At 35.4% G+C, this 65,062-nt stretch overlaps 2 protein-coding genes across 2 annotated transcripts; both read right to left on the bottom strand.

Annotated features, from left to right (window-relative positions):
• Positions 1–16,598: 16,598 nt before the first annotated feature.
• Positions 16,599–17,711, bottom strand: LOC127811095 (probable LRR receptor-like serine/threonine-protein kinase At1g53440). The gene is made up of 4 exons (XM_052350808.1): positions 17,647–17,711; positions 17,343–17,556; positions 16,986–17,196; positions 16,599–16,837 (listed from the first exon to the last, which is right to left on the bottom strand). The coding sequence occupies exons 1-4, from the start codon at positions 17,709–17,711 to the stop codon at positions 16,599–16,601; spliced, it is 729 nt and encodes a 242-aa protein (XP_052206768.1).
• LOC127811529 (probable LRR receptor-like serine/threonine-protein kinase At1g53430) lies at positions 17,415–60,544 on the bottom strand. The gene is made up of 8 exons (XM_052351476.1): positions 60,185–60,544; positions 59,996–60,061; positions 59,793–59,852; positions 55,620–55,658; positions 55,479–55,528; positions 18,601–18,968; positions 18,244–18,442; positions 17,415–18,166 (listed from the first exon to the last, which is right to left on the bottom strand). Exons 1-8 carry the CDS (start codon positions 60,235–60,237, stop codon positions 18,024–18,026), a joined length of 978 nt encoding a protein of 325 aa, XP_052207436.1. The 5' UTR covers positions 60,238–60,544; the 3' UTR covers positions 17,415–18,023.
• Between the last annotated feature and the right edge of the window lie 4,518 nt (positions 60,545–65,062).

The following is a 65,062-nucleotide window of genomic DNA, read 5'->3' on the forward strand; positions in this document are numbered from 1 at the left end:
CCCTGAAAAATGGACTAATTGCGCTAATACCCCTAATTTTTAGGTAAATTACACTTTTACCCCAACCTCAAAAATTACACTTTTACCCCAACCTCAAAAATTACGATTTTGCCCCTGGCTCAAAAACTGAACTTCTCTTTAAAGACCTTTATAACCTTTTGAAATATCCTAAAACATTCTCTTTAAAATTCCGAAAAAATATCGTTTCGATCTCCCTCTGTCAATTTCGAAAAAAATGCACTTAGGCCCGAATCTTTGTTTTAGCTACAAACCCTTTTGTTTCTTCCAAAAACTACTGAAGGGTTACTCTATATGCCAAATATGAACTTCCTCGGGGTTCCATTGACTTCCCGGATGCCCCGTACGATAATTCGGTATTTCAGCCTAAATCACAATTGCCTTTTTTTAGCTATACTGGGAACCGTTCCTGATCCAACTTCTTTTGATGCCTAAAATCATAACTCGTATTACTTGTCGATACTATACCATTTTCCTTGGCTATCTAGGGTCCAGGGTACTCCCTCTGACTAATTCGATCGTCCAAAGTTGCGTTAGTGTACCCTATAGTCTTATTTTCCATAAAGTCCATTTATGCCCTTCATCAAATATTATTTATGACTTCAAATCATTCTCGGGTATTACATTAACTCTAATGGAAGTGGGACCCATGACTTTGCAAGGTATGTAAACAAGCATTTTATGGAATTTGAGGTATTAGAAATATTTTAATATGGATTATGGAATCTTGGTTTAAATGAAAATAGGTTTTTCTTGAATATTGGACAAAGTCTAATAAAAGAAGGGTAATAATAATAGCATATATATATATATATAAGTGAGGAAAATAGGAGAAAAGGAAAAAGAAGGAAAAGAGAGAAGAGATGGGCGTTTGTGAGAGGGATAAAGGAGAGAAGCCATGGTTCTTCCATTTTTCTTTTTCTTCCCCTTGATAATCAAGCTCCAAGAGGGTTTTGATTTGGTTGGGTGTTGAATTTTCAACATCTTCATCTTCTCTTGCTTGTTTTTCCCCCATTTTGGGTTGAGGAGGAGTGTAGTGGCTTTTGGTGGAACTTCTTTAGGTGGTGTCCCTAAGAAAGGTGATTAGGGCAAGTTCTACTGCTCTATTCCTCTTCTAAATCTTTAAATCATGAAGTGTTGAGGATTAATTGTGAAAAAATGCCATACTTTTCATGTTCTTGGTTGAGATTTATGAAAAATCTTTGTAAATTTCCCTAAATTTTTGAATGTGATGGTTAATTGTTTTGGAACTTCAATAGGGTTTGTTCCACCCTATATTTGTTTGGGAATGTGTATTTTTGGGTTTAGATTTGAGTATTGGGAGAGTTGGAGGAGTTTGGGGGTGTTTTGTTCGTTATTTTTGGGTTCTGGGGCTTTAAGAGTCGACTGGTAGGGGTAGGAAGTCAACTCCCCATGCCGAGAGTTGACTTTCCAAAGTTTTTCTCTCGGCTAGGTTGACTAAGGTGATGTAGGGTCAACTGAGCCTCAAAAGTTGACTTTTCTTATGTCAAAAGTCGACTCCCTCGGTAGACTACATTGCGCACTCTATATTATTTTGATCATAACTTTTCGTCCCGATATCATACTTGAAATCCATTTATTGTGTTGTAAACTAAAATTGATAGGTTTCGATTTGATATATTATGGGTATTATTTGCACAAGTTTTTAAGGGTATCATTAGGGTTTAAATCATACCTAACAGAATTAAGAGTTCAACCTACGTTCTGTGGCATTACATGAATCGAGTTTTGGGTCTCGTGAATAACTATTATGAGAGATGGTTGAGATGCATATTTGGGGCATGTTTCATGCACTATCATGTTATGGTATATATATGTGTGTGTGAGCCTAGATATTGGGTGGAGCTGATTGGCCTTAAGGATTATGTGTGGTCGTGAGCACCACCATTGGAGTAGAGCTATTCGAACCCAATGACCTCGTGGCATGTGAATTGGTTATGACCTTGGGTGGGAGCTGATTGTCCTCGAGGGTTATATGTACTCATAAGCATAGCCCTAGTAGTGGAGCTGTCTGACTCCAAGCATCCATTGTTAATTGTATAAGCTAATGGGATTTATATGTATGCATATATTTTCTTTTGTTCATGGGATTGATGTGCGTGATTTGTTGGGCTTTATTCCTTTTCCCTATGGGTTTACCTTGGATGGGTTGTGGCGAATTATTCATGTTGTACTATGATTTCTAATATCATTCGTTGTTATGTTTGTTGGGCCTTGTGGCTCATTTTCTTACTTCTTACATCATTCCAAGAAAAGGCAAAGCTAGGGCTGAGGGCCAATCTAGCAAGGGTGGATCTTCAGGGACTTGGCTGTGTACAGAGATTACTTAAAGACAAGGTCATTGGAAGTCTTTTGTTGTATTACTGAGAACTTGTCAGTCTCTTATATTTTGAAGGCCTATGTATATGTTGTTGTGGTCTTGACTAGGGGTATTGCATCTAATGGAAGCTTAGTACTTATGTACTTATGTCATGAGTGGATGTACATATTTGGTAATGCAGGGAGTGTTTATGGATGTTTTGATGTTATGTCTTTCCTTTTGGTGGTTGGGTTGAATGTTCTTATTCGAGTTGTTTATGTATCATTCTATTAATGACCTCCTCATAGATCCTCTATGCTAGTGGAGGCTCTGGGTGGTGGGCTATCAAAATTTGATATCAGATCAAGGGGTGGAAGGTTTAAGATGAGTCTTTGAGTCTCTATACACATAGGTTGATGGGTAGAGTTAAGGATTTGTTTTATGGTTAATGTGAGCTTGAGTAAGAGTATGTCTTTATGACTAAGGGTGATTTAAATGTGGACTTAAGTTTTAAATGTGTTAGTTGTGCAGGAAGGATGAGTGCACGTCGAGGGAGGCCACCATCCTGAAGTCAGAGTCGTGGTCGAACTGTACCTATACCTTCTGCCGTGTCTGAGTCTCCAGGGGAAAGTAATGGAAATTGGTGACAGGAGATCGATGAGGTGCGAGGGACCTTTTCAGGACTCATAAGAATGGTGGACCAATTAGCTGCTTACCATGAACGAGAGGAGCAGGCACCTCCCGAGGATACAGGGAATCCAATTGATGTCGCCTCTAATTGGGCTATTTGTTTGGTGGCTCAGGGTACAAGTAACTCTGGTGGAGCGTAGCTACTTAAGGACTTTATGACTCTCTGACCCACTCAGTTTTATGGTGGTGTGGACATTCCGGCGATAGAAACCTGGATGTTATCAGTGGAGAAGCACCTACGTTCGATGGACTATGATGACTGATAGAAGGTGAGGCTAGCATCTTTCTTGTTGAGAGGAGATGCAAAGCGATGGTGGGAGACTGTCAGATAGCGAAATGTTGGTAGGGAATTGACACGGGCAAAGTTTTATGAGGCCTTCAATAACCATTATTTTCCTGAGTGGATTAGAGAACAAAAGAGCTATGGATTTATTAAGTTGACATAGGGGGATAAGACAGTGGCACAACATGATTATGATTTCATGTTTTTTGGCCTAATTTACTCCTAATATAATCTCTATAGAGGCTAAAAAGGCAACCAAATTTCAAAGATGACTAAGTGTAGAGATCCGACATGCGATGGGGAGAGCCTGGATCATTGATTATCTTACTACAGTATAGAGAGCCTATGTTATGGAATAAAGCAAGAATGAGCTGAAAAGTAAATACATCAATAGAAAATGGCTAATTCTTCGTAGACACACAGTGGTAGTCGGAAAAAGAGATGGGAATCTAGTCAGGCCAAGCATTCAGACGGGCCAATGGTATATAGTGCTTGTGGGAGACAGCACAAAGGTCCTTGCCCTAGGACCACCGGGGCGTGTTATCTATGCAGTCTTTTGTGGCATGTACAGAGAGATTGTCCCCGACAGTAGGGAGTAGCGGTTGCCCTAGATGTGGTATGTTACAAATGTGGCAGGAATGGGCATAAAACCAACAATTATCCATAGCCACCACAGTTCAAGGATTAGAAGGTAAGTGGTCAGAGGTCTACTCACACTACAAAAAATTCGTAATTTAGTGACAGATTTAACGATGGAATTTTTTCGTCGCCAAATTTTTTATTTTTTTTTAAATTTAGTGACTGAAAATTCTGTCACTAAATATTTTTTATTGAAATTTTAAATTTAGCGACGGAATATTCCGTCGCTAAATAATGAAAACAATTTAAATTAAATTAAAATTATTTGACGACGGAATATTTTGTTGCTAAATAATAAAAAAATTTAAATTAAATTAAAATTATTTAGTGACGAAATCTTCCGTCACTAAATAATTTGAATTTAATATTTTTTAATTATTTAGCGACAGAGTATTCTGTCGCTAAATAATTAAAAAATTTTAATATATTTTTATTTTTAGCCACTAGTGTGACCTTATAGCTAAATTTTATATTTTTTATTTAATTTATTTTTATTTTTATTTTTTAGTGACGGGGTTATCACATCGCTAAAATTTAATTAATTATTTATTTTTTTAGCGACGAGTGTGACCCAAAGCTAAATTTTTAATTTTTATTTAATTTATTTTTATTTTTTAGCAACGGGCATCACCCGTTGCTAATTTTTAATTTTTATTTAATTTTTTTTTATTTTTAGCAATGGGTGTGACCCTATCACTAAATTTTAATTTTTTATTTAATTGTTTTTATTCTTCAGTGACTGGCGTGACCCCGTCGATAATTTTTAATTATTTATTTATTTATTTTTATTTTTTAGAGACTGGCGTGACCCATCACTAAATTTTAATTTTTTATTTAATTTTTTTTATTCTATAGTGACAAGCATGAATTCGTCGATAATTTTTAATTTTTTATTTAATTTTTTAGTGACTGGTGTAACCCCGTCACTAAATTTTAATTTTCTTTTATTCCTTAGTGATGGGTGTGACCCGTCGCTAAATTTTAATTTTTTATTTAATTAAATTAAAATTATTTTATGACGAAATATTTAGTCATTAAATAATTAAAAGATATAAATTAATAATCAGGAACTTTAGACACGGGATAACCCCCGTCGCTAAAAAAGAAAAAAAAAATAATAAAAATAAAATTTATTAATTATGTATTAAATAAAAGTTAAAATTCTCTTGTTTGCATATTTTATGTATTTTATGTACAAACTAATATGTAAATTGATATGATATTGTAAAATTTATAATAACAAATATGTATTAAACTAATTTTTAATCAAATAAAACTTAAATATTTAAGAGATTAATTAATTGCAATATTTAAGTGGTACATTAGTTGAGTTAAAAATTTACAACATTTATTTTTTAAGTATTAATTTATGAATTTAAAAGATTTAAAATTTAAAATCTTAATTTAAAATAAAATTAAAACGGTTGGCAGCTAAATGTAGTATATAATTAATATGTACAGTATATGTAATAGAAAGGCTTGCAGCTCAGACGGTCACGCGCGGGGGACTAGGGATCGAAACTAAGAAAGGGATTAATTTTCTAGTGCTACACGTGGCAACTTAAGGGGGGACCAGGCGCGCGCACGCGTCTGCCCAGCGTAGATTAATTATTTTAATTTTTTTAAAATTAAAGTTAGCTACGGAAACGCCCATCGCTAATTAGCAATGAAACTATTTCCGTCACTGATTCTAATTTATTTTAATTTTTTAATATTTAAATTTTTTATTATATATTAGCGACGGAATTTTCCTATCCCTAAAATAATTTTTAATTTTTTAATATTTTTTTTAATCAGCGATAGAAATTTTCGTTGCTGATTCCGTCGCTAATTTGTGCCGTTTCTAAAATTTAGCGATGCCATTTTTCGTGACGGGAAGCTGCTCGTCGCTAAACTTTTTAGTAACAGATTTTGATGTTTTAGGAATGGATATTTCCGTCGCTAAATGTAGTTTTTCTTGTAGTGTCAGAGGTCAGGAGGGCCCAGGGTGCAAGGGGCAGCTTCATTGGCAGTAGTACCATCTATTTAGAGGTCAGTAGCCACTGATCGACCTCAAGTGGAGGGCAGGGTTTTCGCTCTGACGTCAGCTGATGCCGAGAAGGGTAATGAGACCATCCAAAGTATTCTCTCCTTGTATGGCATAGATGAACATGCACTCTTTGATACTGGTTCTACTCACTCCTTCATTGGTCCACATGTTCTATGTCATGTTCCTATCTCTAGTACTACTTTTTCATATTATTTATTAGTGTCTATGCCTAGAAATGAGATATTGGTAAGTAGTGACATGCTTCTGGATTGCGAGATTAAAGTGCACGATATGAACCTATTGGGTGACTTGGTTGTGTTAGATATTCAGGATTTTGATTTGATCCTTAGTATGGACTGGTTGTTCCGCCATTTTACTAAAGTGGATTGTCGAAGCAAGATCATTTATTTTGAATTACCGCAACAACCTGTTATTGTATATAGGGGTGTTAAACCTATGAGTACGACCTTGATGATCTCGATCATGAAAACGAAACGATTGATAGACGTGGCTATGAGGCGTACCTAGCTTTTGTAACTACTAGTGTGGGCAATAAGGTAAAATTACTTGAAATTCTAGTGGTTTGTGAGTTTCCTGACATGTTTCCTGATGAGTTGTTAGGGTTACCACCTCCAAGGGAAGTGGAGTTCTTTATTGATTTAATACCAAGCACCCAATTTATCTCGAAAGCTCCCTACAGAATGGCCCCAAATGAATTAAAGGAATTAAAAGTTCAATTGCAAGAATTAATTGATAAGAGGTTTATCCGACCTAGTGCATCACCATGGGGTGCCCCAGTACTATTTGTATGGGAGAAGGATGAGTTCTTAAGATTGTGTATTGATTATCGTCAGTTGAATCAGGTGACAGTAAAGAACAAATACCCGTTGCCATGAGTGGATGACTTATTGGATTAGCTTTGGGGTGCATCTATGTTCTCTAAGATTGACTTAAAGTCTGGCTATCATCATGTACGTGTTAGAGAAGAATATGTGCTAAAGACTACTTTTAGGACTCGTTGTGGCCACTACGAGTTTGTGGTTATGCCATTTGGACTGACTAATGCCTCTGCTGTAATACCCGAGAATGATTTGAGGTCATAAATAATATTTGATGAAGGGCATAAATGGACTTTGTGGAAAATAAGACTATAGGGTACACTAACGCAACTTTGGACGACAGAATTAGTCAGAGGGAGTACCCTGGACCCTAGATAGCCAAGGAAAATGGTATAGTATCGACAAGTAATACGAGTTATGATTTTAGGTATCAAAAGAAGTTGGATCGGGAACGGTTCCCGGTACAGCTAAAAAAGGCAATTGTGATTTAGGCTGAAATACCGAATTATCGTACGGGGCATCCGGGAAGTCAATGGAACCCCGAGGAAGTTCATATTTGGCATATAGAGTAACCCTTCAGTAGTTTTTGGAAGAAACAAAAGGGTTTGTAGCTAAAACGAAGATTCGGGCCTAAGTGCAGTTTTTTCGAAATTGACAGAAGGAGATCGAAACGATATTTTTTCAGAATTTTAAAGAGAATGTTTTAGGATATTTCAAAGGGTTATAAAGGTTTGTAAAGAGAAGTTCAGTTTTTGAGCCAGGGGCAAAATCGTAATTTTTGAGGTTGGGGTAAAAGTGTAATTTACCTAAAAATTAGGGGCATTAGCGCAATTAGTCCATTTTTCAGGGACTAAAATGCAATTAAAAATTAGTCCGGGGACCATGTTGAAAAGGGTCTAAGTGCAATTATCCAATAGTTCGGGCCAAAGTGTAATTTTTGAAATCTTTTTACTATGGGCATTTGGGAGATTCAGGAAAAAGCTTCATAAATGACTTTAGAGATAAGGATGAAGTCTCATGATGACGTTAGAGATAAGATGAAGGCTCATGATGACTTTAAGGATAAGATTTGTATAAGATTTGATTGGATAAGAAAAGATTTGATTTAGATAACAATGATTGCAGAAGATCTTACAAGATTTTGGAATGATTACAAAAGATATTAGAAGATTTGGAATAATTATAGAAGATTTACAATGATTGCAGAGAATCTTAGAAGATTTTGGAATGATTACAAAAGATATCAAAAGATTTGGAATGATTATAGAAAATATTGAAAGATTTGTAATGATTGGAAAAGATTTTGAAAGATTTGAAATGATTGCAAAATATATATTTCTTGGTGGCTAAGTTTCCTAAACATATAAATAGGGGCTCAAGGCTAAGGATTCTCTCATTCGAAGTTGTGATACATTTGTGCTAGACGAGAGTGCTTCGGGTTTAGTGGATAGAGGGTTTTTAAAGCATACACGAGGCATCACACGCGTAGAGCACTTGGGTAGCGCGTGAGGACCTGTAAGGAGGTGGTTTGGTTAAAAGACTTGAGGAGTTGCACGAAAATTGAGGTTGTGTTCTACCGAAAAACTTGGTTTTAAGTTGTGAGTGGTTCTCCTCCAAAACTTGACTTATTGTGAGTGTTTTACCGAAAAACTTGGTTTTAAGTTGTGAGTGTTCTACCGAAAAACTTGGTTTTAAGTTGTGAGTGTTCTATCGAAAAACTTGGTTTTAAGTTGTGAGTGTTTGCCCCCAAAACTTGATTTATTGTGCTTGTTCTATCTGAACATATGGTGATTTCATGCAAAATGGTTTTGTGCATTAAAATGGTAACCGGTGACGGTTGGATTTATGAGGGAGGTTTGTCCCTAAACGTTTTGAACTGTGCATTGCATTTTATAAATGTTGTTTATACGATGCATTGAATTGTGAATTGTGGCATTGTCTTGAGTTTTATGTGTACGTATGGAATGTCAGCCTCGGATGTTGTCTGGATAGTGTAGCCATAATTCTCCAAGGGCGTGACGGAATAATAGGGGTATCTGATGTTGGTGTGCATGTCAGGATAGCCGCCTTGGTTTCCGTGCTAGACCGTTTGGTCAGGGAAGTTGCACTAGGACGACTAGGTGGTCCATACTGTGTTGTTCATGTGGGATGTCAGCCTAGGATGTTGTCTGGATAGTGTAGCCGTAATTCTCCAAGGGCGTGACGGAATAATAGGGGTATCTGATGCTAGGTGTGCATGTCAGGATAGCCGCCTTGATTTCCGTGCCAGGCCGTTTGGCCAGGGAAGTTGCACTAGGACGACTAGGTGGTCCATGTGAAATTTTGGAGTTGGGATTGTATGGTGGTTCCTGGATGCTTAAGGTGGGAACGTATTCTGGTGAGATGCGTTGGCAGCCCCATTTAAGCTAGAATCGCGTCGCGTCGTCGTGTCGTCGAGTCGGTGTGGTGGCATAGCTTTTAGAGAGATTGCTCTTTCCCCATGGTAGGGTTAAGCGCGTGGGAATTCTCTTAAGTTAGGGCTTACCGGGTGTATTGGTTTATTTCATGTCTTGCATTATTCATGAAAAATGTGTTTTGAACTCTCACTTAGATGATTCATCATCTAATTTGGACTTTGTCCCTGGAATATTCAAACGTTCCAGGTGAAGGCAGCGGTGCAAAAGGGAAAGGAATCGTCGAGGAGTGACGGCGATTAGCGGATAGTTTACATTATGTCTTTTCAATTATGTTATTTACTTTTGAAAACGTCATGTAAACGTTGGTGCAACTTTATATATAAATAAAGTGGTTTCGGTTATGACCTATTGAGATTTCGATCTAGCTTCCGCATTTGTGTTGGTGAACCTGTCTTGGTTTATTAATGGTTCATAGTTGATATACTGAGAAGGTGTAACGGGATCTTCGAGGAATGGTTTTTGGGATGGGTTTTTGTTTGAAAAAAAAATTTATCCCCGGAATCTTACGTTACGTTAACGCTCCCAGGAATTGGGGTGTTACATCTGCGATTTTCATGGATTTGATGAATAGAGTGTTTAAGGAGTACCTGGATAATTTTGTGATTGTGTTCATCGATGACATCTTGGTTTACTCCTCGGGTATGGAAGTTCTTAAGTTGTCTTACAGAGACTCAAAGAGGAACAACCACACGCTAAACTCAGTAAGTGCTATTTTTGGCAACCACGGATGGGATTTCTAAGGCATGTGGTTTCAGTGGATGGTATTTCTGTTGATCTTGAAAAGATTAACGCAATAGTTGATTGGCCTAGGCCCATGATAGTAACTGGGATTCGGAGTTTCATGGGATTAGCTGGTTATTACCAACTATTTATTGAGGGATTTGCCTATTTATCTTCCCTTTTGAAGAGACTGACTCGAAAAGGTGTGGCATTCGAATTGGATGCAGCTTGTGAAAAGAGCTTTCAAGAGTTAAAGCGAAAGCTAACTACCACCCCAGTGTTGGCCATTCCTAGATGTGGAGAAAAGTTTACCATATATACCGATGCTTCTCATGTCATGAGTGGATGTACATATTTGGTAATGCAGGGAGTGTTTATGGATGTTTTGATGTTATGTCTTTCCTTTTGGTGGTTGGGTTGAATTTTCTTATTCGATTTGTTTTTGTATCATTCTATTGATGATCTCTTCACGAATCCTCTATGCTAGTGGAGGCTCCGGGTGGCGGGCCGTCACAGGTTAACTTTGATGGCCACTATTTTAGATCATCAAATGGTTGTAGGTGTGTTCTTCCGGCTCCTAATTTTCAACTCTCTCTCCCTCTCTTTATTTAATTTTGAAAATAACCATGAAAGAAAGAAAATACTTTCTAAAAATACACATGGGAATTGCACATTAAAATAACATCAAATATAAAGGTTATAAATTAAATAAAAAAGAATAAAATTTATTCTGTAAAATAATATCAAATATAAAATATTATTTGATGTCTTCATGAATCTTATTGATCTTGTTTGATGTCTTCATTGTTTTCAATTCTAAACTCCCAAGTCCTAACTTCTAATCCCAATTCCCACATAAGTTTCATCATTTCTCTATTTTAAGAATTTTAATCATTTGTATTAGTTCCAATTTCCTAATTTATATGGTCAAAAAATCTAAAATATTTTTTAAAAAATTTATATATTCATCAGCGTTCCACTTTGGCGCATTAAAGCGTACCATGACCCCAAGAGGCGAACCGATGAAACCTACCCCCCACGTACTGCGTCCCGAGAAAAGTGGCTTACCACGTCCCCGTACTGCGTTCCACGTACCGAGCGTTCCACGAACCAGGTAACTATGGTTTGGAGATGGGTTATGAGTTGTTCAAGGGTTGGGCTGTAGATGAGTATATCGTCAAAAAATACTAGCATAAACTTTTGGAGGTAAGGAGCAAAAATTTGGTTCATGAGTGCTTGAAAGGTAACAGAAGCATTAGTAAGGTCGAAGGGCATGACTACAAATTCATATAGGCCTTGGGGGGTTTAAAAGGCTATTTTGGGAATATCATTAGGTTTCATCTGAATTTAATGGTATTCAGATCGAAGGTCCAGTTTAGAGAAAATTTTGGCTTCTGCTAGCTCATCCAACAACTCATCTATAAGGGGAATAGGAAATTTGTTCTTGATGGTGTGAGAATTGAGTTGACAGTAGTCAACACAAAATCTCCATGAGCCATCCTTTTTTTAACCAATAATACAGGTGATGCGAAAGAGCTTTGGCTCGATTATATAAAGGCAGTGGCTAACATATTGGAAATCTGTTTTTCAATCTTAGCCTTTTGGGTAGGTGAATAACAGTAAGGTCAAATGTTTACTGGGGTAGTTTGAGGTTTGTCTTTTGGGGGGTAATGAATTAGGCTAATCCTTATATCTTTCCAAAAGTAAGTCCAAGCTATCTATGGTAGTTACTTGGGAATAGGTTGTGTAACATCCTCCATTTTCATGCCGTTGAAGCTCCATTTCTTCCTCTGTTGCTTCCCTTTCTATTGCTTGGATTGAGTAGAGCTATGTGATTTACCCCCATTTTTTTTGAAATAACTTCTGTAGTTTACTTTCCTTAATCATCTTACACTCCCCCTGTTCTAGGCTACCAGTCAACTTTAATTTCTTCCCCTCCATTTCTACCGTTACCTCTAACTTGTTGAAGTCAAAGGTAAGTGGACTAATTGTCCTCGTCCAATCCACTATTAGGACAATATTGCATCCTCCCAATTCTAGTATTCTCAAATCAACCTTGAACTCATAGCCATGCATCACCCAAAGTTAAGAACATACATACAATGGTTGTACATCTTATGTCCATTAGCTACAGTCACTGATAGTGGGGTGGTGTGGGTCATTTTGCATTTTAGCTCGTGGGTACTGCCACTATCAATCAACACCATCAGCCTCTCACTCCTTACGTGTCCCACCACCTTGATGATCTTTCCCATAAGCCCACCCTTAAGAGCATGAAAGGAGATTTCTTCCCCTTCTTGTCCCTGATCTTCTTCATAACCATCCTCTACCTCTTTATCTTTTTCATCTTGTTCTTCTCCTCCTTGGATTTCCTCTTCCTTCCCTTCCGCCCCTTCCATGTTAAGCAGGTGTCTTCTGCACTGATGGTTGGGTCCATACTTATCACCACATTTGAAACATAATCCAAGCATTCTCCTATGTTCCATTGTTGGGGCTCTGTGAACTGGAGCAATAGGACCTCATTTTGTTCCTCCCGCGAACACTGCATGCATCAATGCTTTAGTGTTGCCCCCTGTTAGGTATCCAGCCACTAGCATTGCCCTTGGTGTTGTTTTGTTCCTCTTATATGTGGCCTTTAGAGTTAATTCTTACAACCTTGCCTTATCCATTACTTCCCTCACAGTGGCCGGTAAGAACATTTTTACCATGGATCTTAGCTCGTCTTTAAGGCGACTAATAAAACTAGAAATAAAATATTGGTCGATGAGAGTAGGTTAGGCATTCCACATTAATGCCCATAACTCCTCAAATTTTTCCTGATACTCTGTAACCGTCCCTTCTTGCTTGAGTTTATTGAATTCCTCAATGACATCGGTCATATTCCTCTCCCCAAATCTCACACAACTCTTCTGTGAAGTTAATCCATCTGACCCCCATTCCCCTGGATCTGGACCATCCTTGGTACCAGCTATCGGCCACATCATTAAGATATGTTGTAGCTATGGTGATCCTTTGATATGTTGTAGAATTAAAAACACCTCTCACACCTTCGGATCCACCAGCATGGTTTGGATCCTTTAAAAAGAGGTATCTCTAGCCTCGTTAAATGACCTTGGCTAGATCTAGAAGAATTCAGTCCTCTTACCTAATCATGTTTCTCCTCGAAGTGTAGTTCTCCCATCTTCGAAACTCCCTGTAGTCTCGTCAATATGTCGGGTCCCGATGATCCTATCTCCAACTTTGCTCGAGGAGGAAACTCCGGTAGCAACTGGAATTGAGGTAACACGGATAGGATATTAATCACGATATTAATCCGCTGATCCATGAACTCCCGCTGCCTTGCCAATTCCCTTAGAACTCTTTCGTTGGATGCTACTATATCCTCTCGCAACTCCTTCCTAATGGTTCGCATCTCTTCTTTGCTCTGCGTAACCACCTCTTGCATCTAGGTGAGCCCGACCTCCATCGCCTCCATTCGATTCTCCAATTGCTTCATTCTAGTACCTTTTGCCATATCTCACGACTCCTCTCAATTCGTTAGCTCGCCAATTTTATCTTCCTTCACCGAATCACATCCAAGGATGGCCGGCTCTGATACCAATTGTCAAGCCTCAAGGAAGAGGCTTGAATTCAACTATTTAATAAGAGAGAGAGAGAGAGAGAGAGAGAGAGAGAATGGAGAGAGTTTGGGGGGGGGGAAGTGAAAGAATGAAATAGAGAGAGTGTTAGAGGGAAAGAATTTAATTCTCATTCCACAATAAATTCCCACCCTCCCGCTTAGCAACCTTAGATAGGTTGCGCCTCGTGGTTACATGCATCCCGAGGGCATTATGGTAAGGGCTAACATAATCGATTAGCTCCCTCTTATTATATAACTGAAAATTTAAAATGTAATTGAAAATTTACAAAGTAATCCTTGGGGTCTTGACAATCTAGAAGATCGGATTCAAGAAGACACAGCCATGGATAGCCATTGTAAGTATATTCTAGAAGGCCTCGTGACCCTCAGCCAAACCTATCATCTAATCCAGAGATTGGACCAAAAACTAAGGCTACTGAAACTGAAAGTAACAACATGACAGAGGCTACTTCTAACAGATTTGATGATCTTGATATTCCCATAGCTCTAAGGAAAGGGATGAGATTGTGTACAAAGCATCCTATTGCAAATTATGTTGGATATTCTACGTTGTCTTCACAATTCAAGGCCTTTACAGCTAGCATTGATGAGGTGGAAATTCCTAAGGATATACATCATGCTTTGAAAATGAAAAGTGGAAGGAAGCAGTGATGAATGAGATACAAGTCTTAGAAGCTAATGGCACTTGGGATATTGTCAAGTTACTAGCTGGAAAGAAAGTGGTTGGCAGCAAGTGGGTGTTCACAGTTAAATACCAATCTAATGGAAGCATTGACAGGTATAAGGCAAGGTTAGTAGTCAAAGGGTTTACCCAAACCCAAGGGCTTGATTATGGGGAGACTTTTGCTCTAGTTGCCAAACTTAATTCTATTCGAGTGTTGCTTTCAGTGGCAATTAACCTTGATTGGAAGTTACATTAGCTGAACATCAAGAATGCATTCTTGAATGGGGAGTTAGAAGAGGAAATTTACATAAGGATCCCTCTAGGATTTGATACAGAAAATACAAAGGGAAAGGTATGTAAGTTAAACAAATCTCTATATGGCCTGAAGCAATCTTCGAGGGCCTGGTTTAAATGGTTTAGTGACACTATTCTTCGGTTGGGATACAAACAAGGGAATGCAGACCATACTCTTTTTACAAAAATTGAAGTGGATGGCAAGAAAATAGTTCTTATTGTTTATGTGGATGACATCATCATCACAGGCGACAATACAGTGGAAATTGAACATCTAAAAGTAAAACTAAGGGCTGCATTTGAAGTAAAAGATCTAGGAGAATTAAAATATTTCTTGGAAATGGAAGTAGCAAGAAGCAAGGAAGGGATCTCTATATCTCAAAGAAAGTATAGTATTGATCTGCTAAAAGAAACTGGTAAGCTCGATTGCAAACCTGCTAATACTCCCATAGAACCTAATTGGAAGAATAAAGAAGATAGCAAACAGGAGTATCAAGTTGACAAGGGAAGGTACCAGCGTTTGGTAGGAAAATTGATCTATTTATCTCTTACAAGACCCGACATCACATATGCTGTAGGTATAGTAAGTCAGCTCACGCATTCTCCTAAGAAAAGGTATTTAGAACCAGCTTTACATATCCTTAGGTACCTAAAAGGCACACCTGGGAAATGACTCTTGTTCAAGAAGAATCAAGAAAGAGGAATTAGTGGCTTTGTAGATGCTGATTGGGCTACTTCTATCGAAGACAGTAGGTCAACTTTGGGGTTTTGTATGAAACTATGGGGAAATTTGGTGACTTAGAGAAGAAAGAAGCAATCAGTTGTGGCAAGAAACAGTGTAGAAGCAGAGCTTAGAGCCATTGCACAAGGAATTTGTGAGATCATTTGGGTAAAGAAAATGATGGAAGACTTACAACTTTTAGTGTCCTTATCAAAAGTTCTTTATTGTGACAACAAATTGACAATTAGCATTGTGAATAATCTAGTACAACATGATTGGATGAAACACGTGAGAATTGATCGACACTTTGTCAAGCAAGAGATAGAGAGAGGAGGTATAAGTCTAACCTATATCCCTATCGAACTTCAAGAGGTAGATATCTTTACTAAAGCTATGAATAAGCAAGGTTTTGAGGCTATTTGTGGCAAGCTAGGAATGATAAATATCTATTCACCAGCTTGAGGGGGAGTGCTGGAAAAGATAAAGAAGAAAGCCTAAGTTGTGGCCAAGAGGATAAGAAAGAGAGAAATTGAAGATAGAAAGGTTCAACTGTTAAAGATAAGTATAAATCAGATAAGAAAATTAGCACTTATGTATTTATCTTAATCTAAGAATTGTTATAATCTATGCCTAAATGGTAGGAGTGTAATCTAGTCCTAAAGTTTAGGAGTTGTGATGTATATATTTGCATCTTCCGGTTTAATGAATTTCTATGGAAGTTATTTCATCTATGAAACTTCCTGCAAATCTGCTCATCATATATATATATATATATATTTTGTAATATTCACCAAAGGGAATTCAGTTCATTAACATCTATTTTTTATCACAAGTAAGGGGGTGAGCTGGTTTTAGGCAGTATACTTGAACTTTGTACAAAATCAGTTTATACAGCTTATCTACCACTCTCAAGTAAATAGTAAAGAACTACACTTCTGCTAATACTGAAACATATGTATATATATCAATTTCGTAAAGAAAGACATCCATCTTTCCAACAAAAGAGAGAACAAACATAAACTATTACAGCCCATAATTTCATGTTACCAACACAACGATATGTAGAGAAAACTCCAAGATGCAGGGTTGAAAATAATTGTAAAAAAAGTGGATGGTGATGGTTAACTGAGTTGTAAGTTTGTTAGTTCAACTCATGTAAGTAAACTTTCAATCCAACACATACCCTTTTGAAATGAACAGCTATTTTTGTGACCAATTATTGTTATATGTCGACTAGTGAAAAACCATAAAGTTGCTTATAGAAGGCACGAAAGGTTGGGAAAACTCACATGGTTCCGGCAATCCGTGTGCTGATATGGGTGTTCTCCTCTTCGTTAAGCTTGGCTAAACCAAAGTCAGAAATCCTAGCATTCAGATCCTTATCGAGCAACACATTTGTGGCCTTGATGTCTCTGTGTACAATTTTCAGCCTCGATTCCTCGTGACGATAAGCTAAGCCCCTTGCTATCCCTAAGCATATCTTTCTTCTTGTCCGCCAGTCAAGTTCTATACTACGTTTCTCACCTGTGTGAGTGTGTGTGTGTGTGAGAGAGAGAGAGAGAGAGAGAGAGAGAGAGAAAGAGAGAGAGAGAGAGGAGTTTACTTTATAGCTGCTTTCACAAGATATACTGAAGTAACTGAACAATGTAGAAAGTGATAATGCAGCAATTACCGAAGAGTGCACGGGCAAGACAATTATTTTCCATGTATTCATATATTAGCAACAACTGGTTTCCTTCAATACAACAGCCATAGAGTCTGACAAGATTTGGGTGTTGCAATGCAGATATCATGCCTATCTCATTGACAAATTCACGATTTCCTTGCTTTGATTTGGATGACAGCTGTTTAACAGAAATTACAGTGCCATCTGACAGCATACCCTGACATCAAGCAGAGTGAAAACACAATTTCAATTTTCAGTTCTGCAATTAGATTTATAATTTAAAAGTCATGTGTCCCCAAATGCTGCATGATTGTTAGGTTGGGAACTTAAGGGTAAAAAACTAATAACTTAGATGAAGATTACCTTGTAAACAGGCCCAAATCCACCCTCACCAATTTTGTTTGCAGGGTCAAAATTACCAGTTGTAGCCTTTATTTGTCTTAATATGAAATAACCTGTTGGCAGATCAAGTGCTTGAAATTCTGTGACAATGGTAGGAATAGAAATCCCCAGAATGGAAGATATTAGAAAGTGAAAGAAAATATAAAATACAACAAAAATAGGATTCTCGACCGGTCTTTAGTTTGCAATGCTAGACAGACCATATCAGAACTAGTTTTGTGACCACTAAGATAAAAAATACCATCTTCATCATCGAGCACCTTACCTTGTTAGTTGAACTCTAGAGATAGTTTGTTTATCACAGCCAACAAAGATATGTCCTAATGACATACTAGATTTTGAGTTTCATGCTCACAATATTCTTATGGAAGACAGTAGCAGTGTCATTGTTAATTAAAGAAATTATCTATATACACAAAACTGTTATTCATTTAGGGGCTATAAGCTAAACTTTGCACCACTCATACAGAGTTACCAAATTTTTTTATGTGCTCCTCTTGTGATGTTCATCCCTAGATAATTTTACTAATATAAAACCCATAACAAACCTTGAGGATATCCAGTAAATCCAACATACTTACAGTAATCAGATAGCAACAGAGAAGAACTTCTAGAACTTTTTAAGTGTCAGATGACTCAGATTTAACCTTCATCTTTAGGGTTTTTTCCCCCAAGGTAACCTTTCATTCGTAAGGTAACAAGTATAAATGCTAGGAGCACACACAAAGCAGCCACAATGCTAACAATAATTCCAACAGATAGTCCTGCAATGTGAACATCAAAATCTAAAAGAAACAAAAAGGATCAGTATCTGACTAGGTAGGAGTAAGAGAAGAAAATCTGAAATAGAAGAAGTATTTACTCGGCATCACTGTGATAGCAGATATAAGAGGTCCATAAACACCTCTGTCAGGAATTGCAGTGGTCCCTTTCCCTGACCAGTACAGGTGGATCTCCAAAGTACTACCATTAACAAAGACATCACTAAAGTCCTTGGTTATGCCTTTGCCAACAACTTTAGCTTCCTCCATAATGTTAAAATCCTTCAGAACTACATTGCCCTGAGGAAGCAGTGAATAAAAATTAAGCTTGTGCCTGTAACTGAGGCTTCAAAATCAATAATACAAGAACAAATATTCCATAAAGCGACTGATATTCATTCAGAACCTCTAAATAGTCAAAAAGATATTCATGAAGTCTACAAGCACAGTGCCCTCACTTGGATTGACATGTCAAAGATGCGTTTCCCAAGGCTGCTGAATGTATGATCACCAGTGTACATTATTTCAGCAAAATGAAGGCACACTCTATAACTTCCTGAATGCAAGCAAAGTCCATAGTACTTCAGTGAGTTAGGGGCTAGGCAGGCTGTTTTGTAGAAGTCTGGGCCAGTCAAGTTCAAAGATAATTCATTGTCTGCTTTGTAACTAGCATCGCTCTTCCCCATGAAAACTCCTGTGCTGCTATAAGCCCATTTTTGTGAAGACGGGAAAAAGTATGATGGACCCTCTGTGGCTAAGTCCTCTTCATATTCATCCCCCTCAATAGTTATTTTTCCACCTCCACAATTGATGAATAAAGAATGGTCTGCACATACCACAGAAACCAGGGTACAAGATACTTAAGAAAGATCTTCAGATAGAATAAATTTTCCTAGCATTATAATTGTGGTGTTTTTGGAAGGCTTTATGCTTACACTCGGGTTTTCTGGAGCAAGGGAGGTCATTCCTCAAGCACCACTCAATTCTAAAAGGATGAGTACAATTTTGGTCATATGGCTTTTATCTACTGGTGTCTAAATAATTAAATTAGAATATGCCCAACTCAAGTAACTTACAAGTTGCTCTCTGCATATGAATGGCTCAAAACTAAATTCCTGGTAACCAAACATATAAAGGAGTCACTTCAAGATGAAATGAAAATTGGAACTGAAATAAAAAAATAATGAAATTTGCTTCCATGCCTGGTAGATGAACAATCAAAGCTATAAACTTACTAGGGCAACTGATGGAAAGGTCTAAAACTAAATGGAAAAAATGATCCACTTATAGTCTTTATTTGTAGATATGATAAAAAAAAAAAAAAAAAGAGCTTATGATAGTCTCTGGAGAAGTCTTCACAAGGGTTTTGGAGATGGAAGGGAGTCAACATATATCATGGAGTAGAAACATATGCTAGAACTTATGGAGCAAATACTGACACTTCTTGAATTAGAGTTGGATTACATCAAGAACCTACATTAAGATCAGCCCAGTCGCTAGCCAAAAATTTTTATAAACATCATGCATGATGTAGCTCTTCATTATTGTTATGAATATGCTCTGTAGAGTTTGTCAGTATGCATATGGCTTTGTATGTGTATTCTTAAAGTGTATGTCAGTATGCATATGACTTTGTATGTGTATTATTAAAGTGTATGTCAGTATGCATATGACTTTGTATTATTAAAGTGTCAGTATGAATGTGACCCTCAGTAAAGTGTCTTTGCATTATTGTTAAGGATGTGATGCTTGTGGTCAGTTTTGAGGCACTTCTCCTCCCCTATATAAGGAGAACTTTGGCCCCTTTGTCGACCATCGAATCCCAGAAATAAAATCTCTGAAGTTTCCTTGTTCATGGCATTCTAAACTTTCTTCCTAGCCCTCTGCTTAGCATCTCTTCAGTAATGATAAACGTGAGCAAAGTAGTGAAGCAAATATGCTCTACAATTGCCTCTCTTGAGGATCCTGTCCATCAAAATGCCACCATTACCAACCCATGATCCTGAAAGTCCAGGGGTGGAAAAGCATGTAAAAGGCTAGGACTAGAAAGGCTTGCATTTGTGATTTAGGGTTTAGCCTTTTGTCTAGGCATACCTAGTGCTTCTCCTTGTCTCTAGTTTCTTGTCAGAATCCTATCTCACACACAACAAACACAACTTAAAAAAGACAGAAATTTAAAAGATATTGAGAGAACAAAATTCAACACACTTTCTCCCAATTTTTCATTAACAAAGGCTGCTATATATAACAGTTGATTGATTGACAAGATCTACTTAACACAACAATTAAAGCATTTCTTTACTTAGACAACACTCCTAGATTTAAGGACATACACACATTCACTAGATTTCTTCACCATAATTTTTGGAATTGGACTACAAAAGATCACATCAGAAAAATCTCACACATTCTAACACTCCTTGAGATTTTTCTTGGAGATTCCAATCTTGCTATCAACTCTTCAAACGTGGACCTTCATAATCTGATTTGCAATGAACCAGCTTCACAAAATAATTCTTCTTAGCTTCTTTGATTGGACTGTTCTTCACATAAATTTGCTTTGCTCTTCCCTACTAAACATGATGATTAGTAACTAAAATAGCAGAATTTTCACCATTGAAAGGTTTTGAAACTCCAACTTGATTCAATCTCACATTTGATGAACTCTTCTTGGACCAAATTACTTGATTAGCTCTTGAAGGAACAATCAGCTTTTCAACCTTAACTTTTGACACATTTTCATCACAAACTAATGGCATGGAACTTGATTTACTCATCTTTAACTCCTCCTTAATTGATTTACTACAAACATCTGATTTTGGACTCTTAACGTCTGAAATAAGATCGCAAATGGCTGCATTACAATGCTCAATTTTCTTTCCAGCATCTGCAGAATCAGTTTTCTCCAACCTTTTCTTTTCCTCTGCAGTTCTGTCTTGATTAGCTACCATATCACTTCTGGTACAAAATACATTAGATTTCAAATTCAAGACAAAGCTATTGTTTTCCATTCTTGCTTCTGCAATCTTGCAACCATGTGAATCAAATATAATGCAGAGATTTCTTTGAAATACCACAGAATTTCCCTTATTTATCAATTGTGCAACACTAAGAAGATTTTGCTCGAGCTTTGGTATAAACAAAACATCTGAAATAAGTTTCATACCTTTCCTTGTCTGGAGTGCAATTAAACCTTTTCCTTCAGCTTGTACAACCTCTCCATTTTCCATTATGACTTTGGTTTTGATTGATCTATCCAAGAACTTAAAGAAGCTAGCATCTTTGGCCATATGGTTGTTGCAACCACTGTCAACATTCCAAATGTATTTTTCGGGTGACTCACAAACTTGAGATGCAAAAAATAGATATTCTTCAGCTTGTGATTGTTCATCAATGAAATTGGCTTGCTGAATAGGTTGCTGGATAGGTTGCTGCTCCTTGCTGTACTACATCCCACAGGTTGAGAGCTTTCAAGTAGGTCTTCATTTTAATAGCCCACATTTGATCATTCTCACCAGAAAAAACTGGAGAACCAACTGCAGAGAAGCTTCCTGATGCCATAACAATCAACTTTCAAATTTTTGGTTTAGTGAAAGGATGGCTGGCTTGTTTTCTCTCAAACATACAATGTTTAATCCCCATGAACAAAGAAAAAAAGAGGAGATTATACCCACAACCCTTAAGAAAATAACTCTGATACCATGTTAGAATCCTATCTCACACACAGCAAACACAACTTACAAAAGACAGAAATTTAAAAGATATTGAGAGAACAAAATTCAACACACTTTTCTCCCAATTTTTCATTAACAAAGGCTGCTATATATAGCCGTTGATTGATTGACAAGATCTACTTAACACAACAATTAAAGCATTTCTTTACTTAGACAACATTCCTAGATTTAAGGACATACACACATTCACTAGATTTCTTCACCATAATTTCTAGAATTGGACTGAAAAAGATGACATCAGAAAAATCTCACACATTCTAACATTTCTCCTGGTATCAAAGCCATTAAGGGATTAATCTACTATATCACTGTGAGTGGAAAACAATATCATGGTGTTATTTGAATACTTACATTTTGTTTTTTTATGCTAACCCTTGAGAATTGCTTGTATCTTTAAATTCATCTAATTTCTTTAAATTGCATAAATTGGGGGCATAGGAGTTCATATTTGGTGTTACATGATATGACCATCTTGATTCTACATCTATGTTGCATGGCATTGGATGCTAACATGACATAACTATTGCATATACAGCCTCCACTTCTTATGTATAAGAAAAACTAAAGTATAGAACTTATCATGCATTCGTGGCATTGGGAGTAGGTAGATAGAGCACTGTATGCTAACTATAATATAGTCAGTCAATGGTGTACCATATAGTACTAATAGGCAAGAGTATGTTCTGCTGTTATGTTTAATTGTTAAAGTACATGAATAATTGGATGCTAGTTCTACTTGCTTGCTCCCATCACTATACATATTCTATTCATTATGTTTATTACTAGTATTATATCATGTTTAGTTATCACTTTCTACTATTTAAAATGTCATGGCATGCTTAGTAGTGTTGGACTATAAACTAAATTAAAAAACAGAACTTGCAGAGAGAACTTTGAATAAAATGAAGAAAAGGCTCAACAAATTTCATAAATGAGAATGCCTATTTAAAGGCTTACAACCAATCTGAAAGTGCTAAAAAATCTCAACTAGAATCCGATTTTATTGGCCCTACTTTTGCTACCTGAAAATAGAAAAATATGGAGCAAGAATCTGAAACAGTAACAAAGACTAAGTCAAAATATGGACTTTTTCAAACTTCTGAGGCAAACTCTCACGAGTTCTGACAAGTAGTAGGTCTTGCAACACTAATTCTTATTTCCCACATCATAATGCTTTTCACCCCTCACTATATCCATTGGCCCTTAACTCACCCTACTACAGTTTCTAGTTGTAAGTCTAGGCACCAATGTTATTTCAAGGATCACAGTATGAAGTTCTAACTACATTCGTACCTTAGTAACGTTCCAGGGATACAACACACCATAGGCAGTGAGATAGGGTTTTGGAGTAATTTTTCTTTTATTGAATTATCCTATAAATTTCAGTTGTATTGAGATATTGTTCTTTGTTAAAAATGATGATATTTGATAATGAAGGCACATGTTTATGATATGGAAATTTGACACTAAGTTCCATGATTTGAGATGAAACATGAATCGTGAACCATGAGGCTTACTACTCTCAGCAAGACCCACAGCCCGTTTGGGAATAGTGCCAGTCATTACCCTAAAAATGGGTTGTGACAGCAGATGTAATGAAAATAAAAATTATAGTGAAAGATATAAATAAGAACAAAGAAAAGAAAAGAAGAAAACTTGGCGGGAAACTCATTAGGCATAACATGGATTATAATGACCTTAAAAAATATATGGTCGTGGATAAAGATGATTGGCTATAATACATGCAGGTGACCCCAACTAGTGAGATAGTCTTGGTATGTTGGTATTGTTGTTGCTGCTGTTGTTGTTGTTTTCGTATAGAACAGTAATAAAAGAACTTACACACTTGATGGTTGGCAACCATATGGAGATGACTTTGTGAAGTTGTTGTATGATATATCACTGTAAACATCTTTTGTGGCCAGAAAAATAATCAAAAGGTTGGAAAGAGTACTAACATATAGTTTTTGCTGTTTATAATCCAATTGGGTACTTCTCCACTGAGTGAGTTGTGATTCAGAAACCTACAACATTAGGATGTCTCACATTTTTAGCAGCCATCAAACATGATACACCAACTAGCTTCACAAATAAGTAAAAAGAAGAGGTTGAGTTCAGCATGCAACTGTTTGAAAATTATTACTTACATGTAATCTAGATCTGAACCCTGAAGTGTCCCTGGAATTTGACCAGTCAACATGTTAAAGCTCAGGTCTCTGTAAGTAAAAAGTATGGATTATTATCTGTTGAAGGAGATAAGAAGAAAAATTCAAGTTGCTGTTTTTGAATGGAAACTGGGAGATGATGCGGTTAAACAAGGAGTGATAAGGAGTATTTCAAACTAAAGAGATGAGAGGATAAAGAGATGCAGTGATTCCATAAAAATAGGAAAGAACAGCCACTCAAATTTTAAATTCATCCCTATTTATCTGTAACATGTTTGAACTTGTTTTCTTGTATCTTAGCCCTGTATTTTAGGAGCAATCATAGCCAACCTCATGTATATATATCCATCGGAAGCTCAATACAAAGTGAGAAAACCAATTGAAATGTTAGTCTCCAAAATACTTGAGTTATTCCTACTTAGGTTATTTGTTTTGTTCATGGTATCAGAGCCACCGATCTTGTGGATGAATACCTTATCCTATTCCCCCAACAAGCTATAGAGCCCATAATGGTTGGGAGCCAATCAACTAGTGAAACCTCCACCACCATCCCTGTACCAACTAGGACCACATAGGTGCTTGCTATTCCCACCTCTCTTGATAGCCATACCCTTCAAATTACTCAACACAAACTGAATGGAACAAACTTTCGAGAATGGTCCCAATCAGTTTTGTTGGTGATTAAGGGCAAAGGAAAAGTGGGATACCTTACCGATGCCAGCCCTATGCCTGATAGCAACCTATGGAGTATGGGATGCTGAGATTTCTATTGTTATGGCTTGGCTAATTAATTCTATGGAGCCAAAGATTGGAAGGACCTATCTTTTCTACAAAACAGCTAAGGAAATTTGATGTAAGAACTCTACTTTGATATGGAGAACATTGCTCAATGTTTTGAAATACAATCAGCAATTCGGACAACTAGACAAGGTAACCACTTAGGAACTTAATAGTATAATATTTTAACTGAATTGTGGTAAGAAATGGACTTGTTTTATGAAATTAGTTGGGAGTGCTCCGAAGATGGAGTGAAGTACAACAAGATGTTGGAGAAAGAACGAGTGTTTAACTTCCTCTATGGACTCAACACTAACCTAGATGAGGTTCGGGTTAGGTTTGCTAGGAACTTAGCCTTTTTCATCCATACAGGAGGCGTTTGCAAAAGTAAGATGAGAAGAAAGTCAAAAGAAGGTAATGTTGAGTTCATTTTCTACCAATTAGAGTAGCACTCAAAATTCAGCCCTTAGCTACTTGAAAAATGAAAACTACAACATCACCACATGGTGAATCTCAATGGAACAAATAGTGGTGTGATCAGTGTGATAGACTTTTGCTGGAAAATTCATGGCAAACTAGCAAACTGGAAGCTAAAAACTCATAAGAAAGTGATAGAGCACCAATACAACACACGTATCAGCGCAGGGGAAAGAAAAGAGGTAAGAGGGTAATTGAGGAAAAGAATACAGGGGTAGAATTGTCAGAGGCGGTTAGGAATAACAACCTTATGTGGCTGTAACCGTAGGGGGAATCCATACAAAAGGGAGAGGAAAGAGGAGAAAAGGTGTGAAGGATTTTGAAGAAGATTTTGGGAGAGGAGGCCCTCTCGAATTGGCCTTGTTCTTCATTTTTTTTTCTGTTCTTCTTCTTTTTGATTAGTTTACTAGAACTGAGGACTATAAATCAGCTGGTTATCTTATCTACTGATTTGGATAGTAAAGCTGCAGAATTGAGTGGAAGCTCTATCATTATGGTATCAGAGCAATAGATCCATGGGGATGACGGTCTTTGAAAGAGTGGGTGAGCTGGAGGGGCGTATGGCGGGATTACAGGAGGGTCTAGAATCGGTGAAGGCGAAAGTCATGAGGGTCCAAAATATCGAAAAAAAACATGGCATGGATGATGGATTGATTCAACCTATTAATAGCGCGATGGGATGAGCATGAGAGAGAGAGAGAGGAAGGGGAAGCGAGATGGGGAAGGAGTATTATTGGAGTTGGGCTATTTAATGGCTAAAGAAGTGGAGCGTAAAATCCCTAACAGCTTGTAGGGGGTATTATCTGACTTCAAGGCAGTCTTTGAAGAGCCGTGTGGGTTGCCTCCTCAACGAAGATGAGATCATACCATCACACTGCAGGCCGGGGTTTCTCCTGTAAATGTGAGGCCTTATCGATACCCCCCATCTCTTGAAGATTGAGATTGAAAAGCTTTTTAGGGAGATGGTGGCAGCAAGTATCATCAAGCCAAGTATCAGCCCATTTTCCAGTCCCGTGTTACTGGTCAAGAAAAAGGACGGAGGGTGGAGGTTTTGCGTGGGCTATCGGGCTTTAAACAAGGTAACTATCCCCGATAAATTTCCCATTCCAGTTATTGAAGAACTCCTAGATGAGTTGAATGGAGCTGCAGTCTTTTCTAAGTTGGATTTAAAATCGTGTTACCATCAAATACGTATTGCACCTAATGACATTCCAAAAACTGCTTTTCAAACTCATGAGGGCCATTATGAGTTTATGGTGATGCCGTTCGGATTAACTAATGCACCCGCTACATTTCAGTTTTTGATGAATGAGATTTTTAGGGAACAATTGAGACAGTTTGTTCTTGTATTTTTTAACGACATTTTAGTGTACAGCAGAACGATGCAAAAACATCGGGATCATTTGCGTTGCGTATTGGGAATATTAGCTTAAAATAGGTTGTATGCCAATGCAAAAAAATGTCGGTTTGGACAATTGGAGATTCACTACTTAGGCCACATTATTTCTCAGCAAGGTGTGGCTGTGAACAGATAAAAAATTCTTGCAGTTATGGAGTGGCCTAGCCCTCGTTCGCTGCGAGAACTTCGTGGTTTTTTGGGGCTCACAAGGTATTATCGCCGGTTTGTACGAAATTATGGAAAATTAGCTTGGTCGTTAATGGAACGACTTCGAAAAGATAACTTTTATTGGGATGAGAGTTTGGAGCAAGCTTTTCAATCCCTAAAGGCAGCCACAACAACTTTACCAGTGCTCGCTCTACTAGATTTTTCGAAGCAGTTTATAGTGGAAACGGATGCCTCAGGGCATGGACTTGGGGCTGTATTAATGCAGGAACATAGGCCGCTTGCTTTTTACAGTCATGCTTTAAACCCTAGCGGTCGGAATAAGTCAGTCTATGAGAGAGAGTTGATGGCTATTGTATTTGTGGTACAAAAATGGTAACATTATTTATTGGAGAGGAAATTCATCATCCGAACAAATCAGAAGAGTCTAAGGTTCCTGATGGAGCAAAGGTTGATGAACCCGGGATGTCAAAAATGGGTGATCAAATTAATGGGCTACAACTTTAAGATACAATACCGGCCCAGTTTGGAGAACCGTGCTGCTGATGCACTTTCCCGATTTTCCTTTTCGATCACATTCATGGCTCTTACTACTCCTCAAGTGCTGCAGTTAGATCAGCTCAGGGAAGAAGTGGCTAAAAACAACCACTTCCAGCAGATCATCAAGGAACTGCAAGCTCCACCTTCAAGTAGGCCAGGCTATTTCTTGGTGGATGGGTAGTTATTATTCAAGGGCAGATTGCTGCTCCCTCCTGGCTCAACCTTGATTCCATTATTGATGAAAGAGGGTCACGATAGACAGATTGGAGGCCACTCGGGTTACTTGAGAACTTACAAAAGGCTGGCTGTTAATGTGTATTGGGTAGGAATGAAAAAGGATATCCATCGGTATGTCCGCCAATGTCCCATATGCTAGCAACACAAGTATATGGCTTTGTCACCGGGGGGCCTATTTCAACAACTCCCTATTCCACATCAAATTTGGGAGGATGTCTTTTCCGATGACTATTTCAGCCATTGGAGGGTGCCATCGAGGTCGTCTTGAGAAGAGCTTCAAGACCCTGCCATCAGATCGATCATCGGAGATCATCGCCGGCGACCCTTGCCGGAGAAGAAGATCGAAGAAGACAGCTCGGGCGTGTGCACGTGCGGACTCCAGCTTCACCCACGCGCCAGGGCGTGAAGGCGCGTGAGGCCTAGGTTTTTCTCGAAATAAATTTTATAATTTTTGTAAAATTATTTTAGGTAGGTTTATGCAAAACTATTTGGAAAAATTTGGTGTTTGGTATTTATTATGATTTTTCGAGAGGGAGAAATGTTTAAAAATGGAGAAAAATAGAAAAAATTGAGAAAAAATAGAAATATTGATTTCTAAGGTCTTAAATGGTAAATAGGAGACGATTGGGCTGTTGAAAAGAAGGATTGCACGATTTTCGATGTGTGACACGTTTTTTGAGGCAAAAACTGATCTTTTCTAAATTGGGGTGAGTGGTTTGATTATAGTCTTACCTTGTTTTGAAAATATCTTGGTGTGTGTATAGTGGGTTCTGGTGAGCGGTTTTACCCTCCCGAACTTAGGATATTCGTGGTTGAACCAGTTCTAGTGAGCGGTTATACCCTCAAGAGCTTGAGTTATTTTGTAAAGGCGTTTTACTTATGTACTTGTGGCATCATTTGCATATTGATCATGTGGTATATTGCATCAACTGTTTTTACTTATAAAAGAGTCGGTGCATGGCGTGTGATTTTCATATCATCAGGGCATTGATTTTTCGTGTCATGATTGGGTCCGTATGAGACGGGATGAGGTCTTCTTGAGAATGGGACAAGGTTAATCCAGGTGAACGAGTGACACGATAAGGCACTCAAGGATTAAGTATGTCGCAGCAAGGTCAACCCCAACGGCGTGTGGAATGGATTTTCCACGGGAGGTTGAGTATGTCAGGGAGATTTCTCAAGTTAGACGTGTTGCATGTTGTTGTGTCTGTATATGCCATGCTCGTATGTCTTTCATGCATTATGTAAACTGTTTCACGCCGTCACTTAGATGTTTTATCATCTAATATGGGTTATACCCCTGGAACATTCAAACATTCCAGCCATGGACTGCTGCGAGGGCAAGGATGTGGCCAGTTGAGACCAATGGTGTTTAGCTTGCTAGTCTTTGTATTATTCTGGAAGCTTTAGTATGTATGTTTGGTTGTGTATGAACGACAGTATGATAATGTTGTTATCATTTGGTAGTTTTGTAATAAGTGTTTCGGTGTAGAAACACCTTGTATGAACTCATGGTAGACCACGGTATTTTGATATTAATGTATCCGCTGCGTTCTAATATGTCTCGTTTAGTTGTTAAAATTATTGATCTTTTTAGTTAAACGGGCAAGACTAAGGTTCTCGGGATTTGTTATCTGCATGTGAAGATTGTTCTTGAAATCACCGAGCGTGATGAAACTTGGAAAAAGAAAAAGAAAAAGGATTCCCGAAAATACCCTTATAGTGACACGCCTGGCGAGACGGGGTGTTACAAGCTGCATGGGTTGATCGAACATAGTTTTAGGTTGATAAAAGCTTACCCGCAACAAAATGTCTTGACACCCATGTTATCAAGGCATTATCCCAAACTAAGTCACCGAACTTGTCTCAAGTGCAAGCCAAGTAACCAAGCGACCATTTGGAAATAATGGGATTTCCTATGAATCAATTACCCATTGTGCCAACCTAATTGTGTTTCAAAACAATTACTTGGAAATTTAGGGAAAATCTAGTGTTGTGATAGTTGTGGTATCAAAGCCTAAGTTATCTTAAGACAAGAAGGGACTAAGCTTAGGGTAATAAGAAGGTGATAAAACTAATCGAGGAAGATTAGAAACTTGTCGGTAATTGTTGCGAACAAGTTTTGATCCCAAGTATGGGACTATATGGATTGTTGCACCTTAGGAAATTGCAAAGGCTTAGTGTATTCAATTACATGAAGATGTTAAAATTGAAACCTTCACTCATGTTTACACCTTATGCCTTAGGTAATCGCATAGGCTAGCGCATGCATGAAAGTGTTAACATTGAAACAAGAATGACATTATAATGGTGGTAAAATCGAAACCTTCACTTTATTCCACCAGATCTCTCTCTCTCTGATTTCATGGCGTTAAAATGAAAAAGAAGATTAAGAAAGAGATGTAACAGGCTAGAATGATTTTCATAACTAGAATGATGATTGTCTCTAGTATTTACTATAAACTCTATTACGTACAATTTCTATTTTTTCTTCTCTCTCTCTCTCTCTCATTTTGTGGGGTTTGAATGCAAAAGAAGGCTAAGAATGATGTATTTTGTGTGGATGGATTTTGTTAAGTAGATGAAATTTGTAGTTCTACACAAATAGAGAATGCACTTTGGAATTTAAAAATGATATATCATAGCTACACTTGAGTTGCCTTTGGTGGCTTTCACCAATATATTTTGAACTTTTAAAAGTATTTTTAAATTGAAAATAAATCAATTTGAGGATTCACCTTCATCATATATCTGTAAATTTAGTTTCGTAATATAAAAGTAATACTTACAAATTTAGAGGATATGAACCATAAATGGACATAAATAAAACTTCAAATTTTATATACCTAATTCTTTGCTTAATTAAATAGTATTATTACAAATTTTCAAGTAAATAAGATAATATTAAAATTTATATAATTTTTGAATTACACATGTGTAACGGCCCGCCTCCCGGAGCCTCCGCGCGCATAGAGGATCCGTGAGAGGGTCATTACTAAAATGATACCAAACAATGACATGCCTATAACACACACATAATCCTTTTAAAAATCATAATTTTTCTTTATTATAACATCTCATCATGATCTTTACAAAATCATTCATCACTTGGACCCACCTGGGCTTACATAACATACGACAAACTTTGAAAACGTAAACATTAACCTTATCAAAGACACGATGACACCCAAGATCTAGTTTTGGGAGAGCTCTGCACTTGCTACTATGACACACCGGTCTGGACCCAAACCCCGATGAACATACATGGAATGATGTAAAACAACATGAGTCACGAGACTTAGCAAGCTCTAAAAAGAAAGGCTGAGGGTTTAGGATATGACTCTTCCCATGACACCCCATGAAATTTATGCCAATGCAGCCACACCATGTCATGATCCATACGTATCTTACTTCTATATGCATAACATAAAGTTAACTGCACATAGGGAACCAGGGGCCCACATAAGTCACACATTAGCACCCGGGTCCCACATACAAACCTGTTGTAGCCTAACATAGGCTACCATTTCATTATCCATAAAGACCCGCCTTTTCCTGACATGGTCGGCTTTTCCTGACATTCAACATTTGACTTTTCCTGATACTTGTTACATCCTGACATGAGTCGGTACTCCCAACACCTGGCACGGTGCTCCCGTCCAGAATAACAATAACAATAAAACATGCAATGCAACACATAAGAAATGCAATGGCCGTTGTAGCATAAACGTGATGACAAGGCCCCCATAAACCAAGCATCAGGCCCTGCTATGCCTCACATAGGAATACACACATGCAGCATGCTCTAAATGCATATGCTCACCTAGGATACCCAAATTGGCTCTTAGACCAACCGGGTCATGCAAATGCTCATACATCCTATCACACACAAAGCATGTCCCCACGTGAATGCAACCCAGCCCTTTGTAGCACACACATCATGAAATGCACAAACCAAGGCGGGAATCTAGAGTACCAGCTCTTCTGGTCATCTAGCGCTTATCGTAACAACCGATGACTGGCGCCCATACATCTAGCCATCAACTGCCACGACCCACGATCAACAGTCAGTGGCTTTGTACCCATACCCTTAGACACACTTACTGACACTATTAACTTTATATCTTCCCAGCTTAACCTTGTATAGCATTTCTCCATACTCATAACTCTTCATATATATAACCTCATAACATCGTGATACCATTCTCGTTACTTTTCATTCACATAAAGCCATCTCAACATACATAATAAATTATTAATAAAACCCCACTAAACCATAAACAACTTTTCTAAGAACCTAGCCTAACGGGTACGACATCATTCCCAAGGAAAGCGGAGCGATACGAAGCTCCGTGACGGTTGAAATGAAATACACCTTGACGCTATTGCTTAGCTCATTCCATTAACAATAAACCCATTAATAAAATAAAAGTCACTAAGTGGTTACCACGCGGATTATTGTTATTAATGCGTGGAACCGAGTCAAGGGAGGGAGGGTTTAGAGTATAAGAAACCTCGAAGACTTTTACGGGAAATAAATAACGTGAGGAGAGGGTTCGGAACTTGCCTGAAAACGGCTGATTTTAGCATCTCTTGTGCTCCCGATGCCAAGTAAAACGTTTCCTATCAAATAATACAACCGCGACTTAAATTAGTTAATTCTAACGCGTAAACTGTATAATCTAACCGTATAAAATCCATGATTTAAACATATAACACTTATATAAATTTTATCCACTTACCTAAATATTTTAAACACCAATTAATCACCAAAATCCCTTGATTTTCCTCACTTTTTCTTCCTTCCCAACTGCTGCTCTCGAGCCCTTCATCTTCTTCCTTAATTTCTCTCTTCCTCTCTCTCATTTACTCCCTGTTTCTTGGCAGCAAAAGTGGCCGAAATGGCCATTGGAATGGCCTTAAATTGCCTCCAATGCTTCCTGCCCAAGCTTTGCCTTATATATATCAACTTAAGTGGCTTTTAAGCCACAAATTGGAATGGCCAAGGATGAGCCACGCCACGCACACATACACATACACACACACACACACATATATATATATTAACTAATTAGTTTAATTTAATTTAATTTGATTAACTCTTTTATTATTATTATTATTATTATGATTTATATTATTATTTTTATTATAGTTTATTTTATTATTTTCATAAATACATTCAATTAATTTAATTAATCATCTTAATTTTCTATTTCTTCAAAATATCATAAATATATTATGATTTATATTATTATTGTTATTATTTTTATTATAGTTTATTTTATTATTTTCATAAATACATCCAATTAATTTAATTAATCATCTTAATTTCCTATTTCTTCAAAATATCATAAATAAATATTTTCTCAAAAATTTTCAAATATTCTAAAATATCCTCAAACACCCAAATTAATTATTTTTACTTATCTCCAAATTTTTGGGATGCTACAACATGCATCATCAAGTGTCTTCGATGAATAGTATGTGTATACACACATAATATATGACTTTAGAATAAAGGTATAAGATATTTCTGTTTAAGGCACATATATGTTTAATTTTTGGAATAAAGATAAAATTTTTCTCTTTAATATATATATATATATATATATGTAGGAACGCTAGAAGTCTGGGTCGTCTGGCCTATGCTATATATGCAAGTGAAAAAATAAAATATTTTAAATAAAGATTCATCAAGTAATAATTTACTGTTGTAATTGAATATTTTTATTAGTAAAGTTTAAATAAAGATATGATTTGATATAGTGCTAAAGTCAAGTTAATTCTAGATTGGAGGTCATTAGAATTTTATTTCTTTAAATAAAATATTTATGAAAGGTATTTTAAAAGTTCACTTTATTGACAAACTTTTATAGTACCAAAATACCTTATTTGCTTATATAATAATTAGGAATGCCCGTCATGATGTAAATAATATAAGATTAAATAATATTAAGATTAAACACTGAATAAAAAAATAAAATTAAAGTTATTATATATTTGTTTCATTTCTCTTAATGTTTTATAATAAAAAATAAAAAAATTAAATTAAAAAAATATTCTACTATCTGAACAAATTAAATTAAAATTTAAATATCAAACAATACATACAAATTAGTACTGCCAATCAAATATAAAAAAAATTAAATATCAAATAAAAATTAAAATTAAAATGCACACCAATTAATGCTATTATTGCCAATCAAATTATAATTACATAAGAAAAATAAACATTATATTATCATTCACTAAAAAAGTGGGTTAAAATGGGCTTCTAGGCAAATTGGGTCTTGATAGAGGATTTCTTTGGTTTTTGGCTTGAAATTTTCACATTTATTCCATGAAGAGACTGTTTTTAGTTGTTTAATTTAAATTTACAATTCTCAATGAGTTATAATTTTTGACTTTAAACACGGGTTATCTCAAATGAATTATAATTTTTTTTAGAGAAACTTAAATAAGTTATAATTATATAAAAAAATAAATAAATATATTTGGGTCCAATTCATGAAAAAAATAAAATTGTATAAACACATAATTTTATAAGAATGGGACCTACATAAACACATATGAAAAAAATAAAAAATAAAATTGTATAATTGGATCCAACTCATTTTCGTCCCATAAAATTTTTAAAAGATAAAATTGTATATTTGGGTCCAACTCAATTGTACCCAATGTTAGAAATTATTAAAATTAAAATATTTCAATATAATTTTTGAATAAATGTTTGAATAAAAGTGTACCCAATGTCCTATTTTTTTTTTTCTTTTGTTATATTTTTTGGTGCTTCCAATACTAAATTTCCTTTCTTTAGAAAGATGACAAAAATTACAATTTATAATTTTTACATGGATACACATACACATGACACTAATTTACAATTTAAATTTAATTTGTTATCAAAATTAATATAAAAAAATCTTAATTAAAACTAAAGCAATATTACATGGAAATGTATATGAATGGGTGAGATGAAATTTAATACCTCTACCAAGTTACTTAATTAAACAACTTTCACTCATTTTAATTGAATTAGATCAAATGGCCCATTACCTAAATTCTAAATTTTTAATTTCATTTTACAAATTATTATAAATTATTAATAATTTTAAATATAATTATTATGAATTTGTATTTATTATTTTACATTATATTATTAATTTTAAATAATTATAAATTTATTTTACATAATTGTGTTGGGCCACGCCAAGCCCAAGCAGTGACAGGTTCTGTGTTGGGTCTTTGTATAACTATATTAAAAAATGTAAAAATACATACAAAATGTCTTTAAAGGACAGCACACCCTGTAATACCCCGAGAGCTCAGAAGAGGATAATATATATCGAGGATAAGTAAGGAAGGAAACAACACCAGTTGGATATTTTGAGTTAAATATAGGCAAAGAACTCCCGGGTTAAGTGTGCTTGAGCTGGGGAAGCTCAAGGATGGGTGATCCCTTGGGAAGTTCGTGTAGACCCATCAGGGTAAGTTGTTCCAGTCCTTCCTATCGCTCGATGTGGAATGTTACACACCCATTCATACAAATTGCACACCCATTCTAAAAAAAAGCACAAAATACATATAAAATGTACAAAATACATATAAAATGACTACAACACACATATACATGGGACCTGTAACACCATCGCCATGATGATGATAGATATTACACAGACAATACATATATGAATGTTGATATGAATGGAAGATAATTTCCTATGCTTAATAATGGACTGTTATGTTTTGATCCCAATCTTTGTTTCCAGTGAGATTTAATTGCCCTCAATAAAGGCCTCTTTCATCATGTTTTGATAATGGCTGCAATTGAATGACTAAAAATATACAATGTGTATACACACACACAGAGAAATAAATATCTAATGCAAGTAATGTTGCTACAGCGCGTATATACACACACAAAGAAATAAATATCTAATGCAAGTAATGTTGCTACAGCGCGTATACACACACACACAAAGAAATAAATATCTAATGCAAGTAATGTTGCTACAGCACGTATACACACACACAAAGACACACAGAATGGATACAAAATTTTGCATTAGATACACATACAGACACACAACGCGTATAAATACACTAAGAATTTTGCTACAGTAGTATACACATTTTACAATATACAGCAGTTACACGCACACACACTAAATACATACACACAAAATACACACGCACACACAGCAGAATGTATACAAATTGACTACAATGCACACAAATTTACTACAGTGCACACAAAATGTAAATACACACACAGAGAATGTTTTGCCTGGGCTCATTGCCTCAAGGAAGAAGACGCACACTATGCACTTTAATCTTTATAATATTTAATATAGATTATTATATACATACATAGATACATACATATATATATATATATGCAAGCACGACAGAGTGCTGTCTTGCTTCTTTAATCTTTATAATATAATATATACATACATTACATCTATGAAGGAGAGAGAGAGCGACTGAGAAATCAAAATAAAACCCAGAATGAATTGACACTCTCAAAATTTGCAGCAGACTCACCACAATCAAACGCAGTCTTGGACGCACGGAGAAAATATGAAGGGGAGAGAGAGATAGAGAGAGAGATCCAGAAATCTAAATTAGCTTGCATGCAGCAATATATGTCCAACATTCCCCGCAAGAGAACAAAACCCAGAAACCATGCTGCACAAAAAACCCATTGCGTTCTCCATCTACCTGAGACCAAATGGTAATTTATTTATATAAATATTTATGAATACTTAAATACAGATCCAAATTATATTTAAGTATAAGTATTAAATACTTTAAAAATTAATTTTAAAACTACAGGAATATATATACATACACAAAGTCACGATATGCATACACACAGAGATAAGGGATAAGAGATACATACTTTGAGCAGTGACTTAGAGCTTCATGCGCGGCGGCAGACAAAAATGAAGATCAACAACCTTAGAGAAAAATGAACAGAATAACAAAAAAGCAAAGAACATAGCATAACAGAAATGCACATACAAACACAAAATCTAAAGCCGTGATATGATGCGGAAAACGGAACTAAAACTAAAACTAAAGGAACTATATACACACAATGACTATATATATACATACAGTCACAATGGATATACATACAGTCGCGATGGATATACATACAATGAGGAGAGAGAGATAAGGGAATGAGAGATACACACAGAGAATGAGAGATACATACTTTGAGCAGTGATGGAGCTTCATGCATGGCGGCTAGGAGGCGCGGCGGACAGCTTCAGCCGATAGTTGAGGGAGTGGGAGAGAGGGGAAAAAAAGAGGGAGGTAGTGAGTGAGAGAAAGAGAGAAGAGTGAGACGGCGGGTGGGTGCAGTGACTGAAGGAATGGGAGAGAGAGAGAAAGAGAGAGGCAGCCACCCACATGTCCATCAATCAGCCATTGAGCCGTCACAAATTGGAGAAGGATTGTTGGGTGGGAAGATTTTTAATCTCAACCATCAAATACATCAAAAATGATCCCAGCCATTAAAATGTCTCAAAAGTGAGACATTTTAGATTAGAGGAGTTGACTTGTGCTACGCACATGCAAAAATATAAAAAATAAATAAATGAAAGCTCAATAAGTAACATTTAACAATTATAGTTTATTTTTCAGACAAATTTTAAATAGAATTAGATTTGGTGTAGTGATAAAATTGTTTATAAAATTAGTTATTATTTAAATATTATGAGTTCAAATCTTGATAATATAGTTAATTTTTATTTTTAAGCTATTTTAGAAAAATAATTTATTATTAGCTTAATTATATAATATAATAATAGTATAGATATTGTTATGCTTGACAAAATATTAGAAATGAAAAAAGAAATCGAAAAGAGGAGGAGCACCACATGGTGGCCCGAATAAGCTCCACATGGCGAGTGGAATAGCCACGAGTGCCTTGGGTGGGGGTTATCTAGGGTGGTAGCCACCCCCGAGTGTGTGGCTAGGCATAGGCCCCCACACTTGGCTAGGCCACGTGACCACAAGGCGAGGGGCCATCCCCTTGTCATTCCATGCAGTTGTACCCCTGAGTGGGGTCACTCAGGGGTGCCACGACCCTGTGCGATTGCACGCTTGCGCCTTTGTCAGCTTGCACTCTCGTTCACCTGTGCCAGTGCCCACGATCATGCTGGGGCTTGCACATGCTAATGCCACCAACACCCCCGTGTAAGGGTTGCCCAGGGTGCCATAAACACATTCGTGCGCCCATATGTCGGCACCTATGCGCACGCCTTTGAGAGACTCAATCAAAACTACCCCCGAGATTCAGTTAAAACCTCCTTTAAGGTTCTCGCTTAGAAGATCGGGTCACCCAACACTTAGTAGCCTTTTATCGCTATAAATAGGGGGGTCCTTCCTCCCCCTCCCCAATTGGGTACACAAACTTTGACACTCACACTTCTTGCATTCAAGCATTCTACTTCTACAAGAAGTTGATTTAAGCATCAAAGGATCCACGTGAGAATTCTTACTCGCGTTCCTAACCGATCTTCTTTCCAAGCAGGTCATTCATTGCTTGGAGGAGTCATCCATCCCTTGGCGGGGTCACCCGCCGCTGCCGTTTCACCTTGGAAGAGTCACCCATTATTTGGATAAGCTATACGTGAGTCATTCTAAGGTAGGTTTCCTCTATAAAATCATTGTTATAGTTGAGCAACAATTACAATTTATTTTTTACTTTTTTAGGCAAATTTTAAATAGAATTAGACTTGGTGTAGTGATAAAGTTATTTAAAAATTAGTTATTATTTAAATATCATGAGTTTAAATCTCGTCAATATAGTTAATTTTTATTTTTAAACAAGATTCATAAAGCTATTTTAGAAAAATACTTTATTATTAGCTTAATTATCTAATATAATAGTATAGATATAAATGTGTAGATAATAGAATTGAATAGAATAGATATTCATCTTATATTGATTTTTCATTTCAATGCAATAAGAGTTTTCTTTTTTATTTGTTTTTCATTACAAAAATTACCATTATGATAATTCTTTTATTTTAACAGAAATTTTTGATTGGAAGAAAAGATAAAGGGAGATATGATGTTGCTTTAAAAGAATTACTTTTTAAATAAAGATAAATCAGTAATTTAGATAAATCTTTCAAAAAGATATCCATATATTAATTTTACTTTTAGAATAAGTCATATCTGAGATAAATTTATACACACACATATATATATATAATATTATATAAATTTTGGAAATAAAAGTTAAGGAAAGGCTACCTGCCAGAAATCAGAAATCTTTGCAAATGGAAGAACTTCAGTACATAGATAAAGATTACATTACAAAATCATTATAAAATTATTACATTATAAATTTTTTTTTTGAGAGTTCTTCTAATAAAAAGGTAAACCCAAACTAAAATTAATATAAAAATTATTATAAAAATCATAAAATCATTTCAAAGGTCTTACAAAATAAGATCCACAATTGCCTTTAGCATCGTCATTCCCTATTATTTTTACTCTATCCACCATCTCTTAATCGCCTCTCCATCTTTGGCTCTAACCTCTTTCTTTCTGATTTTCTTTTTTTTTTTTTTTTTTGGTCTTTTAAGCTCTCATTTCTTTATTCCTTGTAGTGAAGATTGCATTGTCGTCGCCTTCTCCGTAAACCCTTTCCCTTTTTGCACTCTTTTCCTTTTGTTATGGACCGTCATCATCACATATTCTTGATAACTCTTCAACCCTTTTTTATCCTTTGAATTTCCATCTCTTTCTTTGTATCTATTTCTTTTCCTTTTTCTTTTTTTGTGTTATCGAGGAACCATTGCTATACATGAACACGAGACTTTGTTATTAAGTCTATCTCTCACTTTCTTTGTCTTGCCGCTACTTAGCCAAGGAGAGAAGGAGAGAACAATAGAGGTTTGGGAAAGTGCATAAGTTTTAAGAAATTTTGTGGAGACCTCATAAAGTTTGAGAAATTTCATTAAAGCCCTAACAAGAATATCAACTAAATGGATTACGCTTACCAACAATCCAAAGTCTAAGATAAGGGTTTGTTAAGATTTGAATTCAAATTATAATTATGTAGTCATCTATTGTAGATAGAATTTGTATATTGTTATTTCAACTCCTTTACCCTTAATGTTTGTACAATTATTCTATAAATAAGAATATATTGTAGCCATGGAATACATAAAAGTAAATACATAGTTATTTTCTTTAGTCTTTGACTCAACTAACAAATTGATGCTATTGTGAACAGCCTTTGGGTATCACTACCCAAAAGTATCTTCGATTTTCCCTTAGTTTTGATAGGTCGATGATAGAATTGAGCATTTTTGTGCTACCTTACTAAAGTGTTTAGCATAACAACAATCTTATACATTGCAAAATATAGAGAGAAAACAAAAACAAAATGATATTATCCATATAACAGTATTATCATAAGGTTGAAAGGTTATGAATTTAAGTTGTGAAAATAACATCTTTAACAAAATATGAGCTAGTCCATATATAAAGACAATCTTGTTTTTAACCCTTATAAAACAAGGAGTCTCATGCACTAAAAAAAGACAACCAAAATTCACTTACGTAAGTATCACAAATGCCATTTGTAGAAGAATCAATACAATTAAAGTTTGACTACGAAATAAACACCAACCTTTGAACGACTATATAAGACATCCACTAATTAGTCTAAATTTACATCATGAGGATGTGGAAGAAACTTCTAATGGAAGATGGTCTCGGATCTCATTCTTACTTTCGGTGGAAATTGAGGAATTAATCCATGGTCCATCCATCAATATGTTCCTCCTAATTTCAATATCTTCAGAGAATGTCAAGGTGTAGCTTTGGCTTTGCATGTGAAGGCATCTTGAAGGCTTTAAACCTCAAGTCATCATTCATAGAACTATGCTTGATCAGTGGTGCTTGTATCGGACTCTTTCCTTCAAGCATAGACACTACAAAAGACATGGATGGCCTGAGAGTGGGAGATGGATTGGTACACAAAAGAGCCATGTTCAACATGTCCATTGCCTCCTTTTTCGAGTACTTTGAACCAAGACTTGGATCTATAAGTTCTAAAAGGTTTCCTTGCTCTTGTAGGACATAAGCCTTCAAATCCAAACAAAAAACAGATGACTTCACTTAGTTACTTCATGGAAAACCAAGCAATTCAAAGCATTAGAATAGAAAAAGCATATAGATGAGGTAAGGTAACAAATTCTTGCTTCTTTCCTCTCCCCTCCCCGGCCGCGTGACTAGTATATTCCTTTTCCACATTAGCGGTAAATAACATGCAAGGATCTTAATGGGTGAAATCCTTTCTCATTTTTACTCTTCACCAAAAGTAGCTCAATTGTTTCTGAGAAACCAAATCAGGTCAACATGTTTTCGTTGCAATGAGTTCTTTTGCTAAATTCAAAAAAAATTATTATAGGGTCAATTTCAGTAAACACTTAAAATTAAAAGCGACAAAAATGTATAATTTTCTTGATCAGGTTTTTCGTTTTTTCCAGTTTATAAGTCATAAGAGAGGAGAATAAATGTGAGCATTGTGTGGCTAAAGAACAAGATTGTCGGGTGAGGGTAACTTAAATAAGCATAAATTACCCAATCGAGAAGGTAAACAAACTCCTCCCTTGGCCTGTAATTTGTGTTGCTTTTTCCACTGACAATCTCTATAGTAACAACACCAAAGCTAAAAACATCTGCTTTATCTGTCAAGTAGCCCCTTATCGCATACTCAGGAGCCATATATCCTCTGAGAGAAAGGAAAAGAAAACCCAAACATAAAACATTACTGACTACCATTAAGATTGGAACTTCCAAAAGAAATCAATAAGGGAAATAATATTCATACACGACTTCTGTATAGAAAATTCCACCTGGCCAGCGATAGTTCTTTAATTGTAATTCACTTTACGAGGTGTTTTCCTTCCAACATGTGGGTATAGATGAACGATAATCAAGTAGAAAAAATCTGAAAAGAGGCTCTCTAATTCCAAAGCAACAAACTAATTAAGGCTCTTTCTCTATATAGAAATATAGAAGACAACCAAACAGAATGATTTCTATTTTCCTTTAACCTACAACAGTGAACTATCATTGCACGTGAAGAAGTCATATGTCATGTAGATATTCAAGCTAGTAAACCACAGTGATTCAATATTTCCAAAATATAGAACCACCAGAGTTGCATTGATCACAGAGAATTTTTATCATACCATTGCTGGAATCATGTAACCTGAAAACATGCAACTTAAAACAAGGTTCAGCATAAACGAGCTTCCTGAACCCACTTTTAACAAGTTCCAGACCCTCAAAATTTAGAAAATAGTAAAGGCACAAACAAATATGCATGTGCAGCGTCAATGATTTTTGACATGAAAAAAGCACAACCATTCTCACAGGAAAAGCAAGAAAAGAAACAAGCCATAACAGCCTTCTTTGCATTAGCTTGTAAATTCAGAGTAGCAAAAAATCCACGGTCTGCAATTTTGATGTGGTTTCAACAATTTTCCTTCTTGTATAAACACATTTTTCAGGGCTTAAAGCAGGTTAAATACTATTGTCGTACCTCTAGATCTTCCATAAAACAAGGATCGTAGAGCAGATGGCCAGTAGGGTATTTATTAGAGGGAATACAGTAAAATAAGTGGCTTTAAAGTAAGACATCGTATATTGAACTGGAATAGTGGTTTCAAAGGGAAAAAAAAAAAATCTCAACGGCTTAAGATTCATTGTATTGGGATCAGAAATGCAAAAAATTCTAGAATGAGATTTTCGAAAACATCTTGAGAGGGTTTCCAGTTTTGTCCCTACAAAAACTGTATTGTGAGAAGGTTTATAGTTTTTCCATTCAAAAGCTGCATCTTTGATTGATCGTGTAGATTTGTCGTATTTCTTGGGATCAGGGATGTAGGTCTGTTGAGACTAAATCATATTAAATTTTCTCTATCTGGTTTATCTAGATTTCTCCATGTGATTGTGTGATCCGATCCTAACAAATGGTATTAGGTCTGGATTTGTTATAGACCGTGATAGAAATTATCACAAATATATATATATATATATAGAGAGAGAGAGAGAGAGAGATGTTTGGAGGTGTAAAATTCGTGTACCTGTTAGCCAACAACCTATATTGTTGGAAAAGATAAAGAAGAAAGTCTAAGTTGTGGCCGAGAGGATAAGAAAGAGAGAAATTGAAGATAGAAAGGTCCAGCTGTTAAAGATAAGTATAAATCAGATAAGAAAATTAACGCTTATGTATTTATCTTAATCTAAAAATTGTTGTAATCTATACCTAAATAGTAAGAGTGTAATCTAGTCCTAGAGTTTAGGAGTTTTCTTAGGAGTTGTGATGTATATATTTGCATCTTTCGATTTAATGAATTTCTATGGAAGTTATTTCATCTATGAAACTTACTACAAATCTGCTCATCATGGTATCAGAGCTATGGATCCATAGCAAGGTTTCCACCGTTTTTTTTTTTTTCTTGTCTTTCTCTCTAATTGGTAACATCTGTAAGTCCACAATATGGCTGAAAACTCATCAGCAAGTGGAGCTTCCACCAATCTATCAACTGCACCAAGGAATACTTCTGTTCCACAATCTCCAATCACCCTAGATAATCATTCTCTCCAAATCACTTAGCATAAGCTAAATGGAACCAACTTCAAAGAGTGGTTCCAGTTCGTCTTGCTAGTGATCCGAGGCAAGGGCAAGATTGGCTATTTTGATGGGACGATTTCTAAGCCAAGCACTGATTCAGCCAATTATGGTATCTGGGAGGTTGAAAACTCGATTGTAATGGCATGGTTAATTAATTCTATGGAGCCAAAAATTGGGAGAACCTATTTGTTCTCTTAACATTACATTTAAGAATAATTTGATAATTTTTAACTTTTAAATATTTTGGCATATCTTTCTCTTAACACAATTAAGGAAAACTCACTTGCATATCCCAACCACAAACATGTCAACATAATTTTTTTTTATTATCAAAATATAATAATATATTTTATTCTAAAATATTTAATACAATTTTGATACTATGGTATAAGATCATGATATAACAAAGCATTACATCTTAGAATAAAAAATAAATAAATTGCACAAAAGATTGTTTTATCAATGGTGAAAATTCAAACGCAGATGAGAGCACAAAATGTATCCATAAGCTATTACAGATCCCTTATGTACCATTCATAAAGAGAGATTCCTAGTATTATAGTAGAAGTTGGATGAAAGTTCACATTCTTGAAACTAGGTCCAAAGTGTCTACAAAGGGGCTCCATCAATTGAGATGAAGATTAATAATGGAAAAAAAGAGAGAAAAACGAATATATCAGATACAGAGAGAGAGAATATAAAATGCCTCATTGATAGTTTTATTTATAAATTTTGTTTTTAAATACCCTGGAACTAATACATCATCTAATTACAAAAATGTCATTGGCTTAACAACAACAAAACATTACAATAAACTAACTAATAATGGTAATATACAAAACATCAATATAATAAAAAAAAATACAAAAATACAGCAATACAACAAACTCTGTTGGAATATAAGTAGAGGTTGACACCTCTCTAAGTAAATAAAAGTCGTAAATCCCCAAACTAAAGGAGGTTGACGCTCTTTTCTAGTCAAAGGAAGGCAAAAGGGCCAACATGCGTCTGACCAATAGATTGGTCATGCTACTGGTAACGCTAACATGATTTATACTTGAAATTAAAAAGAAAAAAAGAAGAAATTGAAGCCTAAAAGGAGAGGTTAACTTTGATGGCCACTATTTTAGATCATCAAATGGTTGTAGGTGTGTTCTTCTGACTCCTAATTTTCAACTCTCTCCCTCTCTTTATTTAATTTTGAAAATAATCATGAAAAAATAGAAAATGAACCACATTGAAAGAGATCCCCTTTATATAAAGGGGTCTTCGTTTCCTTAAATAAACTTGTAATACCCCATATTCATTATAATATTTAGAGAATTACAAGATGAAAATAACTTTCACAGAAATTAGGTTAATATTGCCCCCACAGTACTACTGGTTGTTTGTGTGACATCTTTTAACACTCCAAATATTTTTAGAATATTTGGAGGCTTAAGGAAATAAAGTCAAATTTTAATTTAGAGAAAATTCGAGATTGTTGGTAAGATTTGAGTGTGTGTGTGTGTGTGTGTGTGTACGTGAAATCCAATTGAATATATAAATGTGTAAATATATATGTGAAAATGGGGAGTAATTCTCATTGACTGTTGGCATTCGAAGTTGGGCAGTAGGCACTAGTTGTCTTTGATTGAATAAAGCTCAGAAAAGAGCTTATGAACTGCGTGGGTTGATCGAACATAGTTTTAGGTTGATAGAAGCTTGCCCACGACAAAATGCCTTGACACCCATGTTATCAAGGCATTATCCCAAACTAAGTCACCGGACTTGTCTCAAGTGCAAGCCAAGTAACCAAGCGACCATTTGGAAACAATGGGATTTCCTATGAATCAATTACCCATTGTGCCAACCTAATAGTGTTTCAAAAAAATGAAATTTAGGGAAAATCTGGTGTCGTGATAGCTGTGGTATCAAAGCCTAAGTTAGCTTAAGACAAGAAGGGACTAAGCTTAGGGTAATAAGAAGGTGATAAAACTAACTGAGGAAGGTTAGAAACTTGTTGGTAATTGTTGCGAACAAGTTTTGATCCCAAGAATGAGACTATGTGAAAAAGAAGATTAAGAAAGAGATGTAACAGGCATGTCTCTTATAAAAAGCTTTGCATGACTAGAATAATGATTGTCTCTAGTATTTACTCTCAACTCCATTACAATTTCTATTTTTATCTCTCTCTCTCTCTCTCTCTTATTTGGTGGGGTTTGAATGCAAAAGAAGGCTAAGAGTGATGGATTTTTTGTGGTTGGATACCATGTGATTTGTGTGGATGGATTTTGTTGAGTAGATGAAATTTGTAGTTCTACACAAATAGAGAATGCACTTTGGAATTTAAAAATGATATATCGTAGCTACACTTGAGTTGCCTTTAGCGGCTTTCACCAATATTTTGAACTTTTAAAAGTATTTTTAAATTGAAAATAAATCAATTTGAGTATTACAATCAATTTGAGGATTCACCTTCATCATATATCTGTAAATTTAGTTTTGTAATATAAAAGTAACACTTACAAATTTAGAGGATATGAACCATAAATGGACATAAATAAAACTTCAAATTTTATATACCTAATTCTTTGTTTAATTAAATAGTATTATTACAAATTTTCAAGTAAATAAGATAATATTAAAATTTATATAATTTTTGAATTACACATGCATCATCAAGTGTCTTCGATGAGTAGTATGTGTATACACACACAAACACAGAGAATATATGACTTTAGAGTAAGGGTATAAGATATTTCTCCTTAAGACACAGATATGTTTAATTTTTAGAATAAAGATAAAATTTTTCTCTCTAATATATATACATACATATACATATGTAGGCACGCTAGAGGTGTGAGTCGTGTGGCCCATGCTATATATAAGTGAAAAAAAAATATTTTAAATGAAGATTCACTGAGTAGTTGTAATTGAATATTTTTATTAGTAAAGTTTAAAAAAAGATATGATTTAATATAATGGTAAAGTGAAGTTAATTCTAGGTTGGAGGTCATTATAATTTTATTTCTTTAAATAAAATATTTATAGAGGGTATTTTAAAAGTTCACTTTATTCACAAGCCTTTATAGTACCAAAATACCTTATAGTAACTAGAGGGAGGAGCTGGCTCCTGCTATGCACATGCAAAAATATAAAAAAATTTAAATGAAAGCTCAATGAGTAACATTTAACAATTGATTTTTCATTTCAATGCAATAAAAGAGTTTTTTTTTAAAGAAATTATTTTTAATTTTTTCATTACAAAAATTACCCAGTATGATAATTCTTATATTTTAACAGAAATTTTGGATTGGAAGAAAAGATAAAGAAAGATATGATGTTGCTTTAAAATAATTATTTTTTAAATAAAGATAAATCAAGAATTTAGATAAATCTTTTCAAAAAGATATCCATATATTAATTTTACTTTCAGAATAAGTCATATCTGAGATAAATATATACACATATATATAATATTATATAAATTTTGGAAATAAAAGTTAAGGAAAGGCTACCTGCCAGAAATCAGAAATCTTTGCAAATGGAAGAACTTCAGTACATAGATAAAGATTACATTACAAAATCATTATAAAATTATTACATTACAAAAAAAATATTTGAGAGTTCTTCTAATAAAAAGGTAAAACCAAACTAAAATTAATATAAAAATCATAAAATTATTTCAAAGGTCTTACAAAATAAGATCTACAATTGCGCTTGGCATCGTCATTTCCTATTATTTTTACTTTAGCCACCATCTCTTAATCGCCTCTCCATCTTTGGCTCTAACCTCTTTCTCTCTGATTTTTTTTTTTTTGTCTTTTAATCTCTCATTTCTTTATTCCTTGTAGGGAAGCTTGCATTGTCGTTGCCTTCTCCATAAACCCCTTCTCTTTTTGCACTCTTTTCCTTTTGTTATGGACCGTTATCGTCACATATTCTTGATAACTCTTCAACCCTTTTTGATCCTTTGAATTTCCATCTCTTTCTTTGTATCTATTTCTTTTCCTTTTTCCTTTTTTGTGTTATCAAGGAACCATTGTTATACATGAACACGAGACTTTGTTATTAAGTTTATCTCTCCCTTTCTTTGTCTTATCTCTACTTATCCAAGGAGAGAAGAAAAGAGGTTTGGGAAAGTGCATAAGTTTTTAGAAATTTTGTGGAGACCTCATAAAATTTGAGAAATTTCATTAAAGCCCTAACAAGAATATCAACTAAATAGATTACCCTTAAAAACAATCCAAAGTCTAAGATAAGGGTTTGTTAAGATTTGAATTCAAATTATAATTATGTAGTCATCTATTGTAAATAGAATTTGTATATTGTTATTTTAACTCCTTTACCCTTAATGTTTGTACAATTACTCTATAAATAAGCATATATTGTAGCCATGGAATACATAAAAGTAAATACATAGTTATTTTTTTTCAATCTTTGACTCAACTAACAAATTGATGCTATTGTGAATAGCCCCTGGGTATCACTACCCAAAGGTATCTTCAATTTTCCCTTAGCTTTGATAGGTCGATATAGAATTGAGCATTTTAGTGCTACCTTACTAAAGTGTTTAGCATAACTGCAATCTTATACATTGCAAAATATAGAGAGAAAGCTAAAACAAAATGATATTATCCATATAACAGTATTGTCATAAGGTTGAAAGATTATGAATTTAAGTTATGAAAATAACCTCTTTAACAAAAAATGAACCAGTCCAGATATAAAGACAATCTTGTTTTTAACCCTTATAAAACAAGAAGTCTCATACACTAAAAGAAGACAACCAAAATTCACTAGATCTAGCTTATGCCTATCATTTCATTGTTCACTTCTGTAAGTATCACGAATGCCATTTGTGGAAGAATCGATATAATTAAAGTTTGACTACGAAATAAACACCAACCTTTGAACGACTATATAAGACATCCACTAATTAGTCTAAATTTACATCATGAAGATGTGGAAGAAACTTCTAATGGAAGATGGTCTCGGACCTCATTCTTACTTTCGGTGAAAATTGAGGAATCAATCCATGGCCCATCCATCAATATGTTCCTCCTAATTTCACCATCTTCAGAGAATGTCGAGGTGTAGCTTTGGCTTTCATGTGAAGGCATCTTGAAGACTTTAAACCTCAAGTCATCATTCATAGAACTAAGCTTGATCAGCGGTGCTTGTATCGGACTCTTTCCTTCAAGCATAGACACTACAGAAGACATGGATGGCCTGAGCGTGGGAGATAGATTGGTACACAAAAGAGCCACGTTTAACGTGTCCATTGCCTCCTTTTCCGAGTACTTTGAACCAAGACTTGGATCTACTAGTTCTAAAAGGTTTCCTTGCTCTTGTAGGACATAAGCCTTCAAATCCAAAGAGAAAACAGATGACTTCACTTAGTTACTTCATGTAAAACCAAGCAATTCAAAGCATTAGAACAGAAAAAGCATATAGATGAGGTAAGGTAACAAATTCTTGCTTCTTTCCCCCCCTTGACTAGTATATTCCTTTTCCACATTAGCGGTAAATAACATGCAAGGATCTTAATATATGGGTGAAATCCTTTCACTTTTTTACTCTTCACCAAAAGTAGCTCAATTGTTGATGAGAAACCAAATCAGGTCAGCATGTTATCGTTGCAATGAGTTCTTTTGCTAAATTCAAAAAATTTTATTACAGGGTCAATTTCAGTGAACACTTAAAAAAGTGACAAAAATGTATAATTTCCTTGATCAAGTTTTTCCTTTTTTCCAGTTTAAAAGTCATAAGAGAGGAGAATAAATGTAAGCATTGTGTGGCTAAAGAACAAGATTGTCGCGCGAGGGTAACTTAAATAAGCATAAATTACCCAATCGAGAAGGTAAACAAACTCCTCCCTTGGCCTGTAATTTCTGTTGCTTTTCCCACTGACAATCTCTATAGCAACAACACCAAAGCTATAAACATCTGCTTTATCTGTCAAGTAGCCCCTCATCGCATACTCAGGAGCCATATATCCTCTGAGAGAAAGGAAAAGAAAACCCAAACATCAAAAATTACTGACTACCATTAAGATTGGAACTTCCAAAAGAAATCAATAAGGGAAATAATATTCATACAGGACTTCTGTATAGAAAATTCCACCTGGCCAGCAATAGTTCTTTAATTGTAATTCACTTTGCGAGGTGTTTTCCTTCCAACATGTGGATATGGATGAACGATAATCCAGTAGAAAAATTATGAAAAGAGGCTCTCTAATTCCAAAGCAACAAACTAAGGCTCTTTCTCTATATAGAAATATAAAAGACAACCAAACGGAATGATTTCTATTTCCTTTAACCTACAACAGTGAACTATCATTGCACGTGAAGAAGTCATATGTCATGTAGATATTCAAGCTAGTAAACCACAGTGATTCAATATTTCCAAAATATAGAACCACCAGAGTTGCATTGATCACAGAGAATTTTTATCATACCATTGCTGGAATCATGTAACCTGAAAACATGCAACTTAAAACAAGGTTCAGCATAAACGAGCTTCCTGAACCCACGTTTAACAAGTTCCTGACCCTCAAAATTTAGAAAATAGTAAAGGCACAAACAAATATGCATGTGCAGCGTCAATGATTTTTGACATGAAAAAAGCACAACCATTCTCACAGGAAAAGCAAGAAAAGAAACAAGCCATAACAGCCTTCTTTGCATTAGCTTGTAAATTCAGAGTAGCAAAAAATCCACGGTCTGCAATTTTGATGTGGTTTCAACAATTTTCCTTCTTGTATAAACACATTTTTCAGGGCTTAAAGCAGGTTAAATACTATTGTCGTACCTCTAGATCTTCCATAAAACAAGGATCGTAGAGCAGATGGCCAGTAGGGTATTTATTAGAGGGAATACAGTAAAATAAGATGGCTTTAAAGTAAGACATCGTATATTGAACTGGAATGGTGGTTTCAAAGGAAAAAAAAAAATCTCAACGGCTTAAGATTCATTGTATTGGGATCAGATACGCAAAAAATTCTAGAATGAGATTTTCGAAAACATCTTGAGAGGGTTTCCAGTTTTGTCCCTACAAAAACTGTATTGTGAGAAGGTTTATAGTTTTTCCATTCAAAAGCTGCATCTTTGATTGATTGTGTAGATTTGTCCTATTTCTTGGGATCAGGGATGTAGGTCTGTTGAGATTAAATCATATTAAAATTTCTCTATCTGGTTTATCTAGATTTCTCCATGTGATTGTGTGATCCGATCCTAACAAATTATTGTAGACCGTGATAGAAATTGTCACAAATATATATATATATATATATAGAGAGAGAGAGAGAGAGAGATGTTTGGAGGTGTAGAATTTGTATAGCTGTTAGCCAACAACCTATATTGTTGGAAAAGATAAAGAAGAAAGCCTATGTTGTGGCCGAGAGGATAAGAAAGAGACAAATTGAAGATAGAAAGGTCCAGCTGTTAAAGATAAGTATAAATTAGATAAGAAAATTAGCGCTTATGTATTTATCTTAATCTAAAAATTATTGTAATCTATATCTAAATAGTAGGAATGTAATCTAGTCCTAAAGTTTAGGAGTTTTCTTAGGAGTTGTGATGTATATATTTGCATCTTTCGATTTAATGAATTTCTATGGAAGTTATTTCATCTATGAAACTTCCTGCAAATCTGCTCATCATGGCATCAGAGCTATGGATCCATAGCAAGGTTTCCACCGTTTGTTTTTTTTTTTCTTGTTTTTCTCTCTAATTGGTAATATCTGTAAGTCCATAATATGGCTAAAAACTCATCAGCAAGTGGAGCTTCCACCAATCTACCAACTGCACCAAGGAATACTTCCGTTCCACAATCTCCAATCACCCTAGATAATCATTCTCTCCAAATCACTTAGCATAAGCTAAATGGAACCAACTTCAGAGAGTGGTTCCAGCTCGTCTTGTTGGTGATCCGAGGCAAGGGCAAGATTGGCTATTTTGATGGGACGATTTCTAAGCCAAGCACTGATTTAGCCAATTATGGTATCTCGATTGTAATGGCATGGTTAGTTAACTTTATGGAGTCAAAAATTGGGAGAACCTATTTGTTCTCTTAACATTACATTTAAGAATAATTTGATAATTTTTAACTTTTAAATATTCTGGCATATCTTTCTCTTAACACAATTAAGGAAAACTCACTTGCATATCCCAACCACAAACATGTCAACATAATTTTTTTTTATTATCAAAATATAATAATATATTTTATTCTAAAATATTTAATACAATTTTGATACTATGGTATAAGATCATGATATAACAAAGCATTACATCTTAAAATAAAAAATAAATAAGTTGCACAAAAGATTGTTTTATCAATGGTGAAAATTCAAACGCAGATGAGAGCACAAAATGTAGCCATAAGCTATAACAAATCCCTTACCATTCATAAAGATATACAACGAGATATAATAGATTCCTAGTATTATAGTAGAAGTTGGATGAAAGTTCCCATTCTTGAAACTAGGTCCAAAGTGTCTACAAAGGGGCTCTATCATTGAGATGAAGATTAATAATGGAAAAAAATGAGAGAAAAACTAATATATCAGATACAGAGAGAGAGAGAGAGAATATAAAATGCCTCATTGATAGTTTTATTCATAAATTTTGTTTTTAAATACCGTGGAACTAATACATCATCCAATTACAAAAATGTCATTGGCTTAACAAACTAAACAATACAATAAACTAACTAATAATGGTAATATACAAAACATCAATATAATAAAAAAAATACAAAAATACAGCAATACAACAAACTCTGTTGGAATATAAGTATAGGTTGACACCTCTCTAAGTAAATAAAAGTCGTAAATCCCCAAACTAAAGGAGGTTGAGGCTCTTTTCTAGTCAAAGGAAGGCAAAAGGGCCAACATGCGTCTGACCAATAGATTGGTCATGCTACTGGTAACCCTAACATGATTTATACTTGAAATTAAAAAGAAAAAAGAAAAAAGAAGAAATTGAAGCCTAAAAGGAGAGGTTAACTTTGATGGCTACTATTTTAGATCATCAAATGGTTGTAGGTGTGTTCTTTCGGCTCCTAATTTTCAACTCTCTCTCTCTCTCTCTCTCTCTCTCTCTCTCTCTCTCTCTCTCTCTATTTAATTTTGAAAATAACCATAAAAAAGAAAATGAACCACATTGAAAGAGATCCCCTTTATATAAAGGGGTCTTCATTTCCTTAAATAAACTTGTAATACCCCATATTCATTATAATATTTAGAGAATTACAAGATGAAAATAACTCTCACAGAAGTTAGGTTAATATTGCCCCCACACTACTGGTTGTTTGTGTGACATCTTTTAATACTCCAAATATTTTTAGAATATTTGGAGGTTTAAGGAAATAAAGTCAAATTTTAATTTAGAGAAAATTCAAGATTGTTGGTAAGATTTGAGTGTGTGTGTGTGTGTGTGTGTGTGTGTGTGTGTGTGAGTGAGTGAAATCCAATTGAATATATAAATGTGTAAATATATATGTGAAAATGGGGAGTAATTCTCATTGACCGTTGTCATTCGAAGTTGGGTAGTAGGCACTAGTTGTCTTTGATTGAATAAAGCTTAGAAAAGAGCTTATGAACTGCGTGGGTTGATCGAACATAGTTTTAGGTTGATAGAAGCTTGCCCACAACAAAATGCCTTGACACCCATGTTATCAAGGCATTATCCTATACTAAGTCACCGGACTTGTCTCAAGTGCAAGCCAAGTAACCAAGCGACCATTTGGAAACAATGGGATTTCCTATGAATCAATTACCCACTGTGCCAACCTAATTGTGTTTCAAAAAATTGACTTGGAAATTTAGGGAAAATCTGGTGTCGTGATAGCTGTGGTATCAAAGCCTAAGTTAGCTTAAGACAAGAAGGGACTAAGCTTAGGGTAATAAGAAGGTGATAAAACTAACTGAGGAAGGTTAGAAACTTGTTGGTAATTGTTGCGAACAAGTTTTGATCCCAAGTATGAGACTATGTGAAAAAGAAGATTAAGAAAGAGATGTAACAGGCATGTCTCTTATAAAAAGCTTTGCATGACTAGAATAATGATTGTCTCTAGTATTTACCATAAACTCTATTACGTACAATTTCTATTTTTACTTCTCTCTCTCTTTCTCATTTGGTGGGGTTTGAATGCAAAAGAAGGCTAAGAATGATGGATTTTTTGGGGTTGGGTACTATGTGATTTGTGTGGATGGATTTGTTAAGTAGATGAAATTTGTAGTTCTACACAAATAGAGAATGCACTTTGGAATTTAAAAATGATATATCATAGCTACACTTGAGTTGCCTTTAGCGGCTTTCACCAATATATTTTGAACTTTTAAAAGTATTTTTAAATCGAAAATAAATCAATTTGAGGATTCACCTTCATCGTATATCTGCAAATTTAGTTTTGTAATATAAAAGTAATACTTACAAATTTAGAGGATATGTACCATAAATGGACATAAATAAAACTTCAAATTTTATATACCTAATTCTTTGCTTAATTAAATAGTATTATTACAAATTTTCAAGTAAATAAGATAATATTAAAATTTATATAATTTTTGAATTACACATGCATCATCAAGTGTTTTCGATGAGTAGTATGTGTATACACACACAAACACACAGAATGTATGACTTTAGAATAAGGGTATAAAATATTTCTCCTTAAGGTACAGATATGTTTAATTTTTAGAATAAAAATAAAATTTTTCTCTCTAATATATATATATATATATATATGTAGGCATGCTAGAGGTGTGAGTCATGTGGCCCATGTTATATATAAGTGAAAAAATAAAATATTTTAAATGAAGATTCACTGAGTAGTTGTAATTAAATATTTTGATCAATAAAGTTTAAAAAAAGATATGATTTAATATAATCGTAAAGTTAAGTTAATTCTAGGTTGGAGGTCATTAGAATTTTATTTCTTTAAATAAAATATTTATAGAAGGTATTTTAAAAGTTCACTTTATTCACAAGCCTTTATAGTACCAAAATACCTTAGTGACTAAAGGAGGGGGTGGCTGCTCAATGAATAACATTTAACAATTGATTTTTCATTTCAATGCAATAAAAGAGTTTTTTTTTTAAAGAAATTCTTTTTAATTTTTTCATTACAAAAATTACCCAATATGATAATTCTTTTATTTTAACAGAAATTTTGGATTGGAAGAAAAGATAAAGAAATATATGATGTTGCTTTAAAATAATTATTTTTTAAATAAAGATAAATCAGGAATTTAGATAATCTTTTCAAAAAGATATCCATATATTAATTTTACTTTCAGAATAAGTCATATCTGAGATAAATATATACACATATATATATATAATATTATATAAATTTTGGAAATAAAAGTTAAAGAAAGGCTACCTGCCAGAAATCAGAAATCTTTGCAAATGGAAGAACTTCAGTACATAGATAAAGATTACAACATGACAGAGGCTACTTCTAAAGTCCTTGGTTATGCCTTTGCCAACAACTTTAGCTTCCTCCATAATGTTAAAATCCTTCAGAACTACATTGCCCTGAGGAAGCAGTGAATAACAATTAAGCTTGTGCCTGTAACTGAGGCTTCAAAATCAATAATACAAGAACAAATATTCCATAAAGCGACTGATATTCATGCAGAACCTCTAAATAGTCAAAAAGATATTCATGAAGTCTACAAGCACAGTACCCTCACTTGGATTGACACGTCAAAGATGCGTTTCCCAAGGCTGCTGAATGTATGATCACCAGTGTACATTATTTCAGCAAAATGAAAGCGCACTCTATAACTTCCTGAATGCAAGCAAAGTCCATAGCACTTCAGTGAGTTAGGGGCTAGGCGGGCTGTTTTGTAGAAGTCTGGGCCAGTCAAGTTCAAAGATAATTCATTGTCTGTTTTGTAACTAGCATCGCTCTTCCCCATGAAAACTCCTGTGCTACTATAAGCCCATTTTTGTGAAGACGGGAAAAAGAATGATGGACCCTCTGTGGCTAAGTCCTCTTCATATTCATCCCCCTCAATAGTTATTTTGCCACCTCCACAATTGATGGATATAGAATGGTCTGCACATACCACAGAAACCAGGGTACAAGATACTTAAGAAAGATCTTCAGATAGAATAAATTTTCCTAGCACTATAATTGTGGTGTTTTTGGAAGGCTTTATGCTTACACTCGGGTTTTCTGGAGCAAGGGAGGTCCTTCCTCAAGCACCACTCAATTCTAAAAGAATGAGTACAATTTTGGTCATATGGCTTTTATCTACTGGTGTCTAAATAATTAAATTAGAATATGCCCAACTCAAGTAACTTACAAGTTGCTCTCTGCAGATGAATGGCTCAAAACTAAATTCCTGGTAACCAAACATATAAAGGAGTCACTTCAAGATGAAATGAAAATTGGAACTGAAATAAAAAAATAATGAAATTTGCTTCCATGCATGGTAGATGAACAATCAAAGCTATAAACTTACTAAGGCAACTGATGGAAAGCTCTAAAACTAAATGGAAAAAATGATCCACTTATAGTCTTTATTTGTAGATATGATAAAAAAAAAAAAAAAAAAAAGATCTTATGATAGTCTCTGGAGAAGTCTTCACAAGGGTTTTGGAGATGGAAGGGAGTCAGCATATATCATGGAGTAGAAACATATGCTAGAACTTATGGAGCAAATACTGACACTTCTTGAATTAGAGTTGGATTACATCAAGAACCTACATTAAGATCAGCCCAGTCGCTAGCCAAATTTTTTTATAAACATCATGCATGATGTAGCTCTTCATTATTGTTATGAATACGCTTTGTAGAGTTGTCAGTATGCATATGGCTTTGTATGTGTATTATTAAAGTGTATGTCAGTATGCATATGACTTTGTATTATTAAAGTGTCAGTATGAATGTGACCCTCAGTAAAGTGTCTTTGCATTATTGTTCAGGATGTGATGCTTGTGGTCAGTTTTGAGGCACTTCTCCTCCCCTATATAAGGAGAACTTTGGCCCCTTTGTAGACCATCGAATCCCAGAAATAAAATCTCTGAAGTTTCCTTGTTCATGGCATTCTAAACTTTCTTCCTAGCCCTTTGCTTAGCATCTCTTTAGTAATGATAAACGTGAGCAAAGTAGTGAAGCAAGTATGCTCTACAATTGCCTCTCTTGAGGATCCTCTCCATCAAAATGCCACCATTACCAACCCATGATCCTGAAAGTCCAGGGGTGGAAAAGCATGTAAAAGGCTAGGACTAGAAAGGCTTGCATTTGTGATTCAGGGTTTAGCCTTTTGTCTAGGCATACCTCGTGCTTCTCCTTGTCTTTAGTTTCTTGTCAGAATCCTATCTCACACACAACAAACACAACTTAAAAAAGACAGAAATTTAAAAGATATTGAGAGAACAAAATTCAACACACTTTCTCCCAATTTTTCATTAACAAAGGCTGCTATATATAGCAGTTGATTGATTGACAAGATCTACTTAACACAACAATTAAAGCATTTCTTTACTTAGACAACACTCCTAGATTTAAGGACATACACACATTCACTAGATTTCTTCACCATAATTTTTGGAATTGGACTACAAAAGATCACATCAGAAAAATCTCACACATTCTAACACTCCTCCTTGAGATTTTTCTCGGAGATTCCAATCTTGCTATCAACTCTTCAATCATGGACCTTCATAATCTGATTTGCAACGAACCAGCTTCACAAAATAATTCTTCTTAGCTTCTTTGATTGGACTGTTCTTCACATAAATTTGCTTTGCTCTTCCCTACTGAACATGATGATTAGTAACTAAAATAGCAGAATTTTCACCATTGAAAGGTTTTGAAACTCCAACTTGATTCAATCTCACATTTGATGAACTCTTCTTGGACCAAATTACTTGATTAGCTCTTGAAGGAACAATCAGCTTTTCAACCTTAACTTTTGACACATTTTCATCACAAACTAATGGCATGGAACTTGATTTACTCATCTTTAACTCCTCCTTAATTGATTTACTACAAACATCTGATTTTGGACTCTTAACGTCTGAAATAAGATCGCAAATGGCTGCATTACAATGCTCAATTTTCTTTCCAGCATCTGCAGAATCAATTTTCTCCAACCTTTTCTTTTCCTCTGCAGTTCTGTCTTGATTAGCTACCATATCACTTCTGGTACAAAATACATTAGATTTCAAATTCAAGACAAAGCTATTGTTTTCCATTCTTGCTTCTGCAATCTTGCAACCATGTGAATCAAATATAATGCAGAGATTTCTTTGAAATACCACAAAATTTACCTTATTTATCAATTGTGCAACACTAAGAAGATTTTGCTCGAGCTTTGGTATAAACAAAACATCTGAAATAAGTTTCATACCTTTCCTTGTCTGGAGTGCAATTAAACCTTTTCCTTCAGCTTGTACAACCTCTCCATTTTCCATTATGACTTTGGTTTTGATTGATCTATCCTAGAACTTAAAGAAGCTAGCATCTTTGGCCATATGGTTGTTGCAACCACTGTCAACATTCCAAATGTATTTTTCGGGTGACTCACAAACTTGAGATGCAAAAAATAGATATTCTTCAGCTTGTGATTGTTCATCAATGAAATTGGCTTGCTGAATAGGTTGCTGGATAGGTTGCTGCTCCTTGCTGTACTACATCCCACAGGTTGAGAACTTTCAAGTAGGTCTTCATTTTAATAGCCCACATTTGATCATTCTCACCAGAAAAAACTGGAGAACCAACTGCAGAGAAGCTTCCTGATGCCATAACAATCAACTTTCAAATTTTTGGTTTAGTGAAAGGATGGCTGACTTGTTTTCTCTCAAACATACAATGTTTAATCCCCATGAACAAAGAAAAAAAGAGGAGATTATATCCACAACCCTTAAGAAAACAACTCTGATACCATGTTAGAATCCTATCTCACACACAGCAAACACAACTTACAAAAGACAGAAATTTAAAAGATATTGATAGAACAAAATTCAACACACTTTTCTCCCAATTTTTCATTAACAAAGGCTGCTATATATAGCCGTTGATTGATTGACAAGATCTACTTAACACAACAATTAAAGCATTTCTTTACTTAGACAACATTCCTAGATTTAAGGATATACACACATTCACTAGATTTCTTCACCATAATTTCTAGAATTGGACTGAAAAAGATGACATCAGAAAAATCTCACACATTCTAACATTTCTCCTGGTATCAAAACCATTAAGGGATTAATCTACTATATCACTGTGAGTGGAAAACAATATCATGGTGTTATTTGAATACTTACATTTTGTTTCTTTATGCTAACCCTTGAGAATTGCTTGTATCTTTAAATTCATCTAATTTCTTTAAATTGCATAAACTGGGGGCATAGGAGTTCATATTTGGTGTTACATGATATGACCATCTTGATTCTACATCTATGTTGCATGGCATTGGATGCTAACATGACATAACTATTGCATATACAGCCTCCACTTCTTATGTATAAGAAAAACTAAAGTATAGAACTTATCACGCATTCGTGGCATTGGGAGTAGGTAGATAGAGCACTGTATGCTAACTATAATATAGTCAGTCAATGGTGTACCATATAGTACTAATAGGCAAGAGTATGTTCTGCTGTTATGTTTAATTGTTAAAGTACATGAATAATTGGATGCTAGTTCTACTTGCTTGCTCCCATCACTATACATATTCTATTCATTATGTTTATTACTAGTATTATATCATGTTTAGTTATCACTTTCTACTATTTAAAATGTCATGGCACGCTTAGTAGTAGGTCTTGCAACACTAATTCTTATTTCCCACATCATAATGCTTTTCACCCCTCACTATATCCATTGGCCCTTAACTCACCCTACTACAGTTTCTAATTGTAAGTCTAGGCACCAATGTTATTTCAAGGATCACGGTATGAAGTTCTAACTACATTCGTACCTTAGTAACGTTCCAGGGATACAACACACCATAGGCAGTGAGATAGGGTTTTGGAGTAATTTTTCTTTTATTGAATTATCCTATAAATTTCAGTTGTATTGAGATATTGTTCTTTGTTAAAAATGATGATATTTGATAATGAAGGCACATGTTTATGATATGGAAATTTGACACTAAGTTCCATTATTTGAGATGAAACATGAATCATGAACCATGAGGCTTACTACTCTCAGCAAGACCCACAGCCCGTTTGGGAATAGTGCCAGTCATTACCCTAAAAATGGGTTGTGACAGCAGATGTAATGAAAATAAAAATTATAGTGAAAGATATAAATAAGAACAAAGAAAAGAAAAGAAGAAAACTTGGCGGGAAACTCATTAGGCATAACATGGATTATAATGACCTTAAAAAATATATGGTCGTGGATAAAGATGATTGGCTATAATACATGCAGGTGACCCCAACTAGTCAGATAGTCTTGGTATGTTGGTATTTTTGTTGCTACTGTTGTTGTTTTCGTATAGAACAGTAATAAAAGAACTTACACACTGGATGGTTGGCAACCATATGGAGATGACTTTGTGAAGTTGTTGTATGATATATCACTACAATAGAAATTGGAATGACATATGATAAATTTCTCAGTGATCAGGATCAATCTCAACATGGTTCATGAGATATGGAAAATGCGTCTGTAAACATCTTTTGGGGCCAGAAAAATAATCAAAAGGTTGGAAAGAGTACTAACATATAGTTTTTGCTGTTTATAATCCAATTGGGTACTTCTCCACTGAGTGAGTTGTGATTCAGAAACCTACAACATTAGGATGTCTCACATTTTTAGCAGCCATCAAACATGATACACCAACTAGCTTCACAAATAAGTAAAAAGAAGAGGTTGAGTTCAGCATGCAACTGTTTGAAAATTATTACTTACATGTAATCTAGATCTGAACCCTGAAGTGTCCCTGGAATTTGACCAGTCAACATGTTAAAGCTCAGGTCTCTGTAAGTAAAAAGTATGGATTATTATCTGTTGAAGGAGATAAGAAGAAAAATTCAAGTTGCTGTTTTTGAATGGAAACTGGGAGATGATGCGGTTAAACAAGGAGTGATAGGGAGTATTTCAAACTAAAGAGATGAGAGGATAAAGAGATGCAGTGATTCCATAAAAATAGGAAAGAACGGCCACTCAAATTTTAAATTCATCCCTATTTATCTGTAATATGTTTGAACTTGTTTTCTTGTATCTTAGCCCTGTATTTTAGGAGCAATCATAGCCATCTCATGTATATATATCCATCGGAAGCTCAATACAAAGTAAGAAAACCAATTGAATTGTTAGTCTCCAAAATACTTGAGTTATTCCTACTTAGGTTATTTGTTTTGTTCATGGTATCAGAGCCACTGATCTTGTGGCTGAATACCTTATCCTATCCCCCCAACAAGCTATAGAGCCCATAATGGTTGGGAGCCAATCAACTAGTGAAACCTCCACCACCATCCCTGTACCAACGAGGACCACACAGGTGCTTGCTATTCCCACCTCTCTTGATAGCCATACCCTTCAAATTACTCAACACAAACTAAATGGAACAAACTTTTGAGAATGGTCCCAATCAGTTTTGTTGGTGATTAAGGGCAAAGGAAAAGTGGGATACCTTACCGATGCCAGTCCTATGCCTGATAGCAACCTATGGAGTATGGGATGCTGAGAATTCTATTGTTATGGCTTGGCTAATTAATTCTATGGAGCCAAAGATTGGATGGACCTATCTTTTCTACAAAACAACTAAGGAAATTTGGGAGGCAATGTAAGAACTCTACTCTGATATGGAGAACATTGCTCAATGTTTTGAAATACAGACAACAATCCGGACAACTAGACAAGGTAACCACTTAGGAACTTAATAGTATAATATTTTAACTAAATTGTGGTAAGAAATGGACTTGTTTTATGAAATTAGTTGGGAGTGCTCCGAAGATGGAGTGAAGTACAACAAGATGTTGGAGAAAGAACGAGTGTTTAACTTCCTCTATGGACTCAACACTAACCTAGATGAGGTTCGGGTTAGGTTTGCTAGGAACTTAGCCTTTTCCATCCATACGGGAGGCGTTTGCAAAAGTAAGATGAGTAGAAAGTCAAAAGAAGGTAATGTTGAGTTCATTTTCTACCAATTAGAGTAGCACTCAAAATTCAGCCCTTAGCTACTTGAAAAATGAAAACTACAACATCACCACATGGTGAATCTCAATGGGACAAATAGTGGTGTGATCAGTGTGATAGACTTTTGCTGGAAAATCCATGGCAAACTAGCAAACTGGAAGCTAAAAACTCATAAGAAAGTGATAGAGCACCAATACAACACAAGTATCAGCGCAGGAGAAAGAAAAGAGGCAAGAGGGTAATTGAGGAAAAGAATACAGGGGTAGAATTGTTAGAGGCGGTTAGGAATAACAACCTCATATGGCTGTAACCGTAAGGGGAATCCATACAAAAGGGAGGATGTAATACTCGGGAAACGTATGAGGATATAAATGGTATTTAATGAAGGGTATAGTTGGAATTTTCAGAAAAAAATGAGACTCTAGGGTACACTATCGCAGTTTTAGGCAACCAAATTAGACAAAGAGAGTACCCCGGACCCTAGATAGCCAAGGAAAATGGTATAGTATCGACAAGTGATTTAAGTTATGATTTTTAGTGGTGAAAGAAATTGGATTGGGAATAATTTTTGGTACAGCTGTGGATCAGGCTGAAAAATCAAATCGTCATAGCAAACTTTTAGAAAGTCAACGAAACCTTGAGGGGGTTCTGGTTTTGAGTAAGAATCAACTCTAAAGAGATTTCGAGATAAAACAAAGGTCCCGTGAGGGCCCGGGGGGCGAAATCATCCTTATCGAGTAATCTTGGAATTATTAATTGTGGATTTCTGGTATTTGAATTTAAATGAAATTTACGTCTAAGAGTGTAATTATAATTGTGAAATGCTCAGAGTAGGATTTGGAATTAATTGAGAGATTTATATATAAATAATTTTAATATATAATATAATAAATTATATCTATATATATATGTGTGGGGGGGGGGGAGCAGTGAAGCAATCCGTGCGGTGCACATTGGAAGCTTCCAAGGAAGCAAAGTTTAAATTGAATTTAATGAAACTGCGTGGTGCCCAATTGAAGTGGAAGGCAAGCATTAAGAAAATAATATAATATAGATAAGAATGGTGACTAAGTTACAGACATTTCTTTAATATATTAAGAGATAAACTTTATGATATATATATATATATATTATGTTCAGGTGCGTGATGGCCAATCTTCGGCCAAGTATGATTAAATAATATATGCGTGGAGCCCAAGTATTATGTGTATATATAAGGAGGGCAATTGGAAGAAGAGGGAAAGGCAGAGGCAGGGAGAGTTTGGTTGAGTGAGCAAAATCAAGAGAGAGCAGAGGGAAGAAAATGAGAGAAAAGGAAAAGGAAAAGGAAGGAAAGAAAAAAGAGAAAAATAGTAGAAAGTTTTTAGAAATTTATTTGAAGTTCGAGGAACGTGTTTGGGCTCGGAATTTAGTATTTAAAAGCTTGGCACTAGAGTTGAGGTTGGACGAATTTTGAGGCATTCTGAATTATATTCAAGGTGAGTAGTTTACCCTAAAACTTGGTATTTGTGTTACCTAAATGTGTTGTGGATTTCATGCAAAATGGTTTTGTGCATTGAAATGGTAACTGGTGACGGTTGGTTTTTATGAGGGAGGTTCGTCCCTAAACGTTTTGAACTTATGCATTGCATTTTATAAATGTTGTTTATATGATGCATTGAATTGTGAAATATGGCAATGTCAGCCTAACATGTTGTCTGATAGTGTAGCCAGAATTCTCCAAGGGCGTGACGGAATAATAAGGGTATCTGATGCTGGTGTGCATGTCAGGATAGCCGCCTTGGTTTCCGTGCCGGGTCGTTTGACTAGGGAAGTTGCACTAGGATGACTAGGTGGTCCATACAGTGTTGTTCATGTGGAATGTCAGCCTAGGATGTTGTCTGGACAGTGTAGCCATAATTCTCCAAGGGCGTGACGGAATAATAGGGGTATCTGATACTGGTGTGCATGTCAGGATAGCCGCCTTGATTTCCGTGCTAGGCCGTTTGGCCAGGGAAGTTGCACTAGGATGACTAGGTGGTCCATGTGAAATTTTGGAGTTGGGATTGTATGGTGGTTCTTGGATGCTTAAGGTGGGAACATAATCTGGTGAGATGCGTTAGCAGCCTCATTTAAGCTAGAATCGCGTCGTGTCGTCGAGTCGGTATGATGGCATAGTTTTTAGAGAGATTGCTCTTTTCCCGTGGTAGGGTTAAGCGTATGGGGATTCTCTTGGGCTAGGGCTTACCGGGTGTATTGGTTTATTTCATGTCTTGCATTCATTCATGAAAAAATGTGATTTTGAACTCTCACTTAAATGATTCAGCATCTAATTTGGACTATATCCCTAGAATATTCAAACGTTCCAGGTGAAGGCAGCGGTGCGAAAGGAAAGGGGATTGCCGAGGAATGACGACGATTAGTGGATAGTTTATTTTATGTCATTTTCAGTTATGTTGTTTATTTTGAAAACATCATGTAAATGTTGGCTCAGCTTTATATTATAAATAAAGTGGTTTCAGTTATGACCTGTTAAGGTTTCGATCTAGCTTCCGCATTTGTGTTGGTGAACCTGTCTTAGTTATTGATGGTTCATAGTTGATATACTGAGAAGGTGTAACGGGATCTTCGGGGAACGGTTTATGTTGAGTTTCTGTTGTTTGTTGGAAGAAAAAAATATATCCCCGGAATCTTAAGTTACCTAACGCTCCCGGGAATTGAGGTGTTACAATTGGTATTAGAGCAAAGGTTTGAAATTTAAGAGACTTTGATTAGGGTTTGAAATTTAAGGGACTCTGATTAGAGCAAAGGTTATTTGAGGATTATCGATTTCGTTGGAAATTTAAAAACTATCGATTTGAGGTCAATAGTTGAAATTTTTACGTGAAGTGATGGGATAACTGGTAGTTATTGGGAGTGATTGAGTTAGAAATAATTCGATTGGATCGAGGATCTTAGGGATATTGAACTTAGGACGATTCGATAAATGTTGTGGAGAATCAAGTTTAAGGATTCTGAGGGATGATTTTGATGAAAGGGATCTCGAGGTAGACATTGTGAGGATCAAGGTAGGGTTACCTCAAGGAAACGACTCATGGGAATGAGTCAAGAGTGTTTAGTTCAAATGTTGATTTTAGAATGAAATGGTCGGGATGTAGGATTGAGTCCCGTAACGATGATTGGAGATTAGAAATTGTGACTATGCATGATTTGAGATTGGGGCAGGGTATCCCTAATGGTTGTAGGACCCGAAAGATCTTTTAGCAAGATATAGATTATTTTTAAGTGAGATTTGCACTGATTAAGGAAGTGTTTTTCTTTTTCAGATGGTGAAAACTCGGAGAGTCATGGATCTCAGCAAGCGAGACGAAAGTGACAGTAGTAGCAGTCATCGCAGCCGTTCTGCGAATCATGTCACAAATGATGGACGACAAGAGGAGCGATCAAGTCCTAGCGAGAATAGACTTGACCGAATGGAAAGAATCTTGGAAGGCATGCTGACACATGTAACGAGGAATGAGCCCCCGAGGCATACTACTCATGTGTTGGATCAGTATCGCCGACAAAGACCCCCAGTGTTCAGGGGAAAAGTAGAAGATGACCCCTGCATGGCAAAATTCTGGATGGAGCAAACCGAGAAGCTCCTCCAACATTTGCAGTGCAGTGATG

Source organism: Diospyros lotus, chromosome 10 (genome assembly GCF_014633365.1).
Source record: "Diospyros lotus cultivar Yz01 chromosome 10, ASM1463336v1, whole genome shotgun sequence".
Lineage (NCBI taxonomy): Eukaryota > Viridiplantae > Streptophyta > Magnoliopsida > Ericales > Ebenaceae > Diospyros > Diospyros lotus.

Excerpts from the sequence above, each read along its gene's own strand:
- LOC127811095 (XM_052350808.1), bottom strand. The coding sequence starts at position 17,711 with ATGTCATTAGGACATATCTTTGTTGGCTGTGATAAACAAACTATCTCT. Across the intron at positions 17,197-17,342 it reads GATTTGGGCCTGTTTACAAG|GGTATGCTGTCAGATGGCAC; the intron begins GTAATCTTCATC and ends GCTTGATGTCAG. Across the intron at positions 16,838-16,985 it reads TCTTGCCCGTGCACTCTTCG|GTGAGAAACGTAGTATAGAA; the intron begins GTAATTGCTGCA and ends ACACTCACACAG.
- LOC127811529 (XM_052351476.1), bottom strand. The coding sequence starts at position 60,237 with ATGTTGACTGGTCAAATTCCAGGGACACTTCAGGGTTCAGATCTAGAT. Across the intron at positions 18,443-18,600 it reads TCTTTGACATGTCAATCCAA|GGCAATGTAGTTCTGAAGGA; the intron begins GTGAGGGCACTG and ends CTGCTTCCTCAG. Across the intron at positions 18,167-18,243 it reads TGCTATCACAGTGATGCCGA|ATTTTGATGTTCACATTGCA; the intron begins GTAAATACTTCT and ends TGTTTCTTTTAG.